This window comes from Pyrus communis, chromosome 6 (genome assembly GCF_041283825.1).
Source record: "Pyrus communis isolate YQ-2024b chromosome 6, ASM4128382v1, whole genome shotgun sequence".
In the NCBI taxonomy this organism is placed as follows: Eukaryota; Viridiplantae; Streptophyta; class Magnoliopsida; order Rosales; family Rosaceae; genus Pyrus; species Pyrus communis.
Genome location: NC_142570.1, coordinates 7,549,957 through 7,622,045, shown reverse-complemented (window position 1 = coordinate 7,622,045; position 72,089 = coordinate 7,549,957). Strand labels below are relative to the sequence as shown.

At 36.7% G+C, this 72,089-nt stretch overlaps 2 protein-coding genes, 1 long non-coding RNA gene and 1 pseudogene across 3 annotated transcripts; 3 read left to right on the top strand and 1 right to left on the bottom strand.

Annotated features, from left to right (window-relative positions):
• The first annotated feature begins 26,771 nt into the window (after positions 1 to 26,771).
• On the top strand, positions 26,772 to 28,965 carry LOC137711706 (transcription factor bHLH14-like). The gene is made up of 2 exons (XM_068450967.2): positions 26,772 to 27,678; positions 27,996 to 28,965. The coding sequence occupies exons 1-2, from the start codon at positions 26,901 to 26,903 to the stop codon at positions 28,766 to 28,768; spliced, it is 1,551 nt and encodes a 516-aa protein (XP_068307068.2). The 5' UTR covers positions 26,772 to 26,900; the 3' UTR covers positions 28,769 to 28,965.
• Positions 28,966 to 47,018: 18,053 nt separating this feature from the next.
• Positions 47,019 to 49,157, top strand: LOC137710756 (transcription factor MYC3-like). The gene is made up of 2 exons (XM_068449876.2): positions 47,019 to 48,026; positions 48,305 to 49,157. The coding sequence occupies exons 1-2, from the start codon at positions 47,291 to 47,293 to the stop codon at positions 48,994 to 48,996; spliced, it is 1,428 nt and encodes a 475-aa protein (XP_068305977.1). The 5' UTR covers positions 47,019 to 47,290; the 3' UTR covers positions 48,997 to 49,157.
• A 5,727-nt stretch (positions 49,158 to 54,884) lies between these two features.
• On the top strand, positions 54,885 to 55,457 carry LOC148696207 (uncharacterized; annotated as a pseudogene).
• Positions 55,458 to 56,263: 806 nt separating this feature from the next.
• On the bottom strand, positions 56,264 to 57,448 carry LOC137711705 (uncharacterized). The gene is made up of 4 exons (XR_011065089.2): positions 57,141 to 57,448; positions 56,946 to 57,058; positions 56,729 to 56,808; positions 56,264 to 56,626 (listed from the first exon to the last, which is right to left on the bottom strand). It is a non-coding gene; the product is annotated as an uncharacterized LOC137711705 (long non-coding RNA).
• Between the last annotated feature and the right edge of the window lie 14,641 nt (positions 57,449 to 72,089).

Genomic DNA, 72,089 nt, shown 5'->3' with positions numbered 1-72,089 from the left:
TTGTTTGAACTTGTATTTCTCGTAAAGCTCGTCTATGAGTCGGTTGGAGAATTGTTTTCCGTTGTGAGTGATAATGTAGCGAGGTACACCATATCGGTGGATGATATGCTTTTTGATGAAACAGACAACTGTTTCCTTCTTGACTTCTCTCAAAGGTATAGCTTCAGCCCACTTGGAAAAGTAATATGTCACAGCTAGGATGTAAGCTTCTCCTGTAGATGACTTTGGCATAATTTGTCTTACAACATCCAATCCCCATGCGTCGAATGGCCATGAAGCAGCTGTAAGGTGTAATGGTTAAGGCGGTTGATGTATGAAGTTGGCGTGGAATTGGCAGGCTTGACACATTTTGACGTGTTCCAGGTAATCCTTCACCATGCTTGGCCAGTAGTAACCCATTCTTTTAAGCTGGAAATGTAGCTTTGGTCCAGACTGATGCGGTCTGCACACACTTGAGTGTGCTTCTTCCATGGTTTGATTGGCTTCTTCCTCGACTAGACATCTTAGAAGTATCCCTTCAAAAGAGCATTGGTAGAGTATTACTTTTTAGTAAAGGAAGCGGGGTGCTCGTTGACCTATTTTGGAGCGGTGTCTAGGATCATCTGAAAGCTTTTCGTGCTCCAAGTAGTCGATCAGCAACTGTCTCCACTCTTCAGCGTCGACTGGAAGTACTGAGATGACATTTGTATTATCTAGTAACATTTCAGTAACGAGTAGGATCACCCATATTTGGCAAACCGGCATGTCTGCAGCTTCATATTTTCCTAGTGTCATACTCTAGGCTAGATTAGCGAGAGCGTCTGCCATTTGATTTTCCTTTCTTGGCACATGTTCTAGTGTCACGGCCTCGAACTTTTGTAGCAGTTGAGTTGCCAGCCGGAAGTATGGGACGATATCATCTTTCCTTACCTCATATTCAGTTAAGAGTTGATTGATTATGAGCTTGGAGTTGCCATATACCTCAAGAGCTGTGATGTCTATGTTAATCGCCATTTGGAGCCCGATGATCAGTACTTGGTACTCAGCGACACTGTTGGAGCATAACTTACTCAGTTGGAAGGAGTAAGGTAGTATTGCCTTTGCGGCGACATGAATACTACTCCTGCCCCCCACTCCGTTTGCTTGTGCGGATTTATCGAAGAACATCGTTCATGTCAGGAAATGTTGATGTAGAACACCTCTCCGTCGGGCAAGTTATCTAAGATTTTCCAATCGTCTGGGATCGGATGATCGACGAGGAAGTCTACTAGTGCTTGTCTCTTGATGGCTTTAGTTGGGATATAGATGATCTCATATTGATTGAGAAGCAACGCCCATTTAGTTAATTGCCCTGTCAAAACTGGTTTGGAGATGACGTATTTGACCGGGTCAGTTTTAGCAACCAAGTGGATGGTGTAAGCATGCATGTAATGTCTAAGCTTCTGAATGGCGAACACCAAGGCGAGGCACATCTTTTCTATTAGGGATTAGTTCAACTCAGTGCTGGTGAGAGTTTGACTGAGGTACTAAAGCGCTCATTCTTTCTGGGATTCATTCTCTTGCGCCAAGAGTGCTCCAACTGAATTTTCCTAAGCGGCTATGTACAATATGAGCGGCTTCCCGGGCACATGCATTCTCAGGACAGGTGGACTTGATAAATATTTTTTTATGCTTTCAAAAGCATTGACGCATGCTTCGTCCCATACGAACGAAACATCCTTCTTCATGAGTCGGTTAAACGGTTGACAACGCCCTGCAAGGTTGGAGATAAAGCATCTGATGAAAGCTAGCCGTCCTTGTAGACTTTTCAGCTCGTGCAGGTTTCTTGGCTTAGGCATGTTTTGAATGGCCTTGATCTTTGATTGTTCTACTTCAATGCCACGGTGATTAACAATGAAGCCGAGGAACTTTCCAGAGGTGGCGCCAAATGCACTTTAACGGGTTCATCTTGAGGTTGTATTTTCACAACCTTTCGAACACTATTTGCAAATTCTTCAAGTGATTTGATCTTTTCTTTATCTTGACCACCACATCGTCTACGTAACATTCTACGTTCTTGTGTAGCATGTCATTAAAGATTTTCTGCATTACGCGTTGATAAGTAGGTTGGGCGTTCTTTAGACCAAAGGGCATCACCTTGTAGCAATAAATACCTTTTAGGGTGCGGAAGGCTGTTATTTCCTCGTGTTCGAGAGCCATGCGAATTTGATTGTATCCAAAAGAGCCATCCATGAATGACAGTGCCTTGTGGCCGGTGATTGCATCCACTATGATTTCGATGATTGGCAAAGGGAAGTCGTCCTTCGGGCAAGCATTGTTGAGGTCCCAAAAGTCTACGCAAACACGTATTTGTCCAGATTTCTTAAGAACAATGACGATGTTGGAGATCCACTTGGGGTATTGTACCTCTCAAATGAAGCTTGCTTCGATTAACTTGTCAATCTCGACCTCAATTTGTGGGATGAGCTCGGATCAATAACGCCTTTGAGTTTGCTTTATCGGTCGTGTTCCAGGCTTGACTGCAAGACGATGCACATCAATGATAGGGTCAAGGCCGGGCATTTCCTTGTATGTCTAGGCAAAGACGTCTTTGTACTCTAATAGCAGTTGGTAGTACTCGCCTACCTAGTCTGCACTTAGCAACGCACTTATGAAGATAGGTTTGGGCTTCTCACTTGTGCCTAAGTTGAGTTCCTTGAGATCATCAACCGTGGCTTGCCCCCCATCTTTGAGCTGTGGTGGTGTAGTAGTGACATCTTCCTCGAGGACTTCATCTTCTTTGCCTTCTTGGACCGTGATGTGGAAAACATCTTGAACCTCCTCTTCACTGTTGTTCTCTCGAGCTTGTTGGCATGAAGATTATCTAGTGTGGATGATGGTGCGCATTTTTACTTTCAGTGGTCCATTTGTGTTAACCTCCAAGATTGCTTGGCACTTCATCCTTGAAGGAATAAAGCTTCAAATGTTATTTTTTTCTGCCAAACCATCGAGCTTTTCTATTTTTGGCGTTGTCTTTCTCTTTCCGGAAAGCTTCTTGGTTTCTTCAAGTCTTTCCAAAACCGACCGTCGTGGAAGAGAGCTAGCAGTATTGCTTTGTTTCTTAGGCTTTAACAACCTTTCGAAAACAGAGCTTTGGGATGTTGGTGTATTAAGCCTCTTGAAGATGGAGGTTCGGTCTTGACCACCAATACGATTAAGTGCTAAAATTCTGGGTCTTGAACTATTTATCCTATTGAAGACTGACGTCCGATGGGTGGGTTTAGGCTTATCTTGATCTTGTTCAATGGTCACGATAATTTGTTGAGCGCTAGCGTTCTTTGCTTTGCTTGAAATCTTCATGGATGCATTCGGTGTGAAGCCAAGCCTAGCTTTGTTGTTGTTAACTCCATAACCATGCTCCTTCAACTCTTTTTAAGTCTCGGTGAGGTTACGTTCTTTGTCATTGACAATGTTTGCAACCTTCTTTCCAGGATTTAAACAGGAAGCGAAGTTGTACCTAACCTTCGACATGAGTTTGTAGGCATTTGGAACAAAACCTTCTTCGGTCCTCGTGGTTGGGAGAAAGCTTGGTTTTACCCCATTTGGTAGAGCTTTTATGAAGCCTTGTGGTGGTCTTGCAACCTTAGCATCGCTTAGTTGTGTTAAAGGCAAAATTGCATTTGTTTTGAGCAATTTTACATCACCCTTGTGTGGCTGTGTCTCGGCTTTACTTGCTCCAGTTTCGAATGGGGATTGACCACTCTTTCTTCTTAATATCGGGATATATCGAAATATGGGCGTGTTTGGTCCTTTTGAAGGCGTCCTACTCCCTTTGGTCGTTGTAGGTTTAGAGGGCTCGTCATTGTTTTTGCTTGAAGATGGCACGGCTTGCCCTTCTTGCTTCTTGGGCATGGCTTGTCACTCCTATTTTTTAGGTGCTGCTTTGCCCATGGATTTGATCTCCTTTGGAAGAGCTTCGAGCATTATTTCTTGATCCATGTAGAACTTGGCATCTGCAAAGTGTGATTCGGCTTCGGTGAATGGCTTGGTATCACCTTGTAACACCTTTACTCCTTCCCGGTAGAATTTTAAGCATTGGTGGAGGGTAGATGGCACTACTCCATTTTCATGGATCCAAGGCCTTCCTAGGAGCAAGCTGTAAGAGGTTCTTGCATCAATTAAGCGGAATATCGTGCTTGATTTAAGTTCATCAATGATCATCTCTACTCGGATCATGCCTATCGCCATTTGTCCTCCTTGGTTAAAACCCTAGATCAGCAGACAGCTTAGGGACAGTTCATCTACCTTGATGCCGATTGTGGTCATTGTTGACTTTGGCATAATGTTTATGGCCAACCCACCATCTACAAGCATGTGGTTAACTTTGTGCTCCCTTACGTACCCCGAGACAAAGAGATGACGGTTGTGAGGTTTTAATCCCAGCAGTAAGTCTTCGTCAGTGAAGTTGATTACATCATGGGTGGCATAACATGTGGCACATTCACATGGCTGAAGCTTCAAGCCTTCGTCGTTGCTTTCTTTTACTTCATGGTCGTCAAGATTTGCCAAGACCGCTGCTAGTGCTCTTTGCATCTTCTTTGGCAATCGTAGCGCTTCTTGGATGCTAAAGTGCGTTAGCAGACCTTCTTTGGGTGTGAGGGTCTTTTCTTCCTCGATGGCGGTGGCTTTGCCTTTTGAGGGTTCTTCCATTTCCACTTCGACCATATGACATGCAGTGGTAGTGCACTGTTGGAAGAAGTCCTTCGAGAAATACTTATGCAATGAGATGGGAATGTGTGGCTTTTGCTCCATAAGTTCCCCAACATATGTTGGCTTCGCAGCTCTTATATTTCTTTTAGGCTTCCTATTGTTATGGCGGTGGTATTTTCTCCCTTGCTCCCCCTTTGGCCTTGTGGCTTGTGGTCTTGGCTTCCTTATCTTTTTGTAGGTCACCAATGTCCATCCTTCATCATCATCAACATGTGCATCTTGGTCACTTGCCCCCAGTGAGGATCGTGCAGAAGGTGCCGTGCAGCTTGAGCATTGACGGGAATGGTCAAATGTCACTTAGTGAGGCACAGGATCAAACGATCCAAATGTAATCGTAGTGGTATGCGTTGCGGCCGTGTCTTCAAGGTCGAGCTCAATTTACCCTTGTTGTGCTAGCTTTATGATGAGCTCTTTAAGGATGAAGCATTTGCCAATAGGATGACTCACAATAGGATGGTACTTGCAGTACCTAGGATCGTTTATGCGATTTATCTCTTTGGGACGCTAGCATTTGGGTAGCTCGATCACCTTCTTTTCCAGTAGGTCGTCCAACATTGCAGCCATGTCAGAGTCAGGAAAAGGGTACGTCTTTTGCTCCAGTTCCCTCAAGGTGCTTTTTTACCTGTCTTGGGTGCAAGAAGGTTCACCTTTCTTTATCTCCTTTGCTTTGTTCTTAGAGGAGATCTTGATGGGCGCAGTGTTGATAGTGAAAGCTTCATTGGCAAGCTTCTTACCAGTCTTGTCCACATTTGGGGCGAACACCTTATCTTTCTTAAACTCAGTGATCAGCTCATTTTTCCCGTGATTGGCGATACTCAGCTCCATGTCATGGGAACGAGTTGCCAGCTCTTCAAATGTTCTTGGTTTTATGCCTTAGAGGATGTAATGTAACCCCCAGTGCATGCCTTGAACGCACATCTCAATGGCGGAGGTTTCAGAAAGCTGATCTTTGCAATCCAGACTCAATGAACGTCATCTATTAATGTAGTCGACGACAGGTTCATCATTTCACTGTTTCATATTGGTTAGCTCTAGTATGCTTACAGTGCGACAAGTACTGTAAACGCAGTTGAGAAATTCCCTTTCTAGCTGATCCCAACTATTCATAGACTCAGGCTCGAGGTCGGTGTACTAGTCAAAGGGGTTACCTTTCAGTGAGCGCACGAACAGTTTGACGAGGTAGTCTCCCTCCATCCCAGCATTGTTGCAAGTTTCAATGAAATGGGAGACATGTTGCTTTGGGTTCCTTTCCCATCGAACTGCATGAATTTTGGCGGTTGATAACCTTTCGGCATCTTCAAGGCGTCAATCTTCTTGGAGTAAGGCTTTGAGTACAACATGAAGGTGTGTGAGCTCCCTTCATACTGTGCCTTGATGGTGTCGAGGATCATCTCCTGCAACTGATGGATAGAAAAAGATCCCATAAGTGTTGCCACTTGGTCTGGCTCATGCTCTTCTTCGACTTTATCCACCGGAGGCTCCTCTTCTTCATTGGCTCATTTCTTTAGTGGATTAACCTTTAGGTCAAGTTTCTCGTCATCCTGCGTCTCCAATCGGTTGACGAGTGCAGCGATTTGCAAGTCTTTTTCTTCCACCATCCGTGTTAGCCTTGCAATCTTTTCATTCATTCGAGCCAACTGCTCATCAATTGAAATTGCTCCGGTGCTTATGACTGGCATGGCTGAGCTGTCGCTTAAGTCGACATCAGAAGGCATGGACTTGGAGTACTTCCTTGGGTTTTCCTCCCTTAGTGCCCTTAGCAAGGCTAGGGTGATCATAGGCTCGTGCCTCGGGTTGTGATGTAGAGGTGGAAGAGGTGGCAGAAAGAGCTCTTGCCTTGCTTTGGGTTGTGATGCCCGAAATATCACCACTTGCGGCGAGGATGTTTTTGTTCTTCGCTTTGATTACGTGAACAGCTTGATCTTTTCTTGATGCCATTTGCACTTTTTGCGGATTTGAGGATAGAGATGAAAGGTAGAGATGGTCCCACCGGGCGTGCCAAATTTGTAAACATGAAAATTCATGAAACAAGAACACGTGTACAAAATATATTTTGTAGTGATTTTGGGGTTACAATCTCTTTTACGAATTTAGCCTCTGATTCTATCTTCGTAACATGTAGATATATGAATAAACTATTGATCCAAAGGGTCGTTAGGGCTTGGTCTAGGGATGAATAGTTACGCAGATTTATTGATGTTGTTGATCCAAAAGGTCGTCGGGGCCTGATCTTAGGATGAACGGTTGATGAACAGATCTTCAAGGGGTTTTGGGCTTGATCTTGAAGAACGGGTGTTTGTTGATCCAAAGGGCCGTCGGGGCTTGATCTTGGGATGAATGGTTGATGAACGGATCTTTAAGGGCTTTTGGGCTTGATCTTGAAGAACAGGTGTACGGATTTGTTGGTGTTATTGATCCAAAGGGTCGTCGGGGCTTGATCTTAGGATGAACATATAATGAACGATGAATACTTTCTTCAAGAGTCGTCAGGGCTTGATCTTGAGTTGGAGGAAGTTCTTCAAGGGTCGTCGGGGCTTGATCTTGAAAGAGGATTTAAGGAAGAACGAATAGGGCTTTCTTGATCCTTCGGGATTTGCTTGAGAGCTTTAGAGTTTTAAAGCTTCGAGGTTTTGGTGTAATATGAATTAGTTGATTTTGGATCTTTGATACCTTGATGGAGAAGCCTATTTATAGGCTTTGAGAATGAATCACCACCACAAATTTTCTTGGTGAAGTAAGTGGATAATGTAGGTGAAGTGAATGGAGGTTGTAGGTGAAGTGAGTGGAGGTTGTAGGTGAAGTAAGTGGATGTTGTAGGTGAAATGAGTGTAGGTTGTAAGTGAAGTAAGTGGATGTTGTAGGTGAAGTAAGTGGATGATGTAGGTGAAATGAGTGGAGGTTGTAGGTGAAGTAAGTGAATGATGTAGGTGAAATGAGTGAAGGTTGTTGGTGAAGTGAGGGAATGATATAGGTGAAATAAGTGGAGGTTGTAATTTTAATGCATTGGTCAATATTTATTTTACCGAAATTTCGATGTCTACACCAACATCTCTGTGAGGATGTGAAACCCCACATCTTCAATGGGATCCACAGACTCGATCAGCGTGTCCGAATGAAGTTAGGAGGCGGACTCCTGAAGCACCGACTGACCTTTCTCCACCATAGTTGCCTGTGAAAAAAAAAACATGGATTATTAATAGAAAACAATTTGAAATAATTAATATAAATCTTTAATGCATAAGAAATTACTTACATGAAAGGGTTGGTCAATTCATCCCCAGGCCGAATATAAACGTCAGCAAAGTCGTCGATCTCTGGGAATTTTGAACCCGCCTTAAATAGAAAAAGATAAGGAAAATGTTAGTACGAAAAAAAAAATTATTAAAGACATTTTAAAATTGGAAATGAAAGCTGTAATATATACCTTCCGTCAAGCCTCCATCCTATATAAGAAAGGCCTCGAACCCGAATGGTGGAGAAGAGTCTTCTTCCCCTGATTAAACTTGTTCCCCTTCGCCTTCTTCTGCTATACACAAAATATACGTATTACTTGTAATATTTAAAGAACATTAAAAATATTTCATAATAAACATGAGTAAAAATTTAAAAAGTAAAATGCACCACATAGCTCGACTCCTAGAAATGACTGCAGAGCCAAACCCAACTATCTTGTCGGACTTGGAGCTCATTCGGGCAATCCTCCTCTAGAGCGACCTGCAAATCATCAAACATCTCGAAATACTGGTGCAGGTCACTTTTCCACTGCTTGTAGCGTTCGGAGAAAAGCCGATTAAGGTACGCCACCATGTCCTCGTTGATGTCATCGAAATTGTAGTTGTCTGTAAGGTAACAAATATTACGAAAGTATTAGTAATAAATGACATTAAAAAAATATAAATATATAAATTTTACATGAAAAGCATTCAAAAGGTTACATCACCTACTGCCAACTGATTGCACACCGTGTTCTTCACCTCATTCGGCACCACCTTCTAAGACTTCCACCACATAAGGCAAAAGGTCCAAACAACTTGCCCAATGTCGTTAGTGCTGCCCGATGTTGCCCATCGTATTCGATTGTGATACGACCGTTGGTCACCCAGGTGACCTTCCCCGTCTTCAATTGCTGACAAGGTTCCATAGTGTTTTTCTTGGCTACAAAGAAATGAAAAATTAATGGTAACCCAAAACTAATAACAAATCCTACTAAAATTTCGGCATAACCTCCCTATAATTAAAACATTTCCCAAAACCCTGAACATAACATAAACAATATACGTATCCAACACAATGATCACAACAGTTTAATGATAAGTTCGAAACAATGAAAACAATAAACAATATATATAATAACTTTTTAATCCTTAAATGCCATACCTTAACAAACTGAACCTAAAATAACAAAACTAAGTTAACATGGGAATGAAGGAGTAAATTAGGAGAGTATACCTAGCTGTGTAGCTGAGACATCAGTTGTGGATCCCGATGGCGTCATCTGGTCAGGAGTGCAGGGGCGTCGGTAAGCATGTTGGGCACTAACAGGTAGCGCCACTGAAAAAGTCGAAGATGCCGGGGCATATGGCACTGGGTCAACCGGATTCACCAGCGTATGGTCCATCTTTGCCAGAGCAGTGGTGGCAGTAGTAGCTATAGTCGTCGGACGAGGTGTAGAAGTCATCGCCTTCTAGGTTTTAATAAGCTATGACATCTACAAAATTGGAAATAAATTTGTTAGATTACAAAGATTTAAATTACCGTACACATGCATAATAATTTCTACTTAAATTTAAAATGAAATTTAAAAAGCCTAATTCTAAATCCAATTCAAGTTTGGCAGAAACAAAACTTAAAACTGATCTATTATACACAAACTAATAAATGTCAGATAGGAAAGCAGCAAAGAACACATTCATATGATGTGATGTGGGTATGATATATATAAAATCACAATAGATTTGTTCACTTGCAAAGATAAAATCACATTCTGCTTGGTGATATATAAATATAAATATATATGTATATGTTTGACAACCTCACAAACAATCCTATTTTCACAGTGCACAATAAAATCAACCAAAATCCAAACATATACATAAGTTTCAAAAAATCCAAAAATGACAACCCCAATTTAGAATTAAAAAACCCCCAAATTTAAGAACCCTAATTCTATTGGATTTTTTGATAAAATTAAGCATCCTAAACCTAATCCCCACTGCTCTAATTCTAAGCCCTAACTTAAAATCAAGAACCCTAATTCTAACCCCAATTTTAAGAACCCTTATTCTAACCCCTAATTGAAGAACCCTAATTCTAAACCACTGCCCTAATTGAAGACACCAACTTTCTCTGACACACCACGACTGGAGTCGAGGCATGTTGGCCGTTACGTGAGGGTGACGTAGCCAAGTTCGCAACAGAAGTGATAATCATAAGAAAATGTGAATAAATAAAAACCAAAACTAAACTTATTTATCTAGAGATAATATATATGTGTGCGAAAGTGATCAAGTATATGATACACACATATCAGAGCATAAGTAACACGAAAGTGCAGTCGAACTAACTAAACACTAATTATACAAACTGGGAGAGGATCCCTACAATATTTAATGGAATGTCAGAACCATCGAGTAGTCATCGTGAGCCACCAAAGATAAGCAGCTACCTAGAACCTGGAGGGGTGCAAAACAGAAGGGTCAGTGGGCAAAAACAAGGCGTTTGAAAACGTATTTATCTTTATGAACATAATAACCCTTTTCCGTAAAACCCGTATAGTTTTCAGAAAATACTACTACGTAGGTATGAAAACCAATGCATAAGACTAGCGAAAACTGAGATATGTCATGTTATAATATTTCAGCACTAAAGGATGTAAACCAGATGTGCAACTAATATAAAATAGTGTGCCAGTTGGAGTCACCTTGCGTGACCTCTAAGACTGGATTTATAGCTTATCAATCTAGTCTAGCACACCAGTCGGAGTCGCCTAGTGTGACCTGTACGACAGGCTGGTATAAATATGTATGCTCAAGTGCTACGATCACGTGAAGGCTGTGCGATAAATCGCAGGTCACATATGAGTCAGAACCACCTATTATGGTTCGTACGACAGGCTAGCACTAGACTTAGATCCAAGGTGAGCATGTGGTGCCTGTGAAGGCTGGCCCTGGCCTCGATGGGAGCACTAATACCGAGGTGCAACCATGATGAGCTCTAAATAAATGTATGCATACCAATGCAATACAATCCATTCAATCACATAATACTCACCAAAAGCTTACCTAAGTCTTCTCAGCATCACACAATACAACTCACAAATGTAAGAATGCAATATTTAAAATGTAACTTATTTACGATATGGCAAGCAAAGCATAATGCCATATAAAAATATTTTTGGAAACCGTATATGCATATATATATATATAACAAATGCCCACTCACTAGTAAGTAGCAGGATCGTAGCCCCCTAGCTTTGCTTGTCTACGCTCGTCCTCAAGGTACGTCTCACTTATATGCGATACAACTATTTTTACGTTAATTAATTAGCACATATACGAAATCCAGAAATAACTCCTCATAGTTTGCTCAAATGTAAGGTTTGAATATACGAACGTCATCTACTTGATGATACAAACCCACACAAATTTTTAGAAAAATTTGTGGACACCAGACGCGCCCTCACAAACTAGCCACTGATGGAAACCCTAATGACGTTAGGAATATCCCGTAAAAATAGGCGGAACATTCTATTAAATGGTAACAGCGTTACCTAACGTTGTTAGAATATTCCGTTAAAGTTAATGGAATATACCTTCTTCTTTTCCGGTCACCCGTTGGTCTCCGCCAGCCGCCGTTTGCACTCGCCGGTTTTTGGAATTTCAAAGCTTTATATCTAATTCATTTCTTAACCAAAATCCATGAAATTTATATGAATTTGAAGGTCTCAAAGAGTAGAACACATTCATACCTATTGGAAGTCCAAAATACAACAAAAAATGATCGGACAAGTCTTCACCAATATATCTATAGTCTCACTCCTTTGAATAGGTAAAATTAATAAAGATTAATTAAAAATTTAATCCCACAAAACTCCACCATTACCAAAAAGGGCATAGCAAGTAGGCAAAGGTACATATACAAAAATCCCACATGCAATTTGAAGAAAATACCTTCAAATTCGTTCTTCAATGATATTCATATACAAAAATCTTGCACAAAACAAATTTAGTAGTTTTAGTTTGAATTCTCAATTCAAAGTTACATATACAAAATCAAATCACTTACTTGATAGGAATAGATCAATGAAGGGAGAGGAAATGGAGGAGAAGAGAGATAAAATATTTGTATGATGAATTTAAGAGCAAGGGAGGGATTGGAGAAGGATTTGAAGAGAGATTGGGGAGGGGGTAGCTGCTGCAACTGGGTTTGCAGTTTCTGCCTCCCAAACTAATTAAGTGATGTGGAAAAAGTTGTTGACTTTGCACAACGAAAACTGACGTCGCGCAAAATTGTTTTGCACGATGAATGTGTGCATTCGTTACGCAAATTTGTTTTGCACGACAGAGATGCACCTTGTCGTGCAAAGTTGTTTTGCGCGATGAAGGTGTGCATTCATTGCGCAAAATTGTTTTACGCAATGGAGATGCACCTTGTCGCGCAAAATTGTTTTGCGCCACAAATGCACACCTTCATCGCATAATGTTAAGAAAAAAAAGCGGTTGAAGCCTTTGTTTGGCACCAAAAACTTATGCAACGCATATACCGCGTTGTGCAAATAGTCTTTGCGCGATAGTGAAACAAGACATTGCGCAAAGGATGTTTGCGCAATGAGGCATGTGTGTCGTGCAAGCTTTTGGCACCAAACCAAGATTTTTACCGCTTTTTTCTAACATTGTGTGACGGCAATCTTCGTCGTGCAAAATTCCGTTGTGCAAAATGTCTTTGTGTGATGTTTTGTTGTCACTGTTGTGCAAACATACTTTGCAAAATGAAATTTGCACCATCGCGCGCAAATTGCCGTTGCACAAGTATGTTTTTATACTAGTGCGGGTAACCTCATTTTTTTTTCTCAAGTGGCTAAGGGTTTGTTATTGAGATAGGGTCCTGTTCACAGTTAGAATAATTTTCATTATGGTTGAATTGGGGTCTTGTTAAGAATGGGATCAAGTTTGAGAATCCGCTTTGATATCATGTCAATATTTAAGAGTCGGACTAACGATTCACTACTAATCATATTAATTTTGTCCCAACTTAACTACTTATATAATTGAACATGTATTAATTTTTTTCATCCCAAAAGACCTAAGTATAATTAGTTGCCGGTTCGGATTCCATTCGTTAACAAATATTGTGTTGGTGTGCATACAGATAAGGTTGAGATGCCTAGTAGGCCTGAATTGTTGGGCATGATTGGTAGCGGTCCAATCCCATGTTTGGGATAAAAAGAGTTGGGCCTTATTGAGTGGAATTGGATCAACTTAAACAATGCAATAGGAATGTTTCGTATTTTGAACCACACACCCAACTGGACTACATTTCATGCCATACTGGACTATCATTAAACCAATAAAAGTATCCTGCTACTTTTTAATCCTAATATTATAGTGCATAAAAAAATAGATCATACAATACGCGAACGGTTGCAGACTAATATATAACTGAAAACTGCTTACCATGTGTTCTGAACAGTTTCTCAACGAGCTTTATCCTGTAAACATCCTTGTAGTTTCTACAGGTCAAAGCCACAGAGGATCCTTCAGTCAAAACCTCCTTGAAGCCTAGCTACAAGGGAGGCGAAACTCTAACTTCTGGTCCAAATTAAAGGCATTGATGAGATGGCGATTTGCTACCTACAAGTTATAAGTTGGAAGGTGCATGTATCCAAAAGGTAAAGTAACATAACAATGGTTTTATCTTAAGGTAGAGTAATATAGTAGTGTTAGAGACATTGGTAAAAATATAATTTTACAGCATTTAGATAAGTTATTGCTACACAAAGGTCGATAAATTTTACTTACTCGAGAGAGAATTGGGTTCGGGTAGTGGGTTTTAGACTTTCGAAAGTCGTATTTACCTTAGACTAAGGGATAATTGGGATCACATAACAAGAACTTGACTAATTCGAAAGAATTCTAGATATAATACTGAGTAACCTAACAGTGGAAAGGTAATTAACCAATGTTTACAAAGGGGAATGATAAATACACATCTACTTTAGCCTTTTACACACTTTTGTTTAATCATATCCGTTATTTCCGTTTGATTTATTCAATCCGATGGAAAAATTAAGGAGGGAGGTGTGTGAAGCTAAAAAAGATGTGTGAAAATCACCTCTCTTTATAAAAGTCTAGGGAATTGGCTAAACTAACAGTTCAAGGTGGAAATGGGTAAAGTGGTACAAGTTCAGATGGGTAAATCGACACAAAATTCTAAATAAGGAACGTACTGTAAAATTAGTTAATTAATAACATCAAGTATCAGGTCTAATTAACAACCAATATAACTAAAAGTACATGTGTCATTTGTTGATTGGTTTGGTTAGTTATGTTTATGGTGTAATGAGTGAGTTAGATAGAGATGAGTTGGATTGCCACATCAGCATAGTTAGTTACTGTTGTCAATGGTTATAGACTGATGTAATGATCTTCACCCACATTAATTAAAATTGACCATGACAATCCCTGAAAACTCCTCAACTAGCGGCATGACCATGATTTCCTTTAGACAAACTATCGGTATTAAGTTTAATCCAAAGAAACTATAGTAAGGATATTTAAGATAGCTTGATTTGGGGATATTTAAGATTTAGTGTCAAAATGAAATTTCTTTCAATTGGCTCAATACTTTGAATTGGATTTTCAAGTCAAGTCTTCATTAGGTGAGAAAATAATTGCTTAAGAATATATTATCCTTTCACCCGAGATACTCAATTTCCCCGTTTACCAATGTCTCTTTCTTGTAAAAAAAGAAAAGAAAAAAAGAGTGAATTTAGGGCACGTGACAATATACAACACAAAATAAACACACACGGCCATGCTACCTCGCGAAATTGTGCTCACAATGGTCACCGTACAATAGGAATAAAAGTTTGAGGACGTATATGTCCACATGAATTCCAGCATTTTAGCTTTTGTGAGTAATATCTTCAATTTGACATATATATGCCACATTCACACAAGTCCAACGGTATGATTAAATACACATGTAGAACATGCATATGCGTACATATACTCCTCCTTTAAAATCTCATCAAATTATAAGTGACATATTAGTCACCATTGGCTCCAAACGATGAAGGTTAAATTAGCTTATTCAAGCAAGTTGCCCTTTTACTAGAATGATAAAAATGAGTATTATGATTTCACCACGTACTTGTCATGACGTATTTCATCATATGTAATTTCTTCCTTTACACACATTTTAATCTCACCTTTTAATATTGAATCAAATCATGGGTGACCGAACTCTTAAGGTCATTATTTAAAATCTTCATGCTACTAACCTGCCGGCCATTGTTATTTTCAAGCAATCCAACAAGACGTCAAACGTAGACCCTCGATCTAACAACCAACTATAAGTCTTTAATTTTTCGTTGTAAAAGCCCCATACTCTGTACATAAGTTAGCGTCGTTACTCATTGGAAATGGGTTACATTTAGGGATGTGATATCCACATATTTTTTCTTACTTCTTTCACACTTTTTTAGTTTTCAGCTATCAAATCGGATGAATTGAAAAAGATCAATGGATATAAATTAACAAGAGTTGTGTGAGAAATAATTCTATACACCCCTACATTTAATACGAATCTTCCTCAGCGTTTCGCTCTATATAATATATATATGGGAAGTTCATATCAGCCATGCACAGCACTATCCAGTGGGAGACAATCAAAGGGGATAACACAAGAAACAACTTACCACAAAGCAAGACAAACTATGACCTTCGGCTGTGTAATACAAGTCTATACAAAATATAAAATAACAGCTGACATGCCTATGTTACCAAATCCTACCCAAGCATCCTCCCATGTGGTCCCTGTTCAAACCCTAGAGGTCCTCTTCCAATATGCTGTCGAACCGCCCCATCAAATTAGTTATAAGGGCATCAGTGTTCCGCTATTAGTCACCCAAAATTTTTATGTGTTTCGTATTTTTTTTTGTAATGTTTCACGAGTTTCATGATGATGGTTTTGTGATTTTTCAATATTGATTGGAATCTAAATATTTTTAGGTTAAAGTGTTCATAAAATTAAATTATGATAGTCTATATAATTTTTTATTTATTTTTAAATGTTACTTTAGGAAAAAAAATCATCATAAATTCGTTTTTTAATAATTTCGAACTAAAAATTTAATTTATAAAGATCAGTGAAGAAAAACTGTTTATGAGTTAAACTCTAAATTTTTTGAATTAAAAATTTTAAACTTTAATCGAAGGGTTGGAGATAACACCAAATGGGTAAAGCATCCACCCTCAATGATCTGTTTTACACCAAACGATTTTCTAGTGCACTTTATGTAGCCACTAGCTTGCTTGATTTACTCGTACACAGCACTGTATACTAGCTCTTCTCAATCCGTCATAATTATAGCTGGTGAATGATATTATCTACCCACCCTATTTTTATCTCTGGTAAATTCTTGTTAATTTCAGTTTTTTGAATATCTTCAATTCATTTGAATTAACGATTGACAACTAAAAATAATATGTAGAAATAGTACCACCCATAACTGGTGCACATCCTTGTGGATGGATTTGGATCCTCTCCGGAGCCTAAGAAGAGGATCCTCCTGACCAACATAAGTGGGCCGTTAGATTTTCATCCAACGATTATAATTATTATAATTTTAAAAGAACACTCTTATTTGTTACCGTTTGATAAAAATCCAACAGTCCATATATGTTGGTCCGAAGGATCTTTTCCTTGGGCTCTGGAGAGGATCCAAATCCCTATGGATGTATTTGAATTCATCAGCCAACGGAGGCTTTATTGAGTGCATTAACATAGCATGTTTGTGCAGTCGGCTGGTCTCCCTTCATTTAATATATAAACTTTATTACTAGGAACCGGATCCCCTCCTGAGTATTGTAAATTGAGTTTTCTAAGCAAAGAATTCGGATCGTTAAAATTTGATTCAATGGTTACAATTATTGTAACTTTTAGAGTAGTTCTTTATTTGTAGTCATTAGATCAAATTTCAACGATCCGGATCATTTGCTCAAAAGGCTCAGTTTACAAAGCTCAGGAGGGAATCCGGTTCCTTATTACTACAAGAAATTTAGGTTTTTTTTTTTAAATATTTTTTTTTATAAGGAATCCAAGACTAAACCAGTTTAGTCATAACTATAACTTGTTCCACTATTCTTCCTCACCACTTACTAAATCCCGAGGCATAAAGGATTTCAAGGAAACTAATTTTCCATGTATTTTACTAGAGGAAGGAAAATGAAAAATTTCTTCCTATGTTTGGTAACGATAGAAAAATAAGTAGGAGCTACTATTTTTTTTTTGGGGATAAAATGAGCACTTTTAATTATCAACGAAGAGATATTTATTATTTTTAACAAAATTCTAAACCTATAGAACCAACTGTTTCACACCAAAAGAGCAACATCCAGAGCAAAGATCCCAACAATTTAGAAGATATCTTAAGAAAAGCTTTTAGCACCCGTATATCCTATATCTTAAAATATCTTAAAAAAATTCATAAGATTGAAGTCACCAAAATGCGCGTTTATCAAAAGCCAATTCCAAATAACACATAAAAGCAAGCTGGTCTAGGGAGCTTAGGAGTGAGTTCAACCAATGTATACAAATAGACAGACCGGTGAAAGCATAATAAGCATAACCATAATTGAGCACTATCGAAAACAATAAAGCCATTAAACCACGTTCTACTAGTCAGAACATATAATCAGAAATTACGCAGAATGATATTAGTTTCGACAGTTTTGCTCTCAATAGGACAAGCTTTTTGAACAGGTTAAACTGAGAAGAGAGGCCAAGACATGTCTTTTAATTATAGGATTGTAACTGCTCCTCCTATCATGGTAGCAGTTTCTATCCACTTCCAAGAGGTTGTAACTGCCTCTTATTTCGAAATTGAGTTCTTTGGTTTTCCCTCCATAATATTCAATACCGGTTTAAACATTACTAAGTCTAATACCAATGTCAGTCCATTCATTTGAATATCCACATATACATCTGTAAGTGATAGATTGTTCTTACTCACTCACCTTATGGAAAACTCTTACAACCGGATCATTCTTTTATATTGAGGTCGGTGCAAGCCATTTCCCAAGGTTACTCGGTTACTTGCTAATTCCTAATGGTCACTTGCTATCCGTGCATGTGATTTGTTGTACTAACTACTTCACAATATTATGCAACGTTTTCAATTTTGTCACCCTAAATTAGTAAAGTGGTTCTGGTTGCCTAGAAAAAAACAAAAAATAATAATAACACATGGTCCTTACACCTCTTGACTGAGTCCTTACAATATTACCAGAAAAATAAGGATAAGGATTGTCTGCCCTTCCACTTTTGGTGCCCTCTCATGTTCTTTTGTTTGTGTGGTCACGATTAAGTCATGTCAACATTTTATATTACTATTCATTTTTGTTTTATTATCTCTATAAAAATAATAATATAAAATGTTGACGTGACTTAACCATAACCACACAAAACAGGAAGGTACAGGAGGGCACTGGAATTGGGAGGGCAGACAATCCTTGTCCGAAAAATAATTGCACGAAAAGACGGGACAGAGGATATATACCAAGATTTATGGATTTGGATCCTCTCCAGAGCCTCCTTACCAACATATGTGGACAGACTTACGGATTTGGATTCTCTCCGGAGCCTAAGGAAAGGATCTTCCTGAACAATATATGTGGACTGTTGGAAATTCAACGGCTACAAACATGGGGTTACTTTAAAGTCGTTGGATTTTCATCCAATGGCTAAATATAAATAGTACTTAACGAAAACTAATTGCACGACATATGATGAACGATTATGATCACAGAATTCTTAGAATCCAAAAAAAAAAGATCTCACGAGGATCCTTTTCCAATTTTGTCAATCCCTAAATTAGTAACATTGGTTCTGGTTGCCTAGAAAAATAAATAAATAAATAATAACAACACATGGCCCTTACACCTCTTGATTGAGTCTATACAATATTACCAGAAAAATAAATGCACGAAAAGACGAGATGGAGGATATATACTAAGGTCATCTCCAACCGAGATTTGACCAGAAGATTCGTTTTAACCTTTTAACCCTCTAAGATATTAATATTTTAATGAATAATACATGGCCATATTTGCCTCCGTCTTCAACTGAAGGCCAAAGGGCCATGGGGCTCGTTTTAGCCCTGTCACAAAAAACCGTCTTCAATAGAAGGCCAAAGGGCCACAACACCAAACATAATTTTTTATTTAAATTTAAAGGCTACAACAACTTAAATTCAAATTCAACAATAACTTAAATTTTAAAACCACAACAGTAACTGGCCCAAAAAACCAAAAAAATTAGAACTTAAATTTAATGAATGGTTTAGATATTTATAGGAAAAAAATTAGAATTTTCAAGAATCTAAAAAAAAAATGGCCCAAAAAAACCAAAAAAAAAAAAATTGAATACAACGGCTAGTTAGCTAGCCGTTGGATTCAAATTTTTGTTTAAGCATTCATGTCAGTTATAACAAACAAGATTGCTCTATTTTCTGGCCAGACCCGGGCTGCCTAGCTGGCTACATGCAACCACCCCTTTGGCCCTTTCAGACTCTGCAGCCAACCCTTTGGCCCTTTTAGATTTCGTGGGGCTCGCGAGTCTTTTGGCTTAGCCCTCGGTTGGAGACGGTTTTCAGGTTATTTTCGGCCCTTTAGACCATTCGGTTGGAGATGACCTAAGACTTATTTTTAAAATTGTCACATCCCCGCCCGGGGCGGATCACTTCCCGGGCCCGCTCCACCACCATAGCACGATATTGTCCGCTTTAGGCTTACCATTCCTTCACGGTTTTGTTTTTGGGAACTCACGAGCAACTTCCCAGTGGGTCACCCATCATGGGATTGCTCTAGCCCCCTTCTCGCTTAACTTCGGAGTTCCTACGGAACCCGAAGCCAGTGAGCTCCCAAAAGGCCTCGTGCTAGGTAGGGATGAGAATATACATATAAGGATCACTCCCCTGGGCGATGTGGGATGTCACAATCCACCCCCCTTGGGGGCCCGACGTCCTCGTCGGCACACACGCGACCAGGGTTAGGCTCTGATACCAATTGTCACATCCCGGCCCGGGGCGGATCACTTCCCGGGCCCGCTCCACCATCGTAGCACGATATTGTCCGCTTTAGGCTTACCATTCCTTCACGGTTTTGTTTCTAGGAACTCACGAGCAACTTCCCAGTAGGTCACCCATCATGGGATTGCTCTAGCCCCCTTCTCGCTTAACTTCGGAGTTCCTACGGAACTCGAAGCCAGTGAGCTCCCAAAAGGCATCGTGCTAGGTAGGGATGAGAATATACATATAAGGATCACTCCCCTGGGCGATGTGGGATGTCCCAAAAATAGTTAAAGGATGTGTGGTTTATTTTTAAAATATTCAAACGCAGTTATGTTGATATTTACTCTATTTATTTATTCTTTTGTTACCAAATAAAATTTATTTAGGATTTTTTTTTGAAATGTGTTATGAACTTATTCACATTTTTCAATTTATCTTACGAACTAAAAGCAATTAGTCATATCAATTTTTCAAAATCATCATTAATTTATCATTTCACGCTAATTCTGTTAAATTTTACATCCAAGCTAAGTTGCACATTACTTATATACGATGAACTGAGGGTTTTCCGTTAAAAAAAAAAAAAGAATAACATGCACTCACCTTCGTGTGTTTCGAAGTAAAGATGAGTCAAAATATAGAGTTACTAGGGACCCTCCAATCTATGGTAAAGTTGGATGATATTCTTTATGTGGAAATATCGAAATAACATTGAACACAAGTTATGTGCAAGGCACAATACTTATTTTAGATGAAAATTTAACGAAGTTAGAATGAAATGACAAATAAATGATTTTGAAAAGTTAGTATGAAAAATCGTCTAAAATTTTAATTCATATGACAAATAGAAAAAAGTGTATTGTTTCATATGACATTTCAAAAAAAAAAAAAAAAAAAAAATCAATGTATTTATTCTTTGTTTTGTTTTTTTTTTTATTTTTTTATTTTGGGTTTTATTTTTTGGGGGGGGGGGGGGGGTGGGGTGGGTTGAGAAAGTTATTCTTTCGATTTTTGAGAGATCATGAGAGAAGGAACGCGGCAAAGTGAGAATCATTTGGTTTTAGCTTTGTGTTGGGTTGAGGTCCCGAAAGGTGCCAACAATAATTGGAGAGGGAGAAATGTACCTGTATATTTTGTGCTTTCAATTGAATGGGGCCAAATGGTTTGCACAACAAGCGAACGTTTTACTATTTCTCCTGCCCAACAGATCATATCACTAGATTTCTTGGCATAAACAATATCATGAGGATCTTCGTCGGATTCTTTAATTACATCTGTTCTTCGTACATCGTACGGTTAGAAATTATTATAAATTTTTTTATTAAAATTGAATATAAACAGTACCTGATAAAAAGTGGTTGCACGATATACGATGAACATATGTAGTTAGAGGATTCTCTCTCTAAACAATATATGACAATAGTGTTTAGCGCTAAAACTAATGGACAAGGATCCTCTTTGTGAGGATCCAGATGATCATTCAATCGCAACCGTTCATCGTACATCGATCAATTTCGTTATGTACTTCTTATATTTAATTTTAAAATAATTTTTAATTACACAATGTACCATAAACCAACAATGAATTGGGCCATGCAAGCCCCTTAATTGGGTGCCAGATGGACCAAAACCAAAGAAAAGAGATAATAATGGCACCATGCAATCGATTCAACAATAAATTTTTCACCTAAATTATTTGTTAGAGATGGGATATAATGCGTACTTGACAGGTGCTCAAAGCCAAAAGTAGTAAAAATTGGGTAATGTTAATAAGATTAAATTTAGATATTAAAATTATAAATTAAATGACGTGTTACCATTAAAAATGAGTATGCCTATCAACGCTTAAGTAATAAACCAATTCTCAATTTCCTTATCCTTTAATTTTTAAAATTTAATCTTCAAATTAAATCTCTCTAGCATTACTCATTAAAATTAGCTCAACAGCAAAAGAAAAGAAAAAAGTATCAAATAGAACACGAATTCGTGCCGTAACCACAATAATTCGATTAAATAATGGCATCTCTTCCAATTTTTATGATAATTTTTGGTCCCTCGTGGTCTGAGGTTGAGGAGACTGAGATTTAATTTTTGGTGAATGAGGAGACTCCAAATGGAGAATTAGGTTGCCGGATAATGAAAATAGAATAAAACAAGGACGTGAACGTGGGGACAGATCCAATTCCAGTGTATTTCGCAGGAAAATGGAGCCATGTTCATACTTTGGAATATGCTATTGTCAATCTCTAGTATGTCATATTGTGTCCAGTATCTTTTAGTCTAATGATATTATTCTTAAGGATTGATTAAATTATATTAGATTTAATTTATTTTTTTACAAAATTGATCTTCGTATTTTAATTTATAATATGAATGATCTTGATTATAAGCTCGAAATTTTATAAATAAATCATCAAGTGTTTTGAGGAAGAACACTTACTTAACCGCCAAAAGGCAAGCTCTTCTCTTTTTTAACTAAATTAAAAAAATTTCGGTATGAACAAAATACAATTCAGTTAACTGTAAAGAATATATAGTAGCAGAGATTAAATTTTTTATTTTTGTTGTTTCATTTTCTATCATGTTATATTTTTTGTTTATGACATACTTCGATCTGGAATGTTCACTATAATCCCAAATCGAACTGTGTTAACCGACATCTAAAAGGTGACGAAGTAATAAAATGTAATGATATAAAAAATATGAATAAATTTAAATCTAAAAGTGTCTAAATATAAAAACGCGCTAGTCAATTAAAGAAAAATTAGGAAAAAACCTCCCAGTGCGTGTTCTGCGTCAAAGCGTCCCCCAACTCATTTTTTTAAGGTTAAAAAAACAAAAGATCTTTAAAATACAAGGGATTTGAGAGTTCGAGGCTCACAATGGTAAGATAATTGGGTGAACAGTGATGGTTCTCACTGAATGGGAAGTAGACCTCAAGTTACGATGCCCTGAGCAAAACAGAAGGAGGGAGGAGATGGTGGTCCACACGTGTGGTGCGATGGTTGTACTTGCAGAGAGGGAGAGCCAACAGAGGTGATGATCATGTTGGGTGGTCCACGGCATGGGTTATACAGAGAGGCTCGTGGAGAGTTTGAAAAATAAAAGGCGAAGGATGAGAGTCTTAGAAGAGAGAGAAAGAGTGTTCGAAATAAAATAAAATAAGAAATATGAGAGAGACGTCTGAAATAGTAGGAGGGAGAGGACACGGGGGCATTGAGGAGAGGAGACCCACGCGACTGGAGAAAAAAATAATAAAATAATAAATGTTAATCTGAAATAATGAATTTACTAAAATACTCTTCTACTTGGTAGTTTCATAAAATCTTCAATGTAACTCTGATTTTGATTCCGTTTGCGCTTACGCGTATGTATCGTTGAGTAATTTAAGAATACACTAAATAGTAGCTCGTACATGTCATGAAATGATGATCAACAAAAGTCAACAGTCTTGTCACTAGAGCATTTTCGTCAAATCACACTATTAAAATTTATAAAATCGTAGAATTAAGAATGGGTTGTCACAGTTCATCTTTGGATAAAACAGCCTTTAATTTAATGGAAAAGTTGACGAAGTCAACGAAATGTCCACAAGTACAACACAGGCCTTAATTCAAGGACAGAGCAACTATTAGTAGAGTTCAGAGACCAAAACTAAACTTATGGTATAGTTTAAGAACATTTGCTACAATTTAGCCTAAAATAAGCATTCGATCATCTAATTCGTACTTTAAAATATGTGATTGTCAATCTCAAATATACGACCATGTGTTAACCATCCTTAGTCTAGTGATATTACTCTTTTTAATTTTAAAAAAATGTCAAGATCCGATCCCTTGAAAAATAAAATAAAACCTAGGGTAAATTACACTTTACCACCTCAGGTTTGGGGTCGATTTCAATTCCTTACAACATCTTTAAAACATTTCACCTTCATACCTCAAGTCCTATTTTATTTCAATATAATACATCCGTTACATTTTCCATTCATTGATCCGTTAAAAGCTGATGTGGCTACCACATTTGTGCCACTTGGCTGCCAAATTTATGCCACATGACAAAAAAATAATTTTTTATTACCCTATTGGAGAAAAAAAAAAAAACTTTGAAAACCCAGAAACCCATAATCTTCATCCCTTGCCTCCCTCCCTCCATGCATCTTTCATCCCTCCCTCGCCAAGCCCCTTCCTCCCTCCCTGCACCCTTCATCCCTTCCTCACCATGGACCAAACATTGCAAATCCCTACAATTCCACGTGCCATGGCTTGAAACAAAACCCATCAAATCCAAATCCAAAAACCCATTTAAAAAAAAAAAGAATTAAAAAAAAAAAAAAAGTTGAAACCCAAAAACCCATTCCCTTGACCCTCCTCCACTCTCCTCACTCTCTCTTGAACCCTAAACACCCCAGATCCAAAAACCATTTCACCCGCCATAGTCTCACAACTCCCACCACCACCAACAATGGTAGTGACGGACTTTTTCATCGGCGAGATCACGACGGAGCTCCTGAAAAGTTTATTCACCATCTCCCACAAGTCATGCCACAGCAGAGGAACCGCCGAGGAACTCAAAACCTCAGTCGATCAGCTCCTCCCCATAATCCAAGAAATCAAGTACTCCGACGTAGAGCTACTGGCCGAACGGTAGTTCCAACTCGATCGCATGTCGAAAGTTCTCCAGAACTGCCTTGACCGCATGATTTTTAGGAGGGAGGATTTGAGGGTCGATGGAATTTGTGGGATTGGATTGCAGGGAAAGGGGGAGGCTCGGGAGGGAGAAGAGGGGTGGGGTTTTGGGTTTTCAAGTTTTGTTTTTGGTTTTTTTTTTTTTTTTTTTTTCAATAGGGTAATAAAATTTTTTTTTGCCACGTGGCATAAATTTGGCAGCCACATGGCACAAATGTGGCTGCCTTGTCAACTTTTAACGGATCAATGGATTGAAAATGTAACAGATGTATTATATTGAAATAAAATAGTACTTGAGGTATGAAAGTGAAATGTTTTAAAGATGTTGTAAGGAATTGAAATTGACCCCAAACTTGAGGTGGTAAAGTGTAATTTACCCTAAAACCTATATCTAATTAAGTAAACAAGGCCTAAATGTTAAATTGGTCCCTGTGTTTACTCCTTTGGCAATTTAGTCCTTGTACTTTTAATTTGGCCTATTTCGTCATTGTGTTTTACTCCATTGGTCAATATGATCATTTTTATTCAATAACTATCAAGTTATTTTTAAGGTGATTTTGTATAAGATCAATATAAAGTTACAATATATCAACAATATTTAAGTTAATTATAAATAGATCAATCATGTATTATGATACTTAAATGCATTTGAAATAAATAAAAATTACAAAATCTGCCATTACAGTTGTCACCCACTTCAATTAACACACCATTTCTCATATTTTTATATTTGGGAATAGGTCAATACGGATTTAGACACTGCAACACAATGCGTGTTTCCTGATTCTGTTTTTCACATTTGGATTCAGACGCTGCATTGCAGTGCCGTTTCCAAGTTCTTTTTTTTTTTTTTTTTTTTTTTCAGTCACTCATCGTGCGACTCTTGATTTGTGTATTTGTTTCTACATTAGTTTTACATTTGGATGCATACATTGCAATGTAGACACTGCATCTGGTTTTATTGGATTTAGACGCTGCATATGGTTTTATTGGATTCAGATGCTGCGTAAGTGTCCATTTTTTGTTTCCATCACTTACACACCTCATAATCTTCACACCTCACGCAACTCCTAATTTTTGCATTTGGATTCAGACACTGCAATGCAATATTTGTTTCCTAGTTCTGTTTTTTACATTATTTGTACTTTTGGATTCAAAATGCAGTGTCTGTTTCATGATTTTATTTTTTACATTTTAATTCAAACAATGCATTGCAGTGTCTATTTCCTGGTTCATTTTTTTTTCTTTCTTTTTTTCATTTTGATTCAGATATTGTGTTGCAGTGTCCGTTTTCTGGTTCATGTTTTTCGATCAAACCCGAATAAATAGTTCTCCCAGAGTCTCCGACCTCCGGCCTCACCCATCTCTGCCTTCCCCTCAATATGAACCCTACCTTCACACTTCTATCAATCGCCTTGCCTCCAGCCATGTCATCTACAGACCTACCACATTCATCGCTTAGATCAGCACTGCAGGCTTTCTCCGTTGATCCGTTTCCTTTAACGTCCTCATGATTGGGGGTTTTTTATATTTATTTATTAAAATTGAACTTTATCATTTCATTTATATGAGTTTTTATACTTATTAAATAATTAGAAAATTGATTAATTAACGGTAGTTTAATGGCATGGTCTACATTAGCTAACGGAGTAAAACACACATGAAGATCAAATTAGCTAAATAAAAACACATAAATTAAATTAGCCAAATGAAAAGCATTTTTTTATAAATTTTTTTGTTAAACGATATATTTTGTTAAATTATATGTTAGATTAATCACCATCATGCAAGAGCTTAACTCATTTCCACCATGTTGTAAGCTAATACACAAAAGTCTAGTGCCACTTAGTATTATAGTCTGATGATATTCTTTTTCACTTATAAAAGATTTTAGATTCGATTCTCGCCAAATACGAATTCGACCCACATTATTATGGCTGCCAACATGAAACTTAGCTCATTCTCTCACTGTAGCCACCATTTTTATAACGTTGGCACCAGTAGCCCGAAGTCCAAACTCTGCAAGCATAAAGCCAGGCCCTAACCAAATCCTAAAAGCCACACCACTCACTGAAAACCTCGCTCTTTTAGTTTCTTGACTCTCTTCTTCCACTGCTCTGCTTCTCATTCTCCTCCTCTATTTTGTTACATAAAGTCCCCTTCTGTAGCAAAACCAAATTAGGGCAAATACTATGGAAGAAATCATGTCCTCATGTACTCCACCCAATTTCTGCCGAGAAACCTCCTCCAAATTTCAACAGAGCCTACAGTTCATAATTCAGAACAGGCCTGAGTGGTGGGTGTATTCCATTTTCTGGCAAGCCTCCAAAGACAGCATTAGTGACCAAGTTTCCCTGTCGTGGGCTGCCGGCCATTTCCAGGACACTCGCGATCACTTGGAATCGAAAAGAAGCAACCGAGTGACCAACAGTTACCAACCCAAATTTGGGTTCAATAATGTGGGGAGAAAGAAGACGATTAACCGGGAAGTTGAAGCTCTTTTGCATGATGACATGGTGGATTTGGACATGAGGTTGGTGGATCAGGGAGATGTGGCTGACACTGAGTGGTTTTACTCTTACACCGTTTCTTTAACCCAGTCATTCTCTGCAAGCCACGGTAATAATAGTGACAATATTCTCGGCAGGGCATTTGGTTCTGGTGGGTTTGTTTGGCTTGCAGCTGACCATGAATTTCAATTTTATGACTGTGAGAGAGTGAAAGAAGCAAGAATGAATGGGATACAAACTTTGGTTTGCATTGCAACTCCTTGTGGGGTACTTGAACTGGCCTCTTTGGATGTGATCAAAGAAGATTGGGGTCTAGTGCAGTTATCAAAGTCGCTGTTCGGATCAGACGGCAACATCAACAAGACGCTCTCAAAGCAGACCAGCCATGACGGCAATGTAATTGCTCCTATCCTAGAAAATGGACTGTTTTCAGCAGCTGAAAAGGAACTCACCCGACAAGGTATGCACCAAAAACTATGTTAAATTCGAAAGTAATTCGTTTTTTGGTAGTTACCAAATACCAAATTACAGTACTTAATTTGTACAGTGTTCGAACTTGATTGGTTATTTGTCGATATTACCAAATATTGATCAAGCTCTAAATGGTCAATGTTTTCGAATACAACTTACCAAACAATTTTTTCCCTTTTGGTCATTCACTAGGTACATATTAGTTGCGTAGGTCGGTTAGTGCATTATACTGCGTTTGCCTACGTGTATAATCTTAATAATGTACCTAATTTAACATCGAGGTGCAATACTATTATTTTTTTCCAGATCGAGGTGGTATAAACGAAGCTGCACCTATCAATCTAGGACGGTCGTCACCGGAATCACCTTCTGACTCCGTTGACAATTTCACCTCCGAGAATACGGAGAGCATGACTCGGACAAAAAAGCGAGGGAGATCATCAAACCATGGATCTGCAAGTAGAGAATCACAATTGTTGAACCACGTTGAGGCAGAGAGACAGAGGAGGGAGAAGCTCAACCACCGATTCTATGTCCTCCGGTCAGTTGTTCCCAATGTGTCCAAAATGGACAGGTCCTCTTTGCTTGCCGATGCCGTGGCGTACATCAATCAACTCAAATCAAAAGTTGAGGAATTGGAGGCCAAAGTCCAAGAACAACCACAAAAACCTAAAGCGTGCAATAATGCAAGTAACAGTCTTGATCACCACTCTGGCCAAAGCACCAGCTCCAAAGTCGAACGGCGTCATTGTTCTAATAATAATGATAGTAATATTATTAGTAGTAATAACAACAATAATAATAATAATATTAATAGTGATAGGGGAGCTGCTGCGGATGTGGAAGTGGATGTAAAGATTATGGGGTCAGAAGCCATAATACATGTTCAGTGTCCGGATCAAGGCTACCCATATGCTAAGTTGATGAAGGCACTCAAAGGCCTTGGGCTACAAGTTTACCATGCAAGCATCTCGAGCGTGAAAGAGTTGATGATTCAGGATGTTGTGGCAAGACTGCCTTATGGGTTCAATGGTGAGGAGGCATTGAGAAATGGTATTATAAAAAGATGGTACCGTTAGAAACTATAAATTTATTTTATTTAGTTTCCTTTGCTATTGAGGACAATGGTTTTTCGTTGAGTAGTGCTTGTTGTACCTCAAAGTCAGGTGTAAGTTGTCCACTAGGAAGATGGACACAGGAGGTCCGATCAAAAGGATCAGTTGACAAATATTTTTATTTTTATTTTTTATTTTTTCTCTTCATTTGATATGTCAAATTGATTTTATTTTATTTTATAATAATTGTAATAAATGTTTTTAGAACAAAACATAATAATAATGATAATAATGGTAAAAAAAAAAAAAATTTAATAAATTAAAAATGAATTTGGAGTTGCTGTCAATTTGGGCAACTACTATTTTTGCTGCTAATCGACGTCATGCCATATAAGAATTCACAATTCGGTTAAAAAATATTGCTATTGTTTTTATTTTATTGTTATTGCTTATATGAATTTTTTGACATCTCATTCAAAAACACGCTTAGCCGTTTCTTCCTTCAAGTCCTCCCATGGCTTCCTCTTCTGCTACCTTTCTCCTCGGTCCCAACACTACCCGTTTTGTGAAACTCACCAAATCCAATTACTCAGTTTGGCTTTGTCAGATCAAGCCCTTTCTCGCTGGCCATGATCTGTAAAAGTTTGTTGACGAAACTCATCCGCTACCTCCTTCTCACATACCCGATCCCAAGCACAACCCGATCACCCTTTATGGATTCAACAAGATCATCTTCTTGTTAGCTATAATAGCAGTGCGATTTCTGAGACTATCGGCTATGAAACTGCCACGGAGATTTGGGGTATCTCCAGAGTCACTTTGCCCAGCATTCCATTGTTAGTGAGACGAATCTTCTCGTCTCTGGATTTCTATTTTTAGATTAAGTTTACCTGTATTGTATGTTAAGAAATACCAAATATAATTAAGCCGAGAATCTTTACCACATACAAATTTTTTCTAACCTTATAGGGCTCGTTTGGAAAATAGGGAATCATACTTCTACACATATCTTGCTATCTGTCCTGAAAAGTACTTTTACTCCTGGTCCATGGTCCTCAGAAATACTCATCTTTTTCGTTTTTTAATTGGGTTTGATGTGGTCCGAAAGGCCCAACAAATCCTTTTCATGGGGGTTTGAAGCCCAACAAAAAAAAAAGTTTTGTATATTTCTTCATTGGTTGAGTTGGGGAAAGGGCCCAACAAAGAAGCTATAAGTTTTTTTACGGTAATTGGTGCTTTTAAATTTTAGTGGGTTTTTGTGAGGGATAATACTTGGGTACTTAATAGTGTGTACTTAATTTTTTTTATTTTTGTCTAAAATGTTTTGACATATATTTTATTATATAAAAGTAATGGACATGCCAGACATCGAAACATCAAGAAGATTATAGTTGGAGGGGACCCAAAAATCTTCATTGACGCAATTTTCGGAAAGTATGTAGTGCCTCGTAAAATTTGATCATGACGTTCATCATCATTTGAGTCAGTTGAATGGAACCATGCATGTAAAGAAACAAATTTTACGACGGATGCTATCACTTTTGTGGGTCACCATCATATAGTAGTATGTGTATTTGGGATGGGGTTAACCCTCCCCAATCCAAAACACTCTTCTATTTGACTCTAGAGGCCTCTCCACAGGCTTCTCTTTAAATTAATTTTGTTTATTTTCTCAAAAATAAAATAAAATAAAATAATGGACATGTTGTTAATTTTTTGGACCTTAAAAATAAAAAAACACATGACACTTTTTAATTAGGTCAAATCAGAGACCGGGTATAGTGAGAGTTCTCTAGTTACTATTAACACCTGAAATATTAAATTAAACATACAGTACGAGTGGGTCGAAGGTGACCTACTACTATACATAGAGCGCTTGAACAACAAAATTAATAATGTTATATTGATCTATAGCTACCAAAGTATTAACCTTAGATAATTTAATACTTGAGTGATTGTTAGAACAGCTCTAGGCAACTCTACCTAGGTAATTGTAGGCGGTGATTTTAAGAACAGTGGGCAGGATTATTGCATAGAGCTACGGCACATGACTGAGGCACGTAGAATCTGGTTTTTTTTTTTTTTTTTTTTGAGAAACTGGAAATCATATTACCCGGGCAAAAAGCCAAAGGATACAAAGAGAGCCGACGTACGGCAAACAGAGATGCAAAGACGTGGGGGCAGGGGACAAACGACACCGCCACTCATGGCAAAAGTGTCACCCAACCCACACACAAAACAAGCTAAATCAAGGGACAAGGTAATCCATCATTATTTAAAGTTCTTACAGACAAAGATAGGAGCCGATCGATCCAAACAAAATCACACATCTTCGTATTCTGGTATGACGCAACATAATCTGGTTTAGAAAAGTCTTTTCTAACAAGAAAAACGACTGCTTTTGAATTCAATGCTCAATTGAGAAACGGAGAATAGTCCAAGGAGGTTTCAAGAATTCAATATTGGCTGTTACGTAGTCATGACTCACGATACTTGGGACCATATAGTTTTTTATTTTGATATGTAAGAAGTTCCATAAATCATCGGGTATAATAATTCGCTTTTTATTTAATCAACGTTCAAAAGATTTAAAACATGTACAAGATGGGGAAATTTTTTCTGGGGTGATATTACCAACCACAATTTTGTATGCACAGTAACAGTTTGATTACATGCATAAATATTTATCAATTAGGCAACATTTATTAGAACTTCAGAAAGAGTATCATGAACTAGCTAGTGGTGGACTGTCGATAAAAATTTCTTTATATTAATTTTTTTAATGTTTAAAATGTAGATCTAATTACCTTTTTATCCTTTAGTTGTTAGTAAACACACGAATGCGAATCATATTCAACTAATTACCTAATTAGTTGTCAATAAATATATGAACGAAAATGATACTCAATGCTTACAAATCCATTTCTTATGAGTAAATATGACAAAGTTTAAGAAGATAGACTGAAATCAAATAGCTCATGGTGCTCTAGCTAATTATTAATCGTTTTCATATATGCGCAACCTTTTTGCCTGGTAGAGTCTAGAGAAGGTCAGATTGAATGAATGCATGCCGGTTATTCCTGCCAAAATGTGAATTTGCATGCGCATTGTTCTACCCCGTTGATTTTAGTTGAAGAACATAGACCCTATTGCTCTACCTCGTTGATTTTAGAGCAACTCTATCGTATTCAATAGCCCGGTGAACCGGTTATTGCTCCAACCCAATTGCCCCAGCTAGCAGCTCCGGCTCATGCAGGCGATTGGGTTCGAGGGAGGCCCAAGTGAGAGGTCCGGCTCGAATAGGTAGCCCGAGAGCCTGAGGTCACATGATGCAAGGCTAACATTAGAATGACGTCGGCCACATTATAAAATTAATAAAAAATGTAAAAAATAAATAAAAAATGTAAAAAAGCAATAAAAAATAAAAAAATGTAAACAACTAATAAAAAAATCCGAAAAAATTTTAAAAATTTTAAAAATAATAATAATTTTTCTTTAAATATTTTATCATTATCTTCCACCTTACACCACAATTTTATATTTTCTTAAATACTCTGGGTTGTAATTACTTATTTAATGAAACGTGGTACAACGAGACTGATTAAAAATCATATCCAAAATTTGAAGTAAAATTATTTTTTATTATTTTATAAAATAAAAAATACTAATATTTTATTGCATATTGTCATGGCTATTCAGTTTAGGGGTGAAGATGCAAAAGACAATTACTATTCATTAAAGACAGTTATTGTTCACTGGAGGCTATTCAATAGTGAGTTACCCTAGGGGGCCTTTGCAACGTTGGAGCTGCTCTTAGTTGAATGAATGCATGCGCATGCCAGTTATTCTTGCCAAAATGTGAATTTGCACAATTGATCATGTTAACTTTAAGTGAACATTATTTTACTAAAGACAATATATTCTTGTCTCAACAACACCTTGCTTAATTTACAAACCATGACAGTTTCAGTAAAAACTTGCGATACAGTTTCACCTTCACTAGAATTAGAATCTGACCACATAAAAAAAAAAAAAAAAAAAAGATGGATTAAAAGTTAATATAAACAATACCAAAGTAAGCAAAGATTTCATTAAAATGAATTGGGATGGAGCGTGAGGTAAGGCTACGGAGCGGGGTGGGATATGCTTAGTGTTGGTGTTGAAGAACAATGTTTGAGTTAAAATTTCAATCTTGAAAAGAGACGAGAGTATCTGGGACAAACAACGATAATAACTGGGTATGAAACAGAAAGTTCAATTTTCATTACAGAATTGGGACATCGTGCTATTATTATGAGCCCAAAACGGGAATTCGGACGAAAATTTTATGAAGTCCCGATGTGTCCTTTTTTGTATTATGAGGTTAATTAGTTAAACGTTTAATTAGGAGATTAATTAAATTATTCTTAAATCTTTCAGATTATTTCAAGCAATTGTACTTGTTTGAATTTGTATCAAACAATTACACCTGTTCTGAAAGGGCATCTGAATGTCTATATATCTCAAACGACGTTTTTTGCATTTGTTCCATTAATTTTCAACCTTCATTCGTACAAACTTCCTGAGAGAGAAACATAAAGAAGTCTGCCATAATCAAAGTTTCAGTGCTGAAACTTTGACCATCGATAGTTAGATTCTGGTGGAGCAGACGCTTGTAGAACTACAAGAACTGATTAGGGGCAAAATTCTGTTTCAATGACATTACAAATCCACAAGACTCTATCTGCAAATTTCGTTAGTTCATTGCTTTATTATAATTTTGTTTTTCTGTGATTGCATACATATTATACTTGATTGCATAATACTATTGCATTAGAATGTATATTTCAATAAAATTAGTCTTACTGATTGTTGTTCCGCCAATAACCTTGAAACATAAGCATGGATCAACAATTAGTGAATGCTATGGGCGTCAGTGGGACTAAGATCCTCAAATTGAGAAGCCAAAGAAGTTCAAGGGCGTTGACTTCAAGAGATGGTAGCATGAGATATTGTTTTTTATTTTAGTACGATGAAATTGGCAGATGTTGTCAAGGAAGAAGTTCCAAATGCTTATGAGAATCCAATAACTAAGGAAACTCTAAGTGTTATCAAGGCATGGAACCACTCAAAGTTATGTTGCTGGAACTATATTCTAAATAGGTTGGATGATAATCTATATGATATTTATTCAACTTGTAAGATAGCCAAGGAGTTATGGGAATCGTTGGAAAAGAAGTACAAAATTGTAATATCTGTTTGAAGAAATTTGTTATTGGCAACTTTCTGAATTTTTTCATGGTGGATTCCAAGCTTGTTATCACCCAAGTCGAAGAATTGCAGAAGTTAATTTATGAACTTCTTGTTGCGCTGCGAGATTAATGTTCACTTCTAAGTGAGGGCAATTATAGAGAAATTGCCACCATCTTGGAAAGACTTCAAGATATATCTCAAGTATAAGGCTGAGAGATGAAGATGAAGGATCTTATTCTCAGATTCCGTGTTGAAGAGGATCACAAGAAGGGTGACAAGAATGATGTGTCTACCTTCGAAGCCAAAGCCAATTTCATTGAAGGAATGTCGTTGAGACAAAGAAAGCTTTCCAGAAAAACAAAGGCAAGGGAAAAATTGTTGCTCATGCACCAAAGGGCAAACAGTTCAAAAAATCCAATATTTCGTGCTATGTATGTGAAAAACTAGGCCACAAAGAGGAAGATTGCCGCAACTGGAATAATGTTAATCCAAACAACTACCAAGCAAATATCACTGAGGATTTTGTTGCCGTTGTTTCAGAGATCAATCTGGTTTTTTATATCAGTGATTGATGAGTCGATACTGGTGCGAAAGAGCATATATATGGCGACATAAACTTGTCTTCTGATTACCATGTTATTTTTAGTGGTGAGAAGTTGCACATGGAAAATGTTGTTGCATCTATCATTGAAGAAAAAAAAGGTAAAGTGGTGTCGAAATTGACTTCTGGAAAGAACTTAACTTTACAAGATGTGCTCCATTTTTCAAAGATTAGGGAAACGTTGTGTCAGGCCCTATGCTGATTAATAAGTTTGACAAATTTGTACTGACCAAGGGGCAGCTTATGTAGGAAAAGGTTACTTGCCTGAAAGCCCTTTCAAACTCAATGTTTGGCTACTGACGCTATTAATAATATAAATAAATCTTCTACTTATATTGTTGAATCTTCTAATATATAGCATGCTAGATTAGGACATGTTAATTTTCGTTCTTTGAATTGAATGTGTAATTTGGGATTATTACTAAGTTTGATGATGATTATAAAAATAAGTATGAAACGTGAACGAAATCAAAATTTGCTAGACAAACATTTAAGTCAGTTTTGGGAAGATCAAACGAATTACTTGTTTTAATTCATAGTGATCTCATTGACTTTAAATCAACACTAAGTCGTGGAGGAAAGAATTACTATATTACTTTCATTGATGATTGCAGTAAATTTTGTTATGTTTGCTTGATTCATAGCAAAGATGAAACCTTATATATGTTTAAGACATACAAGGTTAAAGTTGAAAATTAACTTGAGAGAAAAATAAAGACACTTAGATTAGATCAAGAATAAGAGTACGAATCTACTGCCTTCCTGGATTTTTGCGCGGAACATGGATTTGTGCATCAAAAAACCACTCCATATAGACCACAACAAAATGCTGTAGCAGAATAGAAGAATAGAACTTTCAAAGATATAATAAATTTCATGTTAAATAGTTCAGAGCTTCCACACAATATGTGGGGGGTGAAGCGTTACTTATTGCAAACAAAATATTGATGAATAAGATTTTGCACACGGAGACTAACAAGTCTCCTTAACAAATTTGGAAAGGAAGAGTTCCCACATTCAAAACCTTAAAAGTGTGGGGCTATCTATTAATTGTGCTTTCATTGGATATACAAACAATAGTGCAGCGTATAGACTCCTTGTAGTAAAATCTGCAATTTCAAATATACATGTTAATACTATAATTGAGTCAGTTGATGCTAAATTCTTTGAAGAAAATTTTCCTTTCAAAGAAAATAACAGTTCAAGTAGTAAGAGAAATCATGATTTTCCATCATCTTTAGGTGTCCAAGAAGAAGAATTGGAACTTAGGAGAGGAAAAAGGACGAAAAATCCAAAGAATTTTTGACCTGATTATCTTACTTTCTTGTTTGAGAATGAACCACAAACTTATCAAGAAGCCATGACTTCACCTGATGCTCCTTTTTGGAAGGAAGCAATAATAGTAAAATGGAATTCATTATACATAATTTTCATACTCCGGAATTGGTTGACTTACCACTTGGTAATAAACCTATTGAGTATAAATGGATTTTCAAGAAGAAGTTAAAGGCAAATGGCACTAATGATAAATATAAGGCACGTTTAGTTGCCGTGGGATATCGTCAAAAAGAAGGAGTAGATTATGTCACACTTATTCTCCAGTATCTAGAATAACATACATTTGCATATGTAGACATCGAAATTTCAGAATCTTTCGTGTTCACAGCATATTATTTGCTATAGCAGCAATTTACAATTTGGACATACACCAAATGGATGTAAAAACTACTTTTCTAAATGGAGAATTAGATGAATAAATACACATGGAACAACCCGAGGGTTTTATGGTAAGGGGACAAGAAATAAGGTGTGTAGACTTGTGAGATTATCATATGGACTTAAACAAGCACCAAAACAGTGACATGAAAAATTTAATCATACTATGAAGACGCAATCATTAAAGATCAATGAATGTGACAACTGTGTTTGTATAAAGAGCAAGGGGAACTCTTGTGTCATTGTGTGTTTATATGTTATGATATGCTCATAATGGGAACTAGCAAGGATGTTATTAACTCTACAAAGAAAATGTCGAATTCAAGCTTTGACATGAAAGATCTTGGTCAAGTAGATGTCATTCTTGGAATTCAAGTAAAGAGAAATGATGATGGATACATACTTACACAATCCCATTATGTTGAAGAAGTGTTAAGAAAGTTTGGTCATTTTGATTGCAAACTTGTGGCACTGCCTTTTGACCCAAGTTCTAAATTGAGAAAGCATGTTGGAGAACTAAGATCTCGATTAGAATATTCCCAAGTAATTGGAAGTTTGATGTATGTCATCAATGCTACAAGCCCTGATATAGCTTATTCGAAAAGTAGGCTTAGCAGTTACACAAGTTATCCTGGACAAGAGTATTGGGTCATGTTAGTTAAGGTGTTAAGATATTTGAAATACACCATGAACTATGGATTCCATTATACGAGATATCCACATGTACTAGAGGGTTATAGTGATGCAAATTGAATTTATGACAGTTCAGAAACCAAATCAACTAGTAGATACGTTTTTACTTTGAGAGGAGGAGCAGTTGCTTGGAAATCGGCAAAGAAAACGTGCATAATATGTTCAACAATGAAATCCGAGTTATAGCCCTAGATTTATCAGTTGCCGATGCATAATGGCTTCAAGATTTTCTGCTAGATATTCCATTGTGGCCTAAGCCTGTATCAGTAATTTGTATACATTGTGATAGTATAGCAACACAAGAAAGAATAAAAAATAGTGTACACAATGAAAAATCAAGACATATCAGGCGTAGACATAATACTATAAAAAAATTGCTCTCGAATGGAACAATTACCATTGATTATGTGCAATCTAAGGAAAATATGGCGGATCCTTTGACAAAAGGCCTACCAAGAGAGCAAATTCCATATACATCAAGGGGAATGGATCTTAAGCCAACACAATGAATTAAACTAGGCGGAAACCTAACTAAGTTGATTGGAGATCCCATGTGCTAAGTTCAATAGGCAAACTAGTTGGGTTTAATTCAAGAGTTAAACACACATCAATCCATTACTATGATACTTGTGTGTGTTCTGCCTAAGTTTAAGGTTATGTCTTACATTTAATGATATTGATATCTTGTTATCATGAGAAATATGGTAGAATACTCTTAAACAAGATGGTCACCTATGTAGGAGTAAATGTGGGATGAAAATTGAGATGACTAAATTCTCTTAAGATCCTATGAACTCAAGATTTGTCTAGGACCAAAATGAACACAAATGTATGAACAAGCATGTGTTAGAAATGATATGTGTGAGACATATTGTCTTGGTTTACTCTATAAGGTAAACAATTCAATGTCTTCTATATATATTGCATCACCATGTAAATTTGATATGTTTTTCACTAAGGTAAATTCAAGTCCAAAGACACTTCACCTGATGTGTATCATTTCTACTTTTCTCTCAAGATTCGATCTCCATTTGCTTTTTAATTTTCATTTACATCCAAATGTGGGGTATTGATAAGTGTTTGAATGAAATTCCAACTCAAATGTGGTGTATAAACTAATATAATTATATTAAGTGAACGAAAGATTGTCATGATGATTACATAGCCAAAAAGGCTACAATGCGAATGACTTGTTTAACAAAATACAAGTACTACTATATTTAGTGAAAGCTAAAGTAAAACCCTAATCCTTATCGGGCAAGAAACTGTAATATCTTTGGCCCACAAGAAAACCTTAAATAATAATAAAATAAATAACTAATTTCCAACAACTTGTCCTTCATGAGTTCTTATTGCCGTCTTTGCTTTATCATATACATCATTTATTGCTTGGATATATGATACTTGTACTTTTTTTTTTCTTCTAAAATCGTCCAAAGTTTTTTTCTTAGGAGCCTATCAAACATTTTTTCTATAGTCTGTAAAAATCATGTACAAATCCTTTTATCTGTTCCTATATCGTTTCAAAGAATTTCTTTCACAACTTATCATATGCTATTTCACAGATATCACTCAGAATAATAAAACTGTAAAACTACCATTAAGAATCAAAGACTAATTCGTTGATTTTCAACTCTTTTTGGACGATTGATTCAAATGTTCTAGAAGACTATTAGAACTATTGTCACCACCGACTATGATGAGGTGTAGGGCAGACGTGGCAGCTGACGCGTATAACTGGACCACTGGAGAGACTTGGAGTGATCAACCTAGCTGGTAACACATTCATAGCACATGAATCACAACTGACTATATATCGAATATCAAACTTTTTTCTAACAAAATGGAAACAGAGTGGTGCTAAACTATTGATGATGTGTTTTGTTAGCTAAATTTGACTAGTAATGCAGAGAATGGGGTTTAAAAAGGATTTTTTTTTTTTAATTACAAGCTATTAACAGCTATAGTATTCTGGTTTGTAGAGAGAGAAATGAGAAGATGAAGAAGAAGAAAAATAGAAAGAGAGGTTAGAAAACAAGGGCTAATCTTTCATTAATTGAATAGAGCTCCGAATTGAATTGGGGCCCCTGATGTTTTTGTATCCCATAAATATATTATATAATTTTTTAATCTAAACTACCTATTAATAAAACCTTGTTTGTCAATCAAAGCTCCAGCAAATCATTATTCTAACCATTTCACCATAACTGAATAAAAATAAAAAATGTGAACAATTCAGTTATTGCATCTAACATAAATTTTATTATTTTTTTACACTAACCTCACAGCCATGTAAATATAGCATATCCCATTTAAAAATTAAAAAATAAATAAAAAAACACCACTTCTCTTCTCTTCCTCTCTATGCATTCCCCATGTTCTCCCACCCTCTCCTTTTCTTTTTCCTTTTTATCATTTCTCTTTTGTTTTTTTTTTAAATTGTTATAATTGCTCATTAATAATAAATCGTAGTAAAATACAAAACAAACTTAGTTTGTACACGTAGAGCGTGTGTGCTGATTAATAATAATAAATAAATAGAAAATGGCCTAGGCATAATTGGATTAACAGTCCCTATGGTGATAGGGTAGTCGGAAGATAGCTCATGTGGTAAAAAAAGAGGATTTAAGCCCCTAAGGTAAAGTCTGTTAGAATTTAGGCTCAAAATTAAAAATTTTGTCAACTCTCCGTTAATTGTTAACACATGAGGTTCAAGTGGTAACAATTAGCAGAGAGCTCCGTTTTAGCCTAATATATGTGGCTCACGTGCTACTAACTAACTGAGAGCTAACGAAAATTTCAAGTTTAGGCCTAAATCGTAACAGACTTCACCATAGGGGTTTAAATCCTAATTTTTTTACATGAACTATCTTCCAACTACCTTTTTCACCAAGGAAACTAATAATCCAATTAGGGCAATAGCCAAAAATGAAAAAGAATATTGGACTATTTCTCTCTCATAAGTCCATAACTCATAATACTTCTCTTAAGTAAATCCTCAAATAAATAATATCATGTACAAATCCTTTTATCTGTTCCTATATCGTTTCAAAGAATTTCTTTCAGAACTTATCATATGCTATTTCACAGATATCACTCAAAATAATAAAACCGTAAAACTACTATTAAGAATCAAAGACTAATTCATTGATTTTCAATTTTTTTTTTATTCAAATGTTCTAGAAGACTATTAGAACTATTGTCACCACCGACTATGATGAGGTGTACGGCAGACGTCGCAGCTGACGCATGCGAGGACAAGCCTGGCATGAATATTTGGCCTATTTGTTGGTGGGGTTGCGGGTGGGTCATTGGAAGTAACTAACCTTCAACAATACCATATAACTGGACCACTGGAGAGATTTGGAGTGGTCAACCTAGCTAGTAACACATTCACAGCAAAGTGCAATGAATCACAACTGACTATATATCGAATATCAAACTTTTTTCTAATTAAATGGAAACAGAATGGTGCTAAACTAATTTATGATGTGTTTTGTTAGTTAAATTTGACTAGTAATACAGAGAATGAGGTTTAAAAAGAATTTTTGTAATTACAAGCTAATAATAGCTATGGTATTCTGGTTTTTAGAGAGAGAAATGAGAAGATGAAGAAGAAGAAAAATAGAAAGAGAGGTCAGAAAACAAGGGCTAATCTTTCATTAATTGAATAGAGCTCCGAATTGAATAGGGGCCCTGATGTTTTTGTACCCTATAAATATATTATATAATTTTTTAATTTAAACTACCTATTAATAGAACTTTATTTGTCAATTACAGCTCCAGCAAATCACTATTCTAACCATTTCACAATAACTAAACAAAAAAAAAAAAAAAAAAATGTGGACAATTCAGTTATTGCATCTAACATAAATTTTTATTATTTTTTTACACTAACCTCACAGCCATGTAAATATAGCATATCTCATTTAAAAATTAAAAAATAAATAAAAACACCACTTCTCTTCTCTTCCTCTCTATGCATTCCCCATGCTCTCCCACCCTCTCCTTTTCTTTTTCCTTTTTATCAGTTCTCTTTTGTTTATTTTTTTTTTCAATTGTCATAATTGCTCATTAATAATAAATCGTAATAAAATAAAAAACAAACTTAGTTTGTACACGTAGAGCGTGTGTGCTGATTAATAATAATAAATAAATAAATAGAAAAATAGCCTAAGCATAATTGGATTAACAGACCCCATGGTGATAGGGTAGTTGGAAGATAGCTCATGTGGTAAAAAAAGAGGATTTAAGCCCCTAAGGTAAAATCTGTTAGAATTTAGGCTCAAAATTAAAATTTTTATCAACTCTCCCTTAATTGTTAACACATGAGGTTCACGTGGTAACAATTAATGGAGAGCTCCATTTTAGCCTAATATATGTGGCTTACATGCTAATAACTAACTGAGAGCTAACGAAATTTTCAATTTTAGGCCTAAATCGTAACAGACTTCACCATAAGGGCTTAAATCCTAACTTTTTAAACATGAACTATCTTCTGACTACCCTATCACCAAGGAGACTAATAATCCAATTAGGCCAATAGCCAAATATGAGAAAGAATATTGGACTATTTCTCTGTCATATGTCCATAACTCATAATACTTCTCTTAAGTAAATCCTCAAATAAATAATATCATTCAACTACTTGGATTGAAGTGCTAACAATTCGATTCATGTAAAGCATTTAACATATATTATAATACGATTGTTGATTGAATTGGCATAATAAAATTTAGGTTTATGTTTTTATTGCTATTATGAATTTGACTTTTCTTAATGATCATGAGTTTTAGTTTCAAAGTTTGTGTTAGTTTTAATAATAGATTTATTTATTGGCAAGCGGTTTTCACATACCTTTTTTAACTTTTCAAACTTTTTGTTTTTAGCCATCGAAGTGAATTAATCAAACGAAATAAAAAAAACAAAATTAAACATAGGTGTCTGATAGGCTTAAAATGATATGTGCTTATCATTTCCATTGTACAATGTCTAAAACAAAAATTAGTATTTTTTTTCATAAAATATTATTATTTTCTTAAAAGATTATATTTAAGAAGGACCCCATTTAAAATTTTCACACATGACCCCCAAATTTTCAGGGGCAACCCTAGTCTTGGAAACTTAGGCCATCTCTAACCGAGGGCTGGCCAGAGGGCTCGTTTTAGTCATCTGGCCCTCCAAGATATTAATATTTTAATGAACAGTACATGACCATATTTGCCTCCATCTCCAACTGAGGGCCAAAGGGCCATAGAGCTCATTTTAGCCCTGTCGCAAAAAACCGCCTACAACCAAGGACCATAAGGACAAACATCATTTATTATTGAAAAAATATTGAAGGAAATTATTGAAAAATTGAAAGAAAAAATTGCAGATGAAGGAAATATTGAAAAAATGAAAGAAATATTGCAGATGAAGGAAATATTGCTGATGAAGTGAAGAATTGAAAGAGCTTCACCATATATATAGAAGAAAAAAAAAGGTTTAAATTCAAAAAAAAAAAAAAAAAAAGAATAAAACGGCCAGCTGCAGTCAGCTAGCCATTGTATTCGAATTTTTTCATACTATTCGTCTTGGTTATAACCGACACTATTATTCAAATTAACATTCGTGTCGGTTATAACCGACATGAATAGTGATTAATAAAAAATATTCCTATCTAGCCGTAATATTTAAATCACTATTCGTGTCGGTTATAACCAACACTATTGAAATAATCTAAATTATTCATGTCGGTTATAACTGACAAGAAATCCAACACATTTAAAAAAATTCTGGCCAGCCCGGGGCTGGCTGGCTGGTTGGAAGGGGCCAGCCCTCTAGCCCTTTGGCCCTTTCAGATTCCATGGGGCCCACAAGCCCTCTGGCCTAGCCTTCGGTTGGAGACGATTTTCGGGCTATTTTTGGCCCTCTGGACCCTTCGATTGGAGATGACCTTATTAAACTAAGATGGCCCTAGTCTTGAAAATTTATTAAACTGGTGATTTTCACAAATAAATTGTATTTGAACTCCATGGAAATACCCGTAAGGGAGAAATAGAGGGAAATTTCTTTGTTGCTGGACACCTTAAATTTTTTGGCCTTTGGGTTGGTGACAGTAACTCTTGGTCTCTCTTCTCTCTTCCTTTATATGTTTCTCTTACCTTTTATCCATTTCCATCTCCGGTTTTGTCAAGGAGAGCCATTATAACGTCTTACTAATCAAATTTGTATTTTTAAAGTGGCGGTTGTGGAGCCAAAAATAATCACAAGGCAACATGTGGATTTTTGGTAAAAAGGACAAAGTCACCCCTGAGACACACCGGTTGTCCTATGCAAGCAGTGGAAAATCAACCAAGAGTGTCCAAATTAGGTAACAAATTCCAAATTATCTCATCCATCCTCATCTTAGGTAATTAATTCATAACCTACAAATTATTCCATATAAATGGAGATTAATTGGCTAATTAATGGATTAATTCTTAATTAATCCATTAATCACCAATTAAATCACCCATTTTCACACAAAAAAACCTCTAAGGGCCGGTCACCTCCATTCCCTATATATATGACCCTATTTTCTCTAGAAAGCTAGTTCCACACTCTTGCAAAACTCCCAAAAACTCTCCAAACACTTTTCTCTCTAAATTCTAACTTTGGCATTGGAGGTTCTTCGGCCAAAGGGACCCCCTCATTCATCGTGGGTGTGTGAGGCTCTTGGCCTTGACCTAAGGTGTTATTTGTTTTGTAGGTGCAATTTTGTCCAATAACAAGGAGGAAGAAATTTGCATCCACAAATTGGTGCTTTCATTAAGAGTTGAAATTCACACTTGTAGAAGACTCTTGCATAAAAAGGTTTTTTTTCCTCTATTTTCTAGTCCACTTGTATTTTTCTTACGTTCTTATTATTAGAATTTTTTATTTACAAAGATTATTTGATAAAATGAAAAAGAGAAATACAATGGCTAGAAATTTAGAAAACTCCATGAGTGAAAATATTAATATTCAAGAAATGGGACCGCGGCGTTCCACGAGACTAAATGTGATCCTAGGGGGAACGGCACCACCACCATGGGAACCACCGCAGTGGCCACCTGCGGTGAGGTCCCTGGCACCACTACCACGGCCCGAGCCGTGCCATCCAAGGCTCATAGCACCAAGGCCATAACCTAAGCCATGTCACTCTAAGCCCAACGCCAGCCCAACGTGTTGCCAAGCCGAGCCCTAGCCTCGCACCCAAGTGTGCCACACGCCGAGCAACCCACTCCCGTGGCCCAGTCTGCTTCCGTAGCCCAATATGCTCTCGTGGCCTTCTAAGCAGCCCAAATCGGTCCAAGACTAGTTCAATCGTCCCGGCTCCAAATTTTCGGACCGATGATGAAACCGGGAGCATTTTCACCATATTTTTCTGCGAATTTGACATTTCCCAACTCAAATCTCGCGCCCAGAGTCTACTATACTTCCACTGCTCAAGGAGAAACATTCCTTCCAAGCTCTTCCAATCCAAATGGCGAACAACACTTGTCTCGACAAGTCATAGAGTTGACGAGCACCCTAGCACAGCAGACGACCTTGGTGAACCAGCTTTTGTAGCGCAACAAGTTATTGTATTTTAGTTAACGAGCGCCCAAAATCTAAGTTGACGAGCGCCCAAAATCTAAGTTATTGAAAGTTAACAAGTTATTGAAAGTCATAGAGTTGACGAGCGCCCAAAATCTAAGTTGTTGTAGTTTTAATATTTAAGATGTATTTTAGTTAAGTTGTCTTTCAATTAAATTGTGATCTTTGAATTAATGTCTAAGTTGTTAACATGCAAGAAAAATTAAAATATTTAATAACATGAAACTTAAACAATATGAAACCTAATGTGTCACTCAAAATCATATCCGAAATTTTTTGAGATTATATAAAGATAAGAAATTGGGATACTTATTCATTTAGCGACAAGTGACACTCAAAATATGTCCGGAAAACTTTTTTTTGATATGGTAGTTTAATTCAATTAACCAGTAAAATTAAAGAACAAACTTAAAATAATAAATTATGAAGGGGGCTAAAAAATAGTCCATTCGATTGGAAATGATACATAAATATAGCTTTACACTGTTAATTGAAAAATAATTTATTTCAAAACTATAATTTGAACGGAAACTAAACATATCCTATTCGATTAGAGATGACCTGAATGGAGACGGGTTCCAGCAGAGAATGAGGAGAGGAGAGATTCTTTCGCTTTTGCCCAACAATACGTGGGTGGGCCACAGTTGTGGTGTAGTAGAAGGGTGCAAGCCCAGGCAAAACTTGCAAGGGCAAGGAATAGGGCATCTGCCTTTCGCCTAATCGCCCTCCAGTCTTCCCTCCGCTGGAGTAATTTTTTTCTGGGCTGTGGGGCAATTCAACCCAATTGCAAGGGCAATTGGAAATCTCGTCTCTCGTGGGTCGTGACTTGCAAAAGGAAAGGGGCTTTTGGATCTACGTCCAAAAATATGGGTAGCTTTTGAAACTGAGTTCAGTTATCTAATTATATATTTTGATATCAATTTTGCCCATTTAGATAAAAATATTTAATTTCTTTAAATTTTTTTTATCATTTATTCAGTTTTTAAAATTTGAATATTTAAATACTCAAACCAAAAATATTATCTAGTAACTACCTATTATTTATGAAGAAAACAAAACCGATATAGTCTAGTAACTACCTATTGCATGGAAGAAAGATGCTTTATACCTACAAAGAAGATATAATCTACTTGCAAAATAAAAATAAAGTACCTATTGTATCGGAAGAAAAATTCTAGGAACCTACATGGCGGAACATAGAAATATAAATTGATATAATATACCTCCATTAAAGGAACAAATTTGGAGGGAAGAACACAAAAATATCATCCATGAAAAGAAGAGACAAAAAAGAGGAGGATTGATTCCATGATCTAACGGAGGGAATTGTGTGGAAGAAGGAAAGAAGGAGGGATGAAACGGACTGGGGGTTGAGGTGATTATATGGCTATAACTAATCGTACAGTTAAGGAATTAGTTAAACCATAAATAATCCCATAATTAAGAAATTTTGTGTATTTACTACAATTTGTAAGCTTAAGGGGTAAATATGGTATAAACCACAGACAATCATACGTGGAATCTCAATTATTGGACCTATTTCAATGAAATGGACTAATCCTACTAATGACTCACAAAATTGGATCTATATCAAGTTATCCAAAAAAAAAGAGGACAAATGATCGATATTGATTGATTTAACCTAAAGAGGAAAAAGCCAAAATCTCTCTTCTCTATTGGACCCATAAGAGCCGTGTCAACCAAGACAGTATGAACATGAGCTAACGGTTAGTTAACTAAAAGGTTAATTAGGTTAGTTAAAGGAAGAACTTAACCACTTATTGATAGGTTTGAGTTTTATTACAAAAGATTTTGGTGATATTATGGATAGAAAGTTTCATATATTAATTGTATATTATTTTGTTATATAACCCATTTGGAATGCTTAAGTTAATACGGAAAGAATTATTAGTTGTATGATATAGACTTGAACCTACCCGTTATTTAAAAGAAAACTCGCAACCCTACTCTTTTTCAAACACGCTTTCAAATCTCTTTCACATGATGAAATGAAGAAAACCACAAAACATTCTATCAGTAATAGAAATGGGAAAGGGATCCTCTCCGGATCCCTTCCATCAAATACATCCAATCAATCAATTCAAACTCTTGAAATTCGATCAAATGGCTACAAACAGGGGCATTTTTAAAAGTTATAATAACTTTAACCGTTGAATCAAATTTCAAGGGTTCAGATTAGATAATTGGGTGGATTTGGTGAAAGGAATCCGTAGAGGATCCCTTTCAAAAGAAATGAAGAAAGAATTGAATTAAGCACGAGAAAGTGGTGAAATAAAATCGAAGACCAATTATTAATTTTCAGAATAGACGGATGAGAGAAGTTTCCAAACAGCCTACGAAAATGAGCCAGATTCAAAGAATTTACCGTGTGGTGTGTTTATCACGTTGCACTATTAGTCCTTACGAGTTGTACGTGGGTTTGTTTCCTTTATTAATTTCCAGTCCGAGCATTGAGAACCTCACTCACTCAATTTCCTCTTCCATTGCTTCTCACTCACTCACTCAATTTCTTCTTCCATTGTCTCAAATTCTACTATTCATTTCTGACTTCTTAATTTGTAGCTAAATTTTTCTTTACATAATAGTCATTAGCAAGCAAAAATGTGTGCCTTTTGATTCCATAAACTCCTCCGATACCATCGAGGCTTCTGAAAAAGAAAAAAAAAAAAGAAAGGAAAACGATGGAGGAAATTATATCCTCTTGTACTTCTCAAAAGTTTTGTCAAGAAAACTCACCCACACTTCAACGCCTCCAATTCATAGTTCAGAACCGCCCTGAATGGTGGGTCTATTCAATTTTCTGGCAACCCTCAAAACACAACAGTGACCTAGTTTCTTTGTCGTGGGCCGGCGGCCATTTTCGAAGCACTAGGGACTTGGCCTCCAAAAGAAGTTACCACAAACACCAACCCGGATTCGGGTTCAATGTTGTGGAGAGGAAGAGGGCGATTAGCAGAGAAGTTGAAGCTCTTTTCCATGAAGACTTGGATTTGGACGGTGGAGATGTTACTGACGCTCAATGGTTTTACTTTTACACAGCCTCTTTAACCCAGTCATTTACTGCCGGCCACGGTAATAGTAACATTCTGGGCCGTACGTTTTGTTCTGGTGGTTTTGTTTGGCTGGCAGGTGATCATGAGCTTCAAATCTATGAGTGTGAGAGAGTGAAAGAAGCAAGAATGCACGGAATTCAAACTTTGGTTTGTATTGCAACTTCATGTGGAGTACTTGAACTCGCATCTTTGGATGTGATCAAAGAAGATTGGGGTCTTCTGCAGCTATCAAAATCACTTTTCGAATCAGACAACAAGAACGTGGTCCCAAAGCAGCTGAGCAGCAGCCGTGAGGACCAGGTACATGTTTCTCTCTTAGAAAGTGGAATCTTTTCAGGAGCTGACAAAGAGTGGGCAACACAAGGTAAGCAAACCGGTTCAAAATTTTTGATACAGTAAGCTATACTGGTAGCAAATACCAAACGCATCGAACTAGTGTTGTCTAGACAATGATGTATGTAGACTGATGTCCAATACCAAACAATCTTTTCCATTTAGATGATATTTAAGAGGTTTTTTTTTTTTTTTTTTTAATTTAAAGTACTCACGTAACATGATCTCCAGATACGATATTTTATTGATATTGTGTATTTTAACACACAATATTTCATTGACATGAAAGTTAAATATTTTGACTTGAAGGTGGTACAAAAGAAGCAGCTCCTGCAAATGTAAGTGGATCATCATCAGACTCAGGACCTTCTGACTCTGTTGGAAATTTAACCTCTGAGAATGCTGAGAACATTCGATTAAAAAAGAGAGGAAGATCATCAAACCGTGAAACAGGTAGAACAGAATCACCAATAAACCATGTTGAGGCTGAAAGACAAAGGCGAGAGAAGCTTAACCATCGATTCTATGCCCTCCGCTCTGTCGTTCCCAATGTGTCCAGAATGGACAAAGCTTCTTTACTTTCTGATGCAGTTGTATACATCAATGATCTGAAAGCAAGGGTTGGGCAATTGGAGGCCAAAATTCAAGCACAACCTCAAAAGCCTGGTGTTGATATCGGAGGCCAAACAAGCTCCATAGTTGATCATCATCAAACAAGGCCTAGGCTATCATCAAGTTATAATAATAAAGCAGCTGGGGCTGTGGAAATAGATGTGAAGATCGTAGGCTCAGAAGCCATGATACGAGTTCAGTGTCCGGATTGCGATTACCCTAATGCTAGATTGATGAATGCACTCAAAGACCTGGAGTTAAAAGTTTATCATGCAAGCATATCAAGTGTGAAAGAGTTGATGCTTCAAGATGTTGTGGCAAGAGTGCCTCAGGGTTTCACAAGTGATGAGGCCATGAAAATTGCTATTCTAAAAAGATGGTACAACTAGAGTTATAGGTCAGTAATTAGTTTACCTTGCTAATAAGGTGTGATTTTGATTATTAATGATGATCTCATTATTCTTCGCTGTTATAATTGTTGCACGTAACTAAACCTGAAGATGTATTAGCCAAATTTTTGGAGGGAATGTATATGTGTAATATATTTAAATGTGGAATTGATTTAAAATGTTTCAAAAGAAAATACAATGATATATGTACACCAAGGGATAGGGGAGTGAGGCTAAGCCATACAATGAGCTAGGCATCATAATTTGGTATAAAACTGAGTATCTACATAAGTCGAACTAGAGAGAGAGAGATATTTCACAAAATTAGACAAGGTCGTTCTAATTACTTTTATAGTCTATATCCTCTGAATGGGGCTCGGACTCGATCATGATTTTCTCAAACTTAAAGGATTTGCGAACGAAAATAAAAATAATCGGACAGGGTTACTCAAACATCACGATGGTCGTGATAAAAAATGGGGTATATATGGCCGTGCTGGTGCCAAACTTGAGCTGTTACATGATGTAATTCACACATGAACAAGCGGAGAACACCCAATTATTACCTTTGGAAGCAAGCGAGTGACCCCTATAGTCAAGCACCGCAGTTAACTTCTTCGTAGGGACTTTGGTTGTTGTCCGTTGTAGACTCCAGTGAGTACAACACTTCAGGTTCACCTTAGTCGGAGATGCCGCAAATCGCCTGGTTAATTAGGTAGTTAGTAAATGCCACGAACGGAGCTAAGGTTTGGTGAAACGCGTAGAGCGTGAGAGATTTGATTGATTGGTTTGAGACCCTTTTCTCGTTGCCAAATGCCTTGTATTTATAGTGATTGCAAGTCTCACCTCCAGATAATCACACTCCGTTCAGGAGTCAAACTCCTTTTCAAACGAAACTTCAGCTCGGCCAAGTCCAAGTACATTTCCGATTAGGCTTTCGACGTTCTTATATCTTTAATGAATTTGATCGCAGAAGCATGTCTCCATACAATCTTAATACAATTGTGTTTCTCAAAAAGAAGGGTATTGAAAACATCTTTATCCTTGTAAAACTGACATTCCTTCCCCAAATGAAATTCCAGCTCTGCGAAATAAGGTGGCTCATGAGTTAGCGGAAGGGAAAATTTATTTAAACCCATGTAATCTCTTTCTACAATCAACTTAAAATTTAAATATGAGTTGTCTTTTTAATCCTATTGCATAATGACCCATCAAATGCAAGATGAAATTAACAATAAAAATAAAAGTTATCAACAAACCCACACTCAATATCTAAGAGCTAAAAACAAGCTTTTTATTGATGGATAATGATTTTTAAGTTTTAAATTCTCAAACTAAGGTATTAATCGATCTATGCAAAAAAAAAATTTCATTTGATTTCAAATTTTTTAAGAGTTGAAAAGATGAGTTTTTAGGTTTCAATTCAAGACCATCAATGTTGAAAGTTGAGAAGATGGGTTTTTGGGTTTGTTATACTTTGTGTGTGGTCATTACCTTTAAGAGTCTAATTGCTTATGATTTGATAGAGTAAAAATTGAGGAAAAAGTAGTAAAAAGAGAAAAGATGACGATCGTCTAGCTCTCTGTGATCATAACAGTAACACTCACGAAAGTAAATGAGCATATTGTTGGCTGATTGTAACTATTAGTGTTGCAAGATTTATCCTAGACTTTGTAATTTGCTACTGTTTTTTTGGATCTCTATTAATACAAACTCATGCCGTTGCTTTAAAAAAGAAGAAAAAAAAGAAAAAGTAATGACACAACTACTGAAAATTGGTTCATTAGGAAGCCAAAAGTGGGGAGGATTGTGGTGAGGACTGTTGTTAGATTAGAATGTTTAGCCCACTTTTTGTTATCGTAATTTGTAGTGGTCTCACAAGATTCATAAACAAGTAGAAAATTCACTAAGTATTTGACTTGTCCACACAAATTGAACTCTAGAAAGCTTTCATTAGCTTAAAACAAGTAGAAACTTCACCGAACTATTCAATTTGAAATTTTATTTTCTAAATGGGTGTAAAGATAAATTTACATTTTGAATTGAGTTTGTGAGGGTAGTTTAGGTATTAAGTTTGGGTTTAAAGAGATATTAATTCTTTAATTAAAAATAATATGGATGTGGAGAGTAGGTTGAGTGTAGAAAGAGGTTATATGGGTTCAAATAAAATTTCCCTTGGCAAAATTTGAACTTTATAATGAAGGATTTCATACATGGACAGGGGAGGAGCCAATTTGGCTTGCTCCTTTCTTGGAAGTCGATTTTGGAGAATGATAATTGAAAGTAAATGGGAGTAATTTGGCGAAGTATTCCTTTTTCCCCTTCTCTAGAGGTTTTTAACGAGGCTTCCCCTTCATTCCTAAATCTCTTGTACTCTGTTATTTTTACAGAAATGACAATTAAGTTTCCGATAAAAAAAACCCAATGCGAAGGAAAGCATAACTCATGGCAAAGTCTCCATTATGGGCCAAAACCATTAAAGTTTGGACTTTAAAGTAAGAGATCTTAGGTTCGAATCTCGTGGATGGCGAATTTGATACAAAATTAGATTGCTCATTGTGTAGCTTAGCCGAACTTCCCCTCCTCTTAGTGTAAAAATATCAATATACTAAAAAAAAAAAAAAAAAAAAACAAAAGAGAATTGTTATTGGCACTCTAAAACTCTCATTTTGTACTCTAAACGAAAAAAAAAATACACTTATTAAAAGTGAAAAATGAGATTTTTGGATTGCAAATAAGTTAAACCCACAAAACCCATGGATGGGTTATGGAAGAAGACTTGGCGTGTGATGGTTCCTAATAAAATTAAGTTGTTTCTTTGGAGAGCGTGTCGTCATTCTCTTGCGGTGAGACATAACTTGGAACGGCGTCGTATTCGGGTCTTAAATGTTTGTGAATTATGTGGTGCTGCAGACGAAACGGAGGCGCATTTGTTCTTTAATTGTTAGTTCAGCCGAGCCTTCTGGTTTGGTACCTCATTGCAGATTGATATGGGATCACTTGGCTCGCAAGAGTTTATGGTGGGATGGAAGAAGCTCTCAGACCGTGTGGGACAAGGGATGAATGAGGATTCGGTACTTCAACAGATTGCGTCTGGTCTATGACGTATCTGGAAATGTAGGAATGAAGTTGTGTTTACGATAATCGAATTTTGCCTTACATCGCTGTCGATTTGTGGCAGCGTCAAGTTAATGCGGCTATGGTTGAAGATGATGGAGCAGGAGACCGAAGGAGAAGGAAGGAGGAAGCAGGGAAAATTTTTTAGATAGAGGGGGTTGTGAATGGATGGCGAAAGCCGGACTTTGGAAGCTTAAAATTGAATTGTGATGCGGCTTGGAGGAAAGAATCAAGGATAGGTGGTGTGGGATGGGTGCTACGACACTTTGCTAGGATTCCAAAGATGGCGGGTGGGAAGGGTGGGGATAGGTATTTATCGCCTATTATGGCTGAAGTGGTGGCGATTCGTCAGGGGCTTGAGATGTGCGTTCAAAGTGGTATTCCGGAGTCAGGGGTGGCGCTAGAAGTGGAAATCGATTCGAAGGGGGTGATTCAAATGCTCAATAAGGAGATTCAAGCGGGCGTGTCAATGGAGATTTATTTGGTTGATATTTGGGCTATGAAGCCTTCTTTCCACTCGGTGAAGTTTATCTTCACTCCTTATCAATGTAATCGTGTAGCCCATATGGTGGCGGTGTACGTTCATAAGCATGGCGGGAGTCTGGGTTGAGATGAGTTAAGACAAAAATTTCTGTTTAATATCTTAGTAGAAGTACAAATGTTTCCATTCGTATTTGATTGATCAATATAATTCTATCTTTTGACAAAAATAAAAAAAATAAAAAAATAAATTGGGCCAAAGGAAAATTACTGCATGTGAGGTTTTAACTCATGACGACTTTTTCTACTGCACATTAAAAGTGCATATATTTTTTTTTGAACAAATGATATTTTCTACACTAAGGGAGAGAGGGTGGGCTTAGTCTCACACTGAGTTAGCATATGCAATAATATGATTCAAATTTACCATTGGCGAGAGTCGAACCTAAGACTTTGCATTTACAAGTGAAGAGTAATATCATTATACAGTAGTATTAAGTGACAAAAAATGCATATTTTATGTACACAGCTGAATGAGGTGTGCACTAGAGAAAATACATTAAATTAAGTAAGCCAGTTCTATAAACCCACAAACAAAATTTAATGTTGTTTACGAAAGGGTGGTTGTTGCAAGGAAGCCCAACAATTGAGGTGGCGGTGAGGAGTGCTTGGGTTGTATAATAATAATAATAATAAATCTTTAGTTTTCAGTGGGTGTGTTGGATTTGTCTAACGGTGATTGATGAGTCAATATTACACCATATATTTTATCTTAATTTTAGTTATTATTTATTGGTTATTTTGTAAGAATTTTGTTACTTTGATTTATATTCTTAATGTAGAACATTCGCCTTCCTCTAGAGCAAAACATGATGAAACGGACGAATTTTGGAGTGATTCAAATTGGAGGACACTCATGTGTCTCTCAATTTGATCGTGTCAAAGTTTCAGATTTGTCTACCAAACATTTTATTTATGGTGAAGAAATAAAGAAGCAGCGCGCAGTGCTGTCAAAGTAACGTTTTGGGCTTATTTGGGCTTTTTGGCATCCAAGATGATGTCTTTTGGGTTCGAGGTCTTCTGCAATTATGTTCGGGACATTTCAAACTTTAATTCTAGCCATTTTGAGCCTGTTTTGGAGCCCCGGAAGTCCAAAAACTGGCTGATTTGTGGCTGGGCAGATTTTCCAAAGCTAGAATAGGAATTACCTAGTTTTTAGAAGAAATTTTTCTAGGTAGGGTTTTATTTTTTATTAGTATAAATAAGGCTATTAAGCCATTAGGAATAGAAGGGAGAACGCATAAAATTTACGCACACACTACTTTGGAAGATTCAAGTTTATTTTCAAGGTGTTTTCTATCCATATTCTTAATAATATTTTGTTTTATAATTGTTCGTAACTAATTTTCGTTTGCTAGGGTGAGACCATGAACCACATTATCAACCCTTTCCTGGTCATCAATCCTGCAACACCAAATATGCATGCAAGTTTTGAATTGTTAATCACTGGTTTAAACTATCTATTTGTCTTGATGATTGACAACCATTAGGATATTTAGAAAAGTAATTTGATGCAGTTTTGACAAAAGGGTTGTCCCTAAAATTGACTAAGGCTTCTTGTGGTTAATATGTGTAACTTCTTAGGATGGACGACACGTCTTAAGAGTTATATGGTTTTTCAAAAGGATTTCACAAAACTTAATAAGTCTTGCATGTTCACATTCGATCTGGATACCACGGTCAGGTTGCATGTTAGATATACGTTCTATGTTGGAGGTTCCAAGTAGGGCATACTTTAGGAAAACCTAACCTTCAAATATGCATCGGTAATTTATAAGTAATTAGAAGAACTACGTAGGATTGTTAAGGTGACGGCGGAACCCTAATGTTTCTTTAAGTTGATTTTCTTTGACTTGGTTTCTAGTTGATTGATTTAGTTGTCTTTATTTTAAATTCATTTTATTTTTAAAATTCTAAAATCAATATTTTACAAACTTTGTTTTAAATAATTAATTAAGATTTGATTTTACACAAATTATTCATTCAATCTCTATGGAAAACGACCTTACTTGAGTTGCTATACTACAATTACCTTGTACTCTTGCAAGTATTTTAAGTGTTTTTATCCCTACTTTGACAGGTGATAAAAATCCCTATCAAGAAATTAACGCCGTTGTCGGTGATTGTGTTTAAATGATTTGTGTTTATCAACTCTTAGTTAATTATTTTTGTATATATCTTTTTATTTACTTGATTTAATTTTATTTTTTTAGGTTACAATTTGTGCAACAATGGACTTTGTTCCTCCTCCTGGATTCAATATACAACCAGGAGGACCACCCTTTTGGGTCAACTTTGCAGAATGGGGTTTTTATGGATTTAAACCTACAATTTGTGCACTTTGCTGTTTAAAGTCCCATGATATTTTGCAATGTCCCGAGAGAGAATATTTTCCAAATTATGTCCAGGAGCATATCAATATGAGAAACAAATAAAAAGGGAGTTGAAACAATCCCTATTTAGAGTTCTACACTCCAAGTTTGAAAAAGCATCTTGAGCACTATTTTGAGCAGTCTAATGTGCCACAAGAGCTTTCGATGGAGGACAAACTCTCTCAATTGTTGGAATCAACTGAGTTGTACATTGAAATAACCAATCAAGGATTCTAGATTCAAGCATCAAACCGTGGGAAAAGCTATGATGATCAAGAAGAGATTGGCACAACAACTAAGGAGCAATCTACCATTTATTCAACCCCAAGGGAGGAAACAACACATGCTGATCCTAAAATCCTCCAAGATCCTTTTACTACCCAAGTTCATTGCCACCAAAACCTTTCCCACAAAGCTAGCAGGAAGACATGAGTGTTAATATGTTCACACAAATTTAACATCTAATATATCGCATGATCAGCTCTCTAACACACTGATCGATTTGGATACAAGGCAGATGACTACTGATACAATTTATGTTGCTGAATTGGATAGTCTAGCAGTACAAGCATTCAAATTTAAAGAAAATCTAGGCGAGTCCTATGAGCAAGCAAAGATCTACAAGGGAAGGAAGAAAAAGTTTAATGGCAGCCCAATTCTTCATCACGAAATTCGTTTAGTGCAAAAATTGGGGGCATTAAATACAAGATTTAAGTCAGTTCAAGGAGGACACAAGCCTTGCCGGAAGGGACCTTATTTGCCTTCAAAGACTAATTCACCAAAAAGGATGGACAAGAAAGATTCAACCAGTGAATTTAAATGCACATTTCAAGTCAATCCTTACCTACCATTACCCTATGATGTTGCAAAATAGTGGTTGATTCTCATAGGACAAGTAGCGTGAATATCATTTTCTGTACGTCTAGCTATAGAAGTCAACTAAAGCGCTAATTAAAAAGCGTTGATTTTATTTTCTTCCTTTTATTCATTATCACAACAATAAAAAAATATATAAAAAAAATCAGAAAATTGAAAAACACAAAAACAGCAACTGTTTCTAGTAAATCAGTATTTTATTTTGGGACTTATTCTAATTAGATTTTCAATCTGTGTTTTTGCAGGTTGCATTTGGATTCGAAGGGCCCTAAATATCCACTAAGCGCGCAAAATTCAACTGAATCATGCATTCAGCAGCATTCATACATTCATCATTCATCCACATTCATCAGACCTCAACGGATGGAAATCAGTTGTGAAATACTCACAGTGGGGGTTTACTGTGCTACTCTCAGCACTGTTTGGAACCTTTCGCTCACTCTCTCTCACTTGCATAAATTTCATTACATACAATTCTGGGGGTCTAAGCAGTACAGAGAAGAACAGTCATCAGGGCCATCCATATGCATATATATTTTTGCTCAAACATACATCAATGGAGAAATGCAAAAGCACAGGGAACAATTATGAGCAGACGAAAATCATATTCCTACGACACACAAATAAGAGTTGAAGGGATACATATCTATACCCTTCTTTTCTACATCAGATAGGCTCCAGACATTTACCGTTGTTTGCTATGTTGGGTCGGCATTATGCAGCTCCTACACAGGGAGCACACATATATACATCAGACATTCATCTTCTAATTTTCCCTAATCTAAGCTTAGACTTGAAATTGAATTTAGAGGATCAGGCATTTTTACCTCTGAGTGGGCCGACACCATGATCGGAAGTTTGGGGGAGGGATCCATGTTGCACAGAGAGCACGGCTCATCCAGTCAAGCTACGGATCCAGTTTTGTGCATCATCATTCATCACGGTTCATGCAAGCACATGGGAAAGCAATACATAAGCATATAGAAATTCACTGATCCAACACATGCGAGAACAGATCAAAGAAGAGGGAGTCGGAAATTATACCTTTGGCTTTGGATCCGAGCACTTCTTGTTTTGTTTTCCAGTGCATCGCCGGATCTGAGATGATGTAGCAATTCCGTTGTCTCTTCCATGATACTGACGTCAGCTCAAAGTTCCTTGCACAGAGAAAGACCACATGCATATGTTAGTTTTGGTTTATTTTCCTGAAATGCACAAATCGAAATTGAAACAAAGAACCTTTGCGGCTTTGCCTTCAGAGCAAAGAACAGATGAAGAAGATGGGACTCGCGGAGGAGCTAGAGGGTGTTTGTTTGTGTTGTGGATGAGAGAACCGAGATAAATGCAAGGAGGGTAGAGAGAAGATGAGAGAGAGGCTCTCCAACGGCAGCTTGTCGGAAATGAGAAATGAGAGCTGAAACTCGTTTATATAGCTATAGCGATCTGTTAGGATTCCCATCAGAAGGCTTCGCACGTGTGGCTGGCACGTTGGCTCTGCGCATCGATCTTGCGGTTTCCTGCAACTCATGAGTTCGATCCCAGCCAGCGTGATGCATTTTTGTCTCCAGGTGCCTCTGTTTTCTTTTCTTTATTTGCTTGTTTTCTTTTTTTTTTTGTTTATTTATTTTAGTTTTTATTCGTTTTCTTTGGTAGTCTTAAGTCATTTGAGTTCTTTTTACAATTTTATTTTATTTTTTTCATGTTTATTTTATTTTCCACCTTGAGGGCAATGTGTGATTTAAGTTTAGGGGTGGGAAATAAGAATTTTTAATATTTTATTCTTTTTTGTATCAATAAAAATTTTCAAATTTTAAGTTAATATCCATAGTTTATTTTAAACGTTAAAACAAATGGACATGGTGAGCATTAATCTCATAGTAGAGTGTTTTTCTATTTGTTGTTGATTAGGCACTAATTCATGAGTTAAACTTTGAAAATTTGCACATTCACATCAACAAGTGAGATTGAAACACTTACTTTTAGTCTAAGTGTATTTTAATTTTTGTTCTTAGTAAAGTAAAGTTTAGTTCTTGTTATAAATAAAGTAATAATTGTTCCATCCGAGACTTTGCTTAGTAACCGGGTTAGTCCTGCCTGATCAGCAGTGATTCTGGCGTCAAACGATAGAGTTTTGGCATGGGGTAGGGTGGTTAGTTGCTTTTGTAGCCTTTTCAGCTTGAGTTAATAAGTCCTTAGGGGTGTTCTACACCTAGTGCTCTAAAGCCTTTGTGGTTTGGGAGTCATTGACCTAAAGCTCACTACATAGGTTGGATCGAAAGCTTAAGGGAATTGGCATTGCACGACCACTACTATTACTAAAAAAAAGAAAAAAAAAATCTAGTTATTATGTGTGAAGTGTTAAATAAAGAGGATGAAATGTAAAGATTTTAGTCGAGTCTCCTTAACCGTGTTGGTTCACATTACACCAAAGAAAGTTCATGAATTCTTTTCTAATTGATTCTAAATGGCTTAGACTTTATGGTGGGATTAGTTGGAACTTTTGGAAAGATGTTCTAATTTTTAACGTTTTCTATGGCTGGCAACTTGAAGGTGAAATTTGTGTGTCTTAGTTAGTTTTGTATAAGTTTCTAGTTTGTTACTTCTTATATTTGTTTTTGAGTTTTGTTTTGCTTGAGGACAAGCAAAAAGCTAAGTTTAGAGGTATTTGATGAGTTGATATTATACCATATATTTTACCCTATTCTTAGTTATAATTTATTGGTTATTTTGTGAGAATTTTGATACTTTAATTTATATTCTTAATGTAGGACATTCGTCTTCCTCTGGAGCAAAACATGATAAAACGGACAAATGTTTTAGTGATTCAAATTGGAGGACGTTCATGTGTCTCTCAACTTGATCGTGTCAAAGTTTTAGATTTTTCTACCAAGCAGTTTATTTATGGTGAAGAAATAAAGGAGCAGCGTGCAGTGCTGTCAAAGTGACGTTTTGGGCCTTTTTGGCATCCAAGATGATGTCTTTTGGGTTGAAGGCCTTTTGCAATTATGTTCGGGACATCTCAAGATTTAATTTTAGCCATTTTGGGCCCATTTTGGAGCCCTGAAAGTCCAAAAACATGGCTGATTTGTGGCCAGCCAGATTTCCCAAAGTTAGAATATGAATGTATTTCCTAATTATCTTATTCTATTATGTTTCCTAGTTTTTAGAAGACATTTTCTAGGTAGGGTTTTATTTTCTATTAGTATAAATAAGGCTATTAAGCCAATAGGAATAGGAGGGAGAACGCATAAAATTTACGCACGCACTACTTTGGAAGATTCAAGTTTATTTTCAAGGTGTTTTCTATCTATGTTCTTAATAATATTTTGTTTTATGATTGTTCGTAACTAATTTTTGTTTGTTAGGACGAGGCCACGAGCCTTAGCAAGAATATGTAGGTTCTTTTCAATTTACTTATGATATTATGCATGCAAGTTTTGAATTATTAATCACCGGTTTAAACTATCTATTTGTCTTGATAATTGGTCACCATTAGGATATTTAGAAAAGTAATTTGATGCAATTTTGGCGGAAGGTTGTCCCTAAAATTGACTAAGGCTTTTTGTGGTTAATATGTGTAACTTCTTAGGATGGACGACACGTCTTAAGAGTTATATGGTTTTTCAAAAGGATTTCACAAAACTTAATAAGTCTTGCATGTTCACATTTGATCTGGATACCACGGTCGGGTTGCATGTTAGATATACGTTCTATGTTGGAGGTTCCAAGTAGGGCATACTTTAGGAAAACCTAACCTTCAAATATGCATCAGTAATTTATAAGTAATTAGAAGAACTACGTAGGATTGTTAAGGTGACGGCAGAACCCTAGTGTTTCTTTAAATTGATTTTCTTTTAATTGGTTTCTAGTTGATTTATTTAATTTTCTTTATTTTACATTCTTTATTTTATTATTTTAAATTTTAAATTCAATATTTTCCAATTTTTTTTAAATAATTAATTAAGATTTGATTTTACACAAATTATTCATTCAATCCCTGTGCAAAATGACTTTGCTTGAGTTGATATACTACAATTACCTTATACTCTTGTAAGTATTTTAAGTGTTTTTATCCCTACTTTGACATGTGGTAAAAATCCCTATCAGTGATAAAAGAATTTTAAGATGATAAAAACATATATGGGGTGAACTTAGATGTGCACTGGAGTTTGATGTGTTCATTTTTCATATATTTTTATTATATATTTCTTTTGGATTTTATATTTTTAAATGCACTAAATTCTATTGTTTTATTTATAGGCATTTATTATTGGAGTTATACGAAAAAGAAGTGACAAACGAGCTTTTTGAGTGTCTAGAGTAATTCTAGTGGAGCAAAAGGCTAATTAACCGCACAAAGACATGCATAACAGTAAGAAGCTAAGATTGCAACAATTTTGGAATCAAATGGACATGGGGATACTATTTGATGAAATTTAGAAGAGACTTAATTTCTAGTTTTTATTATTTCCGTTTATTTTTCCTTTTCTTTAATAAGGACTTAATGTCCATTGTGCTTAGGAGTTTAGTGGGTTTTAAAAGGTATTTTAATTAGCCTTTAATTCTAGACACTTAGTATTATAGGGTCTAGTAGTAATCTTCTTTACTAATAAGTGAGAGGTCTTAGGTACGATTCTTACCAAAGACGAATTTGAACCACAGTATTGCTATCCCATTGTGAGACTAAGCCCATCCCCTTAATGTGGATAATACTGTTTGTTAGTTTTAGTTAAGTTGATTTGATGCCATACTTAATGTTTAGCTTCTTGCAATTGATACCATAAACACCTATTTGTAGATGCCATGCAATTAGAGTTTATGTGATTTTCCAACTATTTCCATAGAGCTTATTTAATGGGTTCTTACTTGTTTAAATTCATCTAGATGCCATAGAGGGTTAACATGTAAGGATACTCTTGATGCAACCAGATGCCATGGAATTGAATAATGTAGGGAAAATCGATCATCAATATTGGGGAACTACATGAGCATAACATATTAAGAGAATTAAGTAGAATTGGTTTTTCGGATGCCCTAAGTCTTATTACGTTATGTTTTCATTTTATTATTTACATGCATTTTAGATTCAAGCTTTATTTTATTTCAATTTAATTCAAATCATATCTATTTTCCGTTAAAGCTTCTCAGTTATAATTTGTTTTAGTTTAGTTAGTAAGACTTTTAGAATTAATTCGACCTTGTGAGACGATATCCATGCTTCAATGCTATACTATCATCCAATTCGTATACTTACGAGTACTAAAATTTGAGACTTGATAAGATTATCTAATTTTCGCAATAGAGTTCAAATATAATAACACTTCAATATTTAGTTTCCAATTTTAAATTATTTAAAAACTTGTTTGGCCACTGTCTTAAAAAAAGTGAAACTGAAAAAACAACACCAAACCAACTTTGGAAAACTAAAAATAAGTAGCTTTCAATTTTAATTTTGAAAAAAATGAAAAATCAAAACCTTAACAAACGGCCTCTTAGATAATTGTCACTCGTTGCTTACTCGTTTTGCCACTAAAGTAAATTAAACCATGAAAGCCACTTAATACTACAATTTAGTGATAGTTGTATTTATTTATATATGAGTGATCTTAGATTCGAATCTCGAAAATGACGAGTTCATAACCAATTTATTTTCTCATTTGCTTATTTCATAAATATATTATGTATCAAAACAAATTCCATGAAAGATATTATATTATTTCCTCTAGTTCTTAGTCCATTTCGTGATTTGTCATGAAATCTCAACTTGTTGGAAAATATAAAAAGAAATTATTTTCGAGATTTGGTTTAATTAAAGAAATTATTTTGGTGTAGATTTAATTAGGGATTTTATATTTATTACTTCAAAATTTAGGTTTTCTTGTCCTTGTGGGCTTAAGATTGTTTTCATTATATCTCCATATGGAGAAGAATAAAAAACTGAAGTTGTATTTGAGAATTGTAAGATTGTAAAGAATTCTAAGTTTATCCTAAACACTTATTTTCAATTTAGTATTAAAGAGTAGAGTTCGATTCTTGGTTGACTTTGTTATGAGCATTTCCCTTTCATCGTGCACGCACAAGCCATGGACTTAAGAGTGAAGATTGTTACGATGGTTAGAAAAAGAAGATGGAGGAAGATTGAATAAAAGAGATAAAGTGTTTCCATTGCCATAAAGAAAAATGAGTAAAAAAAAAAAACGAAGATGCAATTATTGCCGCTGCCAGGGAGCAGAGAGAAGGGGAAAAGAAAAACGGTTTTGGTATTGAAAAAGTAGATAGGAAAAAGGGTTTTATGGTCTAGGTAATACGAATAGCGTATATTTAAGCAATAAAGGATATTTAGGATGGAGCAAAGATTGCAGTCAGTGCGAAGCCACGTGAGGGCAAGGAGTGGCGGCCGCCACTCCCCTCGTCGGAAAACATGCCTGGAGCAAAGGTTCAGCCCCTCCCCTAGCCGGAAATTGGATTGGTTCGGCCACTCCTTGTTCTGGTGCACTGGTTGGCTAGTGGCGCGGAAAGGACAAATTTTGGTGTTCTGGGGCTTCTCGGGGTAGGAATTGTGAAGAGGGTTGGATTGAATTGGCCTGTTGGATTGGATTTAGAATTAGGGTTTTGATCGAAGATTGGGGTTTTATATTGGGGGAATTGGGGGGTTTTGGGGTTGAATTTGGTGGTCCAAAGAATTTGAAGGGTTGGAGGGAGAGAACCGAATTGGTGGGCAGCGGTGACGGCGGTGGTGGTGATGTGGATTCGTGGTGGATTGGCGGTGGATGGTGGTGTGGTAAATGTTTGATTTTGATCATGAGGGTAAAGGTTTTTAGATGGTTGAAATAAGGTAGGAGTTTCTAGGAAACAGGACGACGCCTGCCAAAAACATATATCACACATTGATTAAGTAATTAAATGTGGAGATGCACAGTGAGTTTTCATCATTAAGAGGAGTTGGTGATCTTGCAAAGGACTTCGTGGAGACTGGGAGGTATGCAAGCTATATGTTAGTGTATAAGCTTCTTACATTAGCTTTGGTGTTACCGGTTGCAACCGCTTCGGTGGAAATAACTTTTTTTTGCTATGAAGATTGTGAAAACACCATTGCGTAACAAAATAGGAGATCAGTCGTTGAGTGATAGCATGTTTGTTTACATTGAGAGAGATGTATTTACTTTTATTGATAATGAGTCTATTATGTGACGTTTTCATGATATGAAACCTCGTCGGTAACAATTGTAATTTGTTTGTATTGATAAATTATGGAAGACATTACTATATAAAAGGATTTGGTTGTTGCTATTCTTTTGAACTTTGCACTCTTTTAACTTCACCCCTCCCATCGTCAATTCCTGGCTTCGCCACTGATTGCAGTAAGGACTTATGAAGGGTAAATTGATCAAAGCTTTCCTATAACCATAGGGTTACAACTTACATCGAGGCTTAGCTTTAAATCCTTACCTTTTTGTATTAGTAATGGATGAGTTAACGAGACATGCATTAGTATGATATCCCTTGGTGTATACTTTTCTCAGATGATATAATGTTGATAGATGAAACACAAGAGGGAGTAAATGTGAAGCTTGACCTTTGGAAGTGTTGGGATCTAAAGGTCTTTGCCTAAGTAGGTCAAAGACAGAGTATATGAAGTGCAAATTCAGTGGATCTATTTGCAAATAAGCTAGGTCAAAGCTTAACCTTGGTGTTCCAAATGGATAGGTTACTGGATTGGAGATTAGAAAGTACCAATACTTTCATTATCTTGGATCTATTTGCAAAATTGGATTGATCTCAACCATAGAATACAAACACGATAGTGAAGTGGAATAGTGCATTGACTGTGTTTGTGCGACTGTTGTATGCCACTAAAGTTCAAGAGAAAATTGTATTGGACGATAAAAGGCCAATAATGCTTTACAACAGGGAATGTTGAGCAGTCAAGCATCAACATGTGCAAAAAGTGAGTATAGTGGAGATGAGAATGCTTCGTTGGAGGTGTGAGCACACAAGAAAGGACAAGATTAAGAATGAGAATATAAAAGGTAAAGTACGGGTGGCCACAGTTGAAGATAAGATGAGAGAAATTCGGTTAAGATGATTTGAACAAGTGAAACGAAGACCTACATGTGCTATGGTTAGAAAATTCAATTATGAGACAAAGACTCATGGCAAAGGGAGTGGAAGAAGAACTAGGAAGACTTGAATGAAAATGGACTTTAAGAAAGACATGGAGTACTTGGAGCTAACAGATGACACAAAACTAAGCGTAGTGACGTTCTAAGATTGGTCTAGGTAGTTATTAATCACCACACGTTGAGTTTCGTAATTGTCGACAGATTTGATGATGAGACTTGATTTGGACAAACATTGGCTGCTTATGGTTGGTCTAGTATGGATGTCTACCTATTTGTTACCCAAAATTATATCATCGGTGTATACAATTGAGGTTGTTGAGTGAGCAGAGTCATAGACCGTTAGATGACAAAATGGTTGTGATAATTTTCAATTATTATTGAAGAATAATATTATGGTTTTAATCATGATATTATCTTTTAATAATATATTAAATTATCCAAACTTAATAAGATCTCTATCCTAGCTATTTTTTTTTTCCAACAAAAGGAGAACAACTGGTAAGGTAGAAGGATGCTATACGAGGACTTCTCAAAAAGTCACCATCCTAACTTGTTGTTTGAAGAACGGGACCAGCTACGTCTTTATGTAGTGCATGAATGAGATAAGAGTAAATGTGGATGGTTATAAAAATAACCATATGATTGTTTGGTAATCAGCACTTGCGTACGCGTGGAGGATTGGCAGGCTCCTTCCCATGTAGATCAGTAGATGTAGTCATGTACGGTGGAAATCCTAGAGTCTAACTTGGGGATATATTTAAAGGATTAGATGGGAGTTGACTACGCAAGTTTAGTGATAATCATCTCCATAAAGTAACCATCGTGGTGCACATGGGTGGTGGCTGTTTGGATGAACCTTATTTGTTCAAATCCATGCATGCAGGTTATCATGGGATTTGATGTGATAAGAGATAAGGCACGTACATCATCTTGGGATTCGATGTGATAAGGTTATGCATAAGGATTGAATTTGGTTGCATATTTACTAAGTTCATAATCTTGGGATTGGTAATGTGGTAGGATTTAACCGAAGCTTGAATGGTAGAAGAGTTGTAGTAGCATGGTAGAACTTCAATTAGCTTTAGAGCTTATCAACCAACGTGTACTCGTCTTTATAAATGGAGGACACCGTGCAGTATTTAAGGGACCTTCAAACACACACATAAATTGCCGTGCACAATTTTTCTCTCTACATCACCCTTTAATTTGTATAAACAATTCTGTGGTTGACAACTAACCACATCATATAATTTGCATTGTTCCAAAAATCTTCGTCTAACACCGCCTACACGTTAGGCAGCCGGCCACCATCCCGATTAATACGTAGGCATTTGAAAATTAAGAAATGGTGCCTAGACCTACTGAGGCACCTGCCTAGACTGCCTTAGCACCCGCCTAAACACCTGCCTAGGTTGAAACTCACTTAGATAGAAAATAGATAACTTTCCTTTTGCATTTTATTGTTTCCAATAAATTGTAACAGACTTATTGAACACTTAAATAAACACACATTATATGTTTGCTCCTCATGTTTTCATTATGTTCCAATACTTCATAATATATATGTCATTTTATTTTCTAGTTTATGAAGAAATTATATATATTTTAAGTATAAACAGACACTTATTTACACGAAATACAATAGATTTACTTAAATCTGTCTAGTCTGCCTAGGCATCCGCCTAGATTCTGCCAAGCCGCCTAGGTGCTAGGCCTCAGCCATCCGCCTGACTAACGCCTATCGTCTTTTAGAACCTTGATAATTTGTAGAAATAACACCGAAATCGTAGAGTTTTGTACAAATAATACTGAAGTCGTAAAGTCAGTGATTGGATAGCACCTTATAGTTTGTAGAAACACTAATTCTAGTTCGATTGATAGATAGTTTGTAGAAACAACACTACTTCTAGTTCAATTGACTATTTATCCAATTCTTTCTCGATGAGAAATCTTTGAGTCCTTGTGGAAAGAGGTCATCTCATTAACTTCTTTGCGAGTGAGGTGTTACTAGAGGTCCAGGTTACATCGTTCGCACATTGAAAAAGTCGAACCTTATTTGTACTTTGAAGTAACTAGCAGTCTTGTCTTCAGACTCTATAATCCAAAGGTTGAGGCAAGTTTCTTCCTCGACTGCAATCACTCGAATAAAAGGTTAGCAAAGCGTTCGACATCACCACACCACATTTCATTTACACATCCACTGAGCTGGATCGTTAAGTTGATGCGTCTTCCATTCAACTGAATGGCGTAGTTAGCTCGTTAGCTATTTGGTCTACGCTCCTGGTAGGTTTGGTAGTTTGTAGGGTCAACACTACCGTTGCACTAGAAGAAAAAAAAATGAAGATAATAAGAGTTTTGCTGGTTGGGGCTTTCAAAGAAAGACATCAGTTCTATAGAGCTTCCAATTCAAAAATCTTAGCATTAGTTCCAACTGGCTTTCGAAAAGAGTTTCAACTCAACCATGTTTCACCATGGGTTTATAAATATGTTTTCGATCACAATAACAGTTGAAGAAATGAGATTAAACAAGTATAGATTTGCAATGAGTTTTTGGCAAAAATACTCGGTATTTGTCTAGCTCAATAAAACATACTCAAGTTTTGAAAATTCATTCTAATATACTCAACTGTCCTTTACTTTTATTATATTGCCCTTTGTAGAGAGGGATTTATTCACCCCTTCCTAGTGCATATACAACATCAAATTCACATCCAAAGCACCTTTGCTATTTTCTGTTTCCTCATTTTCCTCCATTACAATATGAAAAAAATAAATAAATAAATAAACCCAGAAAGAAGCTTAAATATGCAATCCAGTAGTGTTTGGGTTAATATTTGAACATTGGACCTAGATGAAGGAAAGCCCAAGGATGCCAACTAAAAGGGGACTTGCCCGAAGCCCAGCACCAAGCCCAAAAGCAAATTGAACCTTTCTCAGCCAACATACAAGCCATGTTCTTACCACTAAAAAGACAAGTGACGAAGATTAACCTAGTGGCATTACAAGTAAAAAGGCTGATGACTCAGTACCCTTCAAATGCTTTCGGGTAAGTGCAAAATCACAGCAGTCAGGCTAATTAGCCTATAAAAGGAGAAAGATGCCACAGAGACAAAGACACTCAACCAATCAAACAAACGAACAAACAAACTATGCTCTCAAGCCAGATTTGCATTCAAAAACTGAAATCAACCCAGATTCAGTCATTTTTAGTGACAAGCTATCTCTTGCTCAGTTTAAAGCTCTGCTATCTCCCTTAGTGGTGTAGTATCAATTCCTTTATGTGAACTTGTTTACCATCCATCCTCTTTTAGCATATAAACCCTTGTTAATTTAAAAAGAAGTGATTGCAAGAGGTTCAACCTTGACAGACAAGGTGAAATCTTCCTCTACGCTCTTTGTTTGTTTTCTAAATTTGCATATCTATTACTTAATGCATTCTTCAGTATGTATTCAAGTTATTTCCATTAGTTTTCTTATTTTAAGAGTTTCATTTGCATCTGGATCTGGTTAGTTTATTGGATATGTTATCATTAAAATCAATCAAGAACCAAGCAAACGGCTTAAAGGGGCCTAGACTCCTTTCATTTGAACATACAAGATTATGAACTAAAAGTCCTTGTTTACAAGGCAAGAAAAAGAACTTAATGTGGACTTAACCCATCCACGACAATCCTTTGATAACAAGAAGTCTGAGTAACTTGGGGCGCAAGTAATCGACTAAAAACATTCTTGTTCTACATCTGCTATACTGAGATAGCAGTGGCACATCTAACACTTAGTTAGTTTTGATTGCGAGCCTCATGGCCTATACCTAAGGCCTCACAAAAGCCTCTTTCAGAACTAAATTTGTTCTCTTCTTGTAGCACATCAACAAGTAAGAGCCCGACTACACATCAAAGTGCCAATTCTTTGGGAAGCTATGCTGAGGTCTGAGTGTCTACCAAGATCGAGCATGACAAATCATCCACAGGATTTTCCTTCCCTACAAAGACCAACTATTCTAGAGAGCCCAACTTCATTTGAGAAGTCAGGAGGAAAGGTGACCAATAAAGATTTGCAAGCCACCATGGTACAAGTGCTGAAAAATATGGAGAAGATCACTCTAGAAACCAGAGGAGAAGTAAACAGACTATGTTCCTTAAGAGGGAGTCTGCAAAGAAGATTAGATATGGAGTACTCTACTCCAAAGAATGGTTATGTCAGGGAAATGATGAGGGAAGAGAGCCATGAGAAAAAAACCAATTATCCCTCTATTTCTTATGCTTGAGGAAAATGGGGATAAAAGAAAAAACAAGGAAGGATCTGAAGTTCGTCAACCAGTATTGGAGGAGATTTTAGAAACAAAGTTGCCCGACCCCTTATTATTTTCACTAAGTAATATGGGGCAGAGCGGGCAAGAAAGAAATGAGTATGGGATGCCCCAGTTGATCGGAGAATCCAGTGGAAAATGAGAGCCTACCAAGGTAGATAAACCTCCTCCTTATAGGCCCCCACCATTGGCCAGTTAGGGAGGGGATGCCAAGTACAGCCTAACCCAAAGAAGGAAACTTTTTTCGGCAATGATCGCAGCTCAAAATGGGGAGCCCTACATACTCCATACAACAATACAGCTAAACAGCAACTTAGAGATGAGTTAGCTAAGTTAAGAAGAATTGTGGCCCAGAATGCTCAACCTCAGGCTTGCCTGCTGTTCAGGATCACTTACCAGAAGCCATACCTGAAGTATATTGATGAGTAGAATCCTTTTCCACTCAACTTTAAGATGTCTGCGTTTCCCACTTTTAGTGGGGAAGATGGCAATGTATCTTCTAGAGATCACATCTTCAAGTTCTCCAATCATTGCATGGAATTTGAAGACAATTCTAATTCTAAGTTAAGATTGTTTGAGAACTCGTTGGTTAGCCTAGCATCTCAATGGTATTCTCTGTTGCCCCCCAATTCTATTGCTAATTGAGGGCAAATGGAGATGGCTTTCCATGAGCAGTTCTATAGGATGGAACCCGAAATATCTATCAATGACCTAGTGGAGGTAAAGCAATATGAACATGAGTCTATAGAAGACTTTGTGATGAGGTTCAGAAGGGCAAGAATGAGGTGCCAATTCCCTATCAATTATGCCCAACTCATATCCATTGCTCAAAAGGTTTTGAGGAAAACGTTTTATGATGTACAGTTCAATGAGTTACAAAAGTTGGTAATTGTTGCCATAAAGTATGAAAAACTGTTGCTTGAGGAACAGCAAACGAAGCACTCGTCTAAGGCTCCTCATTTTTTCAAAAATAAAGCTGTAATTCACCAAGTGGAGTATGAAGGAGCCAACCAAGAATAAAATAATGGCCATGGAAGAGAAGGGATAGATATACGTGCGGTAGAGATGACCACCCTCTTCAAACCTTTAATAATGAAGGGGTTAGTCCAACCAGTCAAGGATTAGAAGTGGTGATGAATGATGGTGGATTTGTCCTTATGAAGCCCCCTAAATACCAGAGTTATTCTTCTGATCTAACCAAGGCCTCGAAGATCTATAAAGAGTTGGTGCGGGCAAGAGTGATCGTGCCAGACAGCACCAAAAAATGCCTAAGCCAGAAGAGCTAAGAGGAAATAAGTATTGCAAGTTGCATTATACCTTCAATCATTCCATAACCAACTATGTCCAGTTCAGGGATTGGATACAAGACTTCATAGTGATGGGAAAGTTGCTGTTGGAAAAACCATAGGCCAATATGATGATTGACATGAATCCTTTCCCGGAAGCCTCAATAAACATGATCAACCTAACTTGGGCTGAAAAAGGGAAAGGAAAAGCCACATGTGAAGTGAAAGAAGAAAGAAGATAAGTTGACATGCCAACATAAGGAACTATCAAGCTGCCTGAGAAACCCAAAGCAGCCATAATTAAAGGGTTAATGTTGTGTAGCAAGTGCCAGGGCGAACGTGAGTTAGAAGTACTAGCATCAGGAGCCATTATTGATAAAGAATTGATCAGAAGAAAGGAGAAGGAGGAACAAGAACTTTGCAGAAGTATCATGCATGTAGTTGAGTCAGAGACCTTCATAAATGTTTCCAAAGATTGGGAGGAGATTCTCAACCAAAGGGCTTATCAGAGGTATTCAGAAATTATGAAGCCTTTGAAGAGGTGGAGGACAGAGAAGTCAAAATACCAAAATGGGTGGATGTAAGGCTTCCCCAACCAAGTTACAATGATATCAAAATAAAGGGAAGAATAAAGAGCATTATATCCCTATTCACCAAGAAAGATTATGCCCGACTCAGGCGCAAATGGTACGTAATAGGAAAAGATGGGAGACTTGTCAAAGAAATGGGAGCCTATATGTTTAGGAGAGTTCAAAGGCAGCACAAAGCTCACATGAACTTATTAAAGGTCCCCACTGCCTTAGAAACCTCTAAAAATGTGAAGTTTGAGAAAGTACATCATGGAGGAAGAAATCAACTTCATTAAAGAAACAAAAATGAGGTAAAAAAGGCAAATAACAAGACTAGGGAGGAATGAGATCATATGCCATAAAGCCCTCATCCTGGGAAGTACGGAATCCTAAGGAGAGCTCAAGAGGACATGGTAATGATACCAACACCAACATGGAGCCCAGAGCCAATATGTTTTGGAACTTCCTCGCCTGAGAGAGGAATGCCTCCACCGTTGCTGGTTGATACTTTCTGTGAGAACTTAGTGCAGGCAGAAAACTTTGGCATAACTCGGGAAGAAAGGTTGCCTAAGCTGATGTTGCCAAAAGAAGCACAGAGCTGGTTAGATAAATTCATGGACCACATTTGGGGCAAGAAGGAGAACTTACCTGAACCTAGCAACTTCCATGTAAACATGACATTTGTTTTATCTGCCATGTTTTGTCCCATGCATGATCAACCTGCCACAATGAAGGGTGATTACTTGGCAATAAAACCTATGATGGCATATGTTAGTGTTGAAGAAGCGGGAAAAGAGGAGTCGGGCATACTTGGTTTGCCGGAGCTCACAAAAAAAGCTTAAGAGAGTACTCAGACAAAATGGTTTTCAGTTACCCAAGTTTGACCCTAGCTAACCATCTCAAGCCTATTTATGTAACTGTTCATCTGGAAGGAGTGTTTTTCAAGAAGGTTTTGATTGATGGAAGAGCTGCGGTCAATGTGTTACCATATAAGATGATGAAAAGGGTGTGTAGAAGTGAGGAGGATTTCATCCCCACATATATAACAGTTTTCAGTTTCTCTGGAGACATCACTAGAACTCATGAGATATTGTCCCTAGATGTTGACTTGGGCTTCAAGCAAATCATGCTAGCCTTCTTCGTAGTGGATTGTACTTCCACTTATGGAGCTTTACTTGGCCGAGATTGGATTCATCAGAGTCTCTCTGTGCCTTCCATTCTACATCAACATGTAGCAGTTTACCATGATGAATGAGCCATGGGACCAGGATTTTGGGAGATGGTGTAGGCCGAGTCATAACCATTCCTCCCCACTGCCAATGTGGCAGAAGCTAGCTTTTATAATCCTAGTATTGGGATTCTCTAGTGCTTAGGAACTGATGAGAACGGCCGCCCGATTAAGGTGACGGCCCAAAAGCTTTTGGAGTAAAGATTGTTCCTCACCAGGGAAGAATGAGATAGACCCCATATTATCCCAACTCCCCAACACAAGTAACGTCAGAACAAAGGAGAAATGACCAAGTAGTTGCAGTCAGGTCCTTAATTAAAAAGCTGTTGGTGTATGGAAGAAAGAGAAAACAAGAAAGTGAAAGCTTCGCCGAGGAACAAGAGGAAGAAATATCAAGTAACCATAACAAAAGTGAAAAATAGTTTTTTGGAAAGGATTTGGAAGCAACCATACAAATGGTTGAATGTATATATGACCTGGATGGACCAGAAGACTTGCCCGAAAGTCCAGAGTTGGTTGAATTTTTGTGTCCAGAACCCGATAAGCCATCACTAGAGGTATAAGATCCCTTGGAAACCATTGATTTGGGGACTAAAGGAGATCCAAGACTTATACAAATCAGTGGCCTGTTGAAAGTTGAAGTTCGAGCAAAGATAGTCAGCCTTCTGCATGA

Bases quoted from the DNA above. Each gene is read 5' to 3' on its own strand.
- LOC137711706 (XM_068450967.2), top strand. From the start codon at position 26,901: ATGGAAGAAATCATGTCCTCATGTACTCCACCCAATTTCTGCCGAGAA. The intron at 27,679-27,995 runs GTATGCACCAAA...ATTTTTTTCCAG, and splicing joins AAAGGAACTCACCCGACAAG to ATCGAGGTGGTATAAACGAA.
- LOC137710756 (XM_068449876.2), top strand. From the start codon at position 47,291: ATGGAGGAAATTATATCCTCTTGTACTTCTCAAAAGTTTTGTCAAGAA. The intron at 48,027-48,304 runs GTAAGCAAACCG...TTTGACTTGAAG, and splicing joins CAAAGAGTGGGCAACACAAG to GTGGTACAAAAGAAGCAGCT.